Source organism: Dreissena polymorpha, chromosome 2, assembly GCF_020536995.1.
Source record: "Dreissena polymorpha isolate Duluth1 chromosome 2, UMN_Dpol_1.0, whole genome shotgun sequence".
Lineage (NCBI taxonomy): Eukaryota > Metazoa > Mollusca > Bivalvia > Myida > Dreissenidae > Dreissena > Dreissena polymorpha.
The window spans coordinates 113898762-113970850 of NC_068356.1; the positions used below are offsets into that span (position 1 = coordinate 113898762).

The 72089-nt window shown below is 33.2% G+C and overlaps 1 protein-coding gene across 3 annotated transcripts; it reads right to left on the bottom strand.

Moving 5' to 3' along the window:
* Positions 1-29329: 29329 nt before the first annotated feature.
* LOC127868558 (cell adhesion molecule 2-like) lies at positions 29330-35113 on the bottom strand. Of its 3 annotated transcripts, none has more exons than XM_052410425.1 (10): positions 35011-35113; positions 34279-34596; positions 33178-33555; positions 32759-32953; positions 32135-32467; positions 31402-31542; positions 31139-31169; positions 30671-30759; positions 30387-30417; positions 29332-30255 (listed from the first exon to the last, which is right to left on the bottom strand). In XM_052410425.1, exons 1-10 carry the CDS (start codon positions 35072-35074, stop codon positions 30234-30236), a joined length of 1602 nt encoding a protein of 533 aa, XP_052266385.1. In that variant the 5' UTR covers positions 35075-35113; the 3' UTR covers positions 29332-30233. The 3 variants fall into 3 exon arrangements, with proteins under 3 accessions (XP_052266386.1, XP_052266385.1, XP_052266384.1); XM_052410424.1 differs by having other exon boundaries at positions 29335-30255; positions 32663-32953; XM_052410426.1 differs by lacking the exon at positions 30671-30759 and having other exon boundaries at positions 29330-30255; positions 32663-32953.
* Positions 35114-72089: the final 36976 nt, after the last annotated feature.

Consider the following 72089-nt stretch of genomic DNA (forward strand, 5'->3'; position numbering starts at 1 on the left):
AAAATTCATGCTGCAATTTCTATTTAAGAGTTTCACGTCAATTAGAAAAACTTAAAACATTTACATCAATTTACGTATAAGATGATAAACAGCATGAAGTGCTTTTCGGTTGGTACATTGCCGATATATTTATAACTTGCTACCAGTTGATTATAACTATATATTTTATTTGATATTTTACATGACTGTCTTAGTCCTCTAAGCCGAAATGATCCGTAAACTAAAAAAATTTCTTTGTGTCGTATTACTTAAACTAAATTTTGATTCACATCGTGCATCGAATCATTTCTGTCGGTCATGTCGGTTGATATTCATTATTTTTCTGGGATTGTTTTAGTATGATGCTGCTGCCTTTGCAAATATAACAGAATAGTTTATTTTTGACTTAAGCATGTGAAGCTCATCGTTATTAACATACATATAAATAACAGCATGCGTTGAAGTTCACACAAAAACACACATAATTTTAAAGAATAAATAATCTAAATAAACACGAAATATATTTCGTGAACATATTTCGTGAGAATGGTACATGGATGGGTTTAATACACAGTGGTCACACAATGTTATGCATATAGGTTTACAAAAATATAGATACAGTTACATATTTCTGACCTTATTTTTTTTGTGAAAAATGTACTTCTATTTAACACTACATATATATGACATTTTCTCTTATTTTAAAGCATGTTAAACAATACATGGCTAGCTTTCTTAATACAGTTTTGTTTGTGCTATTAAGTAGTTTAATAAACATGAACATATTCGGTCGGATTCTATAATATTTCGGAATTAATGCATTCCTAACATCATTATAATAAGGACATTTAAGAACAAAGTGAAATTCATCCTCGATGTCATTTAGGTTACATAATATACATTTGCGTTGATCTCTGTCAATAAGTGTATATTCAGTTATTATCCTTTATAAAAGTGCGGCTCGTGTGAATTTGTGAATAGCAGAAGCATTTGTCTGCTTAATTAAGATCCGTGTTAGTGTTCGTGTGTCGTATGAATAGATATCGTTGCAGGAAATTACAATGATCCGTAAATTTAAGATCTGTACAGTATTGACGAAATCAGAATGAAGTATCTGGCTTATTTGGTATTTTTCCACACATGTTTTTCTTAACTTTTACTTAATTTAAATCCGTTTATAGGAACTCTATATATATATATATAGCGAGAAATTGAGTGCTTTTCGGTCTTCACAGGAAAAGCATTTCGGTCGGTATATTGCCGATATTTATCCAATTTTGTAGTATAGACATACAATCATATAACCATTAATTAACTAATTAAACCCGTTAACACACACTAGAAACGATATATTGCATATATATAGCGAGAAATTGAGTGTATTTTCGGTGCTTTTCGGTGCTATTCGATGCTTTTCGGTACTTTGCGGTGATTGTATGCACCCGTAAATAACTATGTATAGACATCGTGAACAATACATAGTGAGCAATCTACCCATATATACAATATATAATCATATCATAATATATATATATATGTACTGTGCACGGTACTTACCGAAAAGAAAGGCGCAACTTCAAAAACGTCCCTCTCGTACATAAACTGGAGCGTTTTATATCCAGAATACGAGAACACTGTGTACGATCCCTTACACAAATAATCAGACAAGTACTTTGTCTGGCTATGTCCCACTACTAAAGGCATTGTTAGTAAATAAAATCAAACACAACAATTCGAGCACAAGGTCAATTACACGCCGGGTATGCGAATACTTCGTTTACGGATGGCACTTCACTTACAGAGAACAACAAACGCCACGCGCGAGAGGTGAGTTCTTCAGCTTTTTTGTATTTATGTTCTGTTTATTTGGTTTTTAGACACAAAACATTGTTTGGGTGATTAATGGTATAGCACTTCGTATTGCGAAGAAAGAAATTCTCGAAAAACGGTGAATTATTTTTAAAAAACGATAAAAGTCCATCGATAATCAGCATGAATTGAATGATCAGTACATATTTAAACAAAATAAACATACTTGGAAATAAATCAAGAACGTGATTACAATTCGAAATAAAAGATCAATATATCCAGTAATGTTACAACATGTTACATTTTAGTTTACTAATGTATTTGAGAAAATTCAAATGTTTTAAGAGTCGCATGCACATTTTTCATATGCACTTCGTTTACCGATCATCTAAAAAACAATGGCACTTCGTTTCCCGACATCTAGACACTTTTTTCCAGATATAACACACTCGTTTTTTGTGAATCAAAAATGCAGAATTCGCTGTGGAATACTGTTAAAGTAAGCAGGCAATAAATAAAAATGTATGTACTTAGTACGCAAATAAATCAAAGCGCTGAAGGCACTGAAGATGTTCGCTATTGCATAATTTAACACGCAATTCATTTTTGAAAATCAATCGCAAGTTTGAAATGAACACACGCCATTCAACTTTATAAAGTGTGTGTCATAGCGCACGGGTCGAGTTTTGTGTGCACTTTTTATCATCCTTATTATTTCATAGAAATAACTAAGACAAAATAAAAACAACATGCTTTTTGGAAGTTCTGAAAGCATAGAAAGTATGATGAAAATGGTAATGATAACTTAATATAAAGAAAATTTGCAGTCCCCATATTAAAGGAATATTTTTTTCTTATATCAAATGACTATCTCACCAAGAATATAAATTCATAATGAAAGTTCCGTGTACAAAACTTTTGATTTTTGACACCATATACAAATTCAAAATATACAACAATCTTCGTATCTTGTATATGGAGGAATAAAAGTATATAAACATTGCTGTTTATGCTTTACTTATTACCCGAGCAGTTCACACGTTGTCAACAACGCTAACATAAACATAGGTATAGAGCACTCATGCGCTTTTAGGCGTAGCTGTTTCAGTTTTCATCTTAGTGACTTTTACATAACGCCAACAGACACGCATGAATATTTTCGAAAATTTAATAAGCTGATTCGAGTTACAACCTCTGAATTTTTGCTACATCACTGCGTATGTGCTCAATTCAAAGGATGTAGCACTGTTCAGTGTAAGGAATTCCGGACTACTCTCTGTATGCTCAAACGACACAAATTGTGGCCCTGTTACAATTACGCGTTACAATCCATCTCGCAGAATTTCACTTTCGCCTCCAAGATGAGAAAACAATCATTAGCGAAATAGTATAGTGTCACGATAAGAGAAAATCGTTTAATTATCATACCACAATGTTTGCCGTACTTGGTCAGCACGTCTGGAAATCATTCCTTAATGTGGGGATAGGCTGCCATTATTAACAAGTTTGCTATTTTCAATTCAATTTTGTATCAAAAAGCATTGTTTTTAAATGTGGCATTTTCAATTCGCAATGAGATTTGTAATGACCCTCGTCATGTGAAAATGGGTCTTATTCCATATGCGCCCATCATATAAATAGCCCACTCAGCTATCACTCCTTCTGGTAAGGAGAAACCTTACATATTGAGTGATTTTAAAGCAAACAGCATCGCCTATGGCCTGACTGCGCAAAAGCACATGTTGGGTTTAACAAACGCTTGCCGAAACGCATAAGACCCATTTTCGCATGACGGCGCTATTGACGTGTGATTTAAATGTGTCGAAAGAAAACTGCGTTTAAATCAAATATAAACATACGATATATTTCGATAGTGAAGAAAGATACTCATAACAAGGCATATGAGGACACATATGAAGTGCTCTCCCGTAGTATATTTTTTATTTTACTCACACTAATGTGTGGTTTGACAATGCTAACACACATTTCATGCGGTGAATATGCAGCTTACAAGTGAAAAACACAACACAATAGTTAAACTTTTGTTTAATTGTATTTAATTATTTAGAAAAGTAAATTGCTAACTTTATTTCAAAGTCAACGTATACGCCGACTACATTTTTAAAAGACATTTATTGTTATAAATATATTTAATATAATATATTAGGTTGTTTTCGGTTTTAGCGATTAAAAAGCATTTTCGAGGTTGCCTATAGTATGCCTGTAGTAATTCATGAACTCATATCCAACTTTCTATGTAATGAGAACTGTGAATATAAACAAGCTTAACCTTCTACTAACCTTCTGCTATTGCATTCGTATTATTATTATAAATTGTTTGTTATATTCGGGTTTAGCAATTATGAAACTTTTTTTTGTCTATCGTATCGCTGAAGTTATTGTTGACCTATAGATAATATGGGTCTTTGATATAAATAAGCGTCAACTTTTTCCCGAATCTCTCATTTTACGACCTGTACTACGTCATTGAGTTGTATGCGAGAGCGTAACCTATTGCGTTGTTATAACCCGTAAACTTTCCGTTGTTTATCGACAGACGCATCTATTAATAGCCTCATATATCATGAATACCAAAACAACCGTGAAAAAGAACCACGTGACCAAATAGGACGCAAAACGCAAATACCATGCGACTACGACTTTTATTATGTAAGAAAGCTCCGCAATTCCTTTGAAGTCGGAGCCTTGTGATTGCTATTACTTAAATAATTGACCTCTAACTGAAGTAAGCAAAGGAAACGCAGCACCTAATTGACCCATTCCTTCTATGTGCGAAGGCAGATTGAATTTTACTAATGTATGGTTTGCCTATTATAACACACATTATAATGCGGTAAATATGCGACTAACAAGTAAAAAACACTATAATTAAACTTTTGTTTTGAATTAAGTTATTTAGAAAACAAAATTCCAAACCTTATTTCAAAACAGCAAGACTACATCTTTTAGAGAATATTATTGTTATATTTAAATGTTTTTTTTAACAGTTTCAGCGATAATGAAACATTTTTTTATGTTGTCTATCGTATCCCTGTAATAATTGTTGAACTCGTGGTCAACGTATTATTAATTGAGACCTGTGAATATAAACAAGCGTAACCTTATACTACTGCGTTATTCTCACACGGACTCCCCTTTGTTTATCGCCGGCCTCAGATTTATGAATGAGCTGAGCGAAAATACTACGTCACGCACACGCAGCAGAAAGTGGACTATTTTAATCATTCATAAACAATCTCCTCCGCGACACGTACACTACGATCATTTATTATTGATTCTTTTCTATAAAACACCGTTCGAAAATATTGAATGTAACACGATATTCATATAATGTTGCCATTTGTGAATACACATAATTGGAGAACTCAAACCTCTTGCATAAATTATACAACTCTTTTTTGCGCGGATTCGCAACCGGGTATTGGGTTAATCATACCTAGTCGTATCGACCTGAATTTCACACTAAGCACTTTAGACGGGCGCTAAAGCGCCCATCTAAAAACGAATTACCGAAGCATGTTCTTATCCATTTGAAATATGATTATGATTTGGTATAAATGTGAAAGATAAGTGTTAAACAAATTGGATATGTCTAATGAGTAAAATCTATATGACCACATATTTTAAATTACGTTCTAAGCGGTTGATCTAAAGCATTTATCTTTATGTCCAAATGAAGGTACTAAGGCTATTTACTTATATATTAGATAGCATGTCATGAATAATCACTCTGCTTAAACTGCCTTTCATAGATTAATATCAGCAGCGATGCAGGTTCGAAATTCTATTGGAACTTTTTGGCTCAATGCCAATAAACGAAAATAGCAATAAAAGAACGGGCGTGGTTGATATAATCACACGACAGTGGTGTAAAAATTATGCATATCCGTCTTTGTTTATAATATAAACACAACACATGCTGCATATGAAGTTCTATCCAATATAGCAGCCTAAACTTCGTTTGTGGGGGTATACTAAGTACTGACTCCATAATATGACATTTAAACATTTTATGTACGCATTCCTTTTTTCCAGAATCAGTTGTTTTTACGATTTAATTTTAACCGTGATTCTTAAAACTCAACCAATACAGTGATTTAGGGTAAGGTGAATCGCACTTCGAGCAAACGTTAGCGTTGCGTAAAGGGAAGTGCTCCCTATAAGCAGGGCTCAAAATTAAGGGAGTTTTACCATTCTCTTTTTAATTGTGTTGCTACGCATAAGTATCGTCTTGATGATGCGATTCAAATAAGCACAACCGACAAAGGATTTTATGAAGAACAAATGTGTATTTGCCTCATAAAGACACCTTCACTACCGTTATCTAGAGCCCTGCTATAAGTAAAACTAAACATGATTGTGTTGATCCGCATTATCCGTACACATTTATTTGAAAATAAATATTATCTTATTTGAAAATTGCAATTATAATATACATAGTATAACTTAATAGTAATGTGATTTTTGAAAAATATATTTTCAAAATGTTTCGTATGAATAGCCATAATATAAATAAATGCATTTAAGATAGAAGATAAAACTCAGTTATTAGAGTGCCCGCTTTGTTGAAAGTCTCCGTAATCTGAAGTGCCCTTTATCGGTAAACAAAGTGGCTGCAACTTTATGTATGCCACCTATTACAACATGCACTATCTTTGTTTATATTTCATTGAATGCTATCAAAATTTCAGTATTTGAAGCACAGTGATTACTCTACATGCTGGAATAGCAAACAATTTCTTGCAATAATTCTAAGTAGTTTTATTTTGTTAAAATGTTTACTGTTCATTCAGTTTATGCTGTTTTCCGATCGAATTTTCTATTTTTTGGGCAAAACTGTACCATTCTTCCGTGAAATTCTGTATTCCCAATGCAAAAGGATACACCATTTATCAACTCGACCATGTGTCTTGTCTTAAAAACTAGTCTTTAGGATATAACTTTAAATAAAACAGAGGAACTTACCTCTAGCGCGTGGCGTTTGTTGTTCTCTGTTAGTGAAGTGCCATCCGTAAACGAAGTATTCGCATACCCGGCGTGAATTAACACACTTTATATCAACACCGATTCATAAAATGTTTATATGATTTATATCGTGATCAAAGCTAGACTTGTATTGCAGTTATGTTTTTTTTCTTAACAAAAAACTTCTTATTTAAGTATTCGGATCGGAACGGTTTGACAACAAGCTGTATATCTACCCAAGACCCAAATCTTCGATTGACAGTAAGTAAAAACAACATGCCAAGAGCAGATATACAAGGGTGGCACTAACCTGTGATCGCGACCATTGTATCCTTAATTGGCAGTTGTTGTTACTGTGTCCCCGGAAAATTTCAGGGTATTGCATGAACCATGTCACGAAATTGACATTTAACTGGTAATATCAATGTCAAAAGTAGCAGTAACAGACATAGTTACCGTGACTTAGTGGTCTAAGGTGCCCATCTGCCTACCCAGGGGTTGTGGATTGATATGGCATCTTTTCATATTGGTATTAACACGGCCGTAGGAATAGGTCCATTGTTTACATTACAATGGTATCAAATAATGTATGGTCGGTTGGGAAAGTGATGATTTTATCACCTTTTCCGGGTAGTCCTATAGGCATTTGCGCGTGTAAAAAACGTTAAAATAGACTTTGACCGCGATTTACAGGCTGAATCTGAACCTGCCTTAAAATATTTTTAAATGGTTAGAAACTGTGGAGGTTCTCCTGTACTACAATACCATTATAATTAATATCGAGTCAATAATACTGTTTTATAACCCCGTTTACCTTTTCCGGGTTTTCCTTAAGGCATTTCCGTGTGTAAAAAAACCCGTTAAAACAGGCTGACTTTGACCGGGATTTACAGGCGGACTCTGACCCTGCCATAATTTATTTTGACATGGTTAATAAGTGTGGAGTATCTTCTTTACAACGGTACCATTATAATTAATATCGGACGAATAATAATGCATTTATAACCATTTCGCTTTGATGCTTCGCCTTATTTCATATTATGCTTTCTCACAATATTTTTTACATATTTAGAAACAATGGAACAATACCGTAACAACGGTACCAAAAATGTATGGTCGGTTGGGAAAAGGATGCTTTTATAACCCCTTTTAGCTATTCCGTGTTTTCCTCAAGACATTGTTCTGTGTTAAAAAAAACACGGTATTTTTCGGTCAACTTTTACCGCACAGCGATTTACAGGTTAACACTGTCCCTGCCATAAAATATTTTAACATTATTAGAAACTGTAGAGGATCTTCTTTACAACGGTACCATTACAATTAATATCGGACGAATAATAATGCATTTATAACCATTTATATCGGTTCCTGGTTTTCTTTACGGCATTAGCGTGTGTAAAAAAAAACCGTTAAAACAGGCCGACTTTGTCCGCGATTTACAGGCTTACTACGATCCTGCCATAAAATATTTTCATATGGTTAGAAAATGTAGAGGATCTTCTTTACAACGGTACCATTATAATTAATATCGGACGAATAATAATGCATTTATAACCATTTATATCGGTTCCGGGTTTTCTTCTCGGCATTTGCGTGTGTAAAAAAAAAACGTTAAAACAGGCCGACTTTGTCCGCGATTTACAGGCCGACTACGACCCTGCCATAAAATATTTTGATATGGTTAGAATCTGTAGAGGATCTTCTTTACAACGGTACCATTATAATTAATATCGGACGAATAATAATGAAGTTATAACCATTTATATCGGTTCCGGGTTTTCTTTTCGGCATTTGCGTGTGTAAAAAAAACCGTTAAAACAGGCCGACTTTGTCCGCGATTTACAGGCCGACTACGACCCTGCCATAAAATATTTTGATATGGTTAGAATCTGTAGAGGATCTTCTTTACAACGGTACCATTATAATTAATATCGGACGAATAATAATGAAGTTATAACCATTTATATCGGTTCCAGGTTTTCTTCTCGGCATTTGCGTGTGTAAAAAAAACCGTTAAAACAGGCCGACTTTGTCCGCGATTTGCAGGCCGACTACGACCCTGCCATAAAATATTTTGATATGGTTAGAATCTGTAGAGGATCTTCTTTACAACGGTACCATTATAATTAATATCGGACGAATAATAATGAAGTTATAACCATTTATATCGGTTCCGGGTTTTCTTCTCGGCATTTGCGTGTGTAAAAAAAAACGTTAAAACAGGCCGACTTTGTCCGCGATTTACAGGCCGACTACGACCCTGCCATAAAATATTTTGATATGGTTAGAATCTGTAGAGGATCTTCTTTACAACGGTACCATTATAATTAATATCGGACGAATAATAATGAAGTTATAACCATTTATATCGGTTCCGGGTTTTCTTCTCGGCATTTGCGTGTGTAAAAAAAACCGTTAAAACAGGCCGACTTTGTCCGCGATTTGCAGGCCGACTACGACCCTGCCATAAAATATTTTGATATGGTTAGAATCTGTAGAGGATCTTCTTTACAACGGTACCATTATAATTAATATCGGACGAATAATAATGAAGTTATAACCATTTATATCGGTTCCGGGTTTTCTTTTCGGCATTTGCGTGTGTAAAAAAAACCGTTAAAACAGGCCGACTTTGTCCGCGATTTACAGGCCGACTACGACCCTGCCATAAAATATTTTGATATGGTTAGAATCTGTAGAGGATCTTCTTTACAACGGTACCATTATAATTAATATCGGACGAATAATAATGAAGTTATAACCATTTATATCGGTTCCGGGTTTTCTTCTCGGCATTTGCGTGTGTAAAAAAAACCGTTAAAACAGGCCGACTTTGTCCGCGATTTGCAGGCCGACTACGACCCTGCCATAAAATATTTTGATATGGTTAGAATCTGTAGAGGATCTTCTTTACAACGGTACCATTATAATTAATATCGGACGAATAATAATGAAGTTATAACCATTTATATCGGTTCCGGGTTTTCTTTTCGGCATTTGCGTGTGTAAAAAAAACCGTTAAAACAGGCCGACTTTGTCCGCGATTTACAGGCCGACTACGACCCTGCCATAAAATATTTTGATATGGTTAGAATCTGTAGAGGATCTTCTTTACAACGGTACCATTATAATTAATATCGGAAGAATAATAATGAAGTTATAACCATTTATATCGGTTCCGGGTTTTCTTCTCGGCATTTGCGTGTGTAAAAAAAACCGTTAAAACAGGCCGACTTTGTCCGCGATTTGCAGGCCGACTACGACCCTGCCATAAAATATTTTGATATGGTTAGAATCTGTAGAGGATCTTCTTTACAACGGTACCATTATAATTAATATCGGACGAATAATAATGAAGTTATAACCATTTATATCGGTTCCGGGTTTTCTTCTCGGCATTTGCGTGTGTAAAAAAAAACGTTAAAACAGGCCGACTTTGTCCGCGATTTACAGGCCGACTACGACCCTGCCATAAAATATTTTGATATGGTTAGAATCTGTAGAGGATCTTCTTTACAACGGTACCATTATAATTAATATCGGACGAATAATAATGAAGTTATAACCATTTATATCGGTTCCGGGTTTTCTTCTCGGCATTTGCGTGTGTAAAAAAAACCGTTAAAACAGGCCGACTTTGTCCGCGATTTGCAGGCCGACTACGACCCTGCCATAAAATATTTTGATATGGTTAGAATCTGTAGAGGATCTTCTTTACAACGGTACCATTATAATTAATATCGGACGAATAATAATGAAGTTATAACCATTTATATCGGTTCCGGGTTTTCTTTTCGGCATTTGCGTGTGTAAAAAAAAACGTTAAAACAGGCCGACTTTGTCCGCGATTTACAGGCCGACTACGACCCTGCCATAAAATATTTTGATATGGTTAGAATCTGTAGAGGATCTTCTTTACAACGGTACCATTATAATTAATATCGGACGAATAATAATGAAGTTATAACCATTTATATCGGTTCCGGGTTTTACCATAAAGATTTCCGGATAGTTCCGGGTTTTATACCTTCGCCTGCGCTCGGCTGTTTTCGGAGAATACCTGAGGTATTGTCATAGGCAGCTCATCGTGTCGTATCGTGTCTTTTCGCCGTCCAGCGTCCGCCATGCTAAAACCTTATCATTGACCCATTGTACCCACAATTTTCGTACCCACATTTTTTTTCGTAACCAAAATGTTCGTACCCACATTTGTTTAGTACCCAAAATTTGTGTTCCCACATTTTCTTACCCAAAATTTTCGAACCCACATTTTTTTAGTTCCCACTCATTCCATCCCGCGAAACCCTTAAGGTGTCGCAACTCTAGTAAAGATGGTCGGAAGACTAAATTGTATACTGACAATTCCACAAATCAAAACTATAAATAAGTCGTATTTTTTCTTATAGTAAGACTCAAATAAATGATATTTCAAAAATAAAACATATAATAATTTGATAATAATTATAAGTGATATGGATGTGATATTGTTATTTTTCATCAGCGATCGAAATTTAGTGTAGAGGGTGCATTGAATCAATTATAAAACAAAGCCTGAATCGATAATGAAACAAAGTCCGAAAAAGCCGGAACACATTACAATTTTTAAATGTTGTGGTAATTTTCTTTTGAATTGAATAAAATTTCGTTTCGATTACAATGAATAACAGATTAATAAATTTAAGCATTCAAATGGGAAAAAAACTGCATATTATGCATGTTTATTTTAATCTCGTTACAAGTGATAATGAGTGATAAAAATCTAGCATTTAATGATACCAGCATAAATCTATTTTTTAATTTATTTTACGCAAGTATTTTTTACCCCTATTGTGATCGTACACTGCAGTAACGTACGATCTTTACACGTTATAGCGGAGTTTAAATTTGCCGGTACCCGTCAAATATGTAAATTGTGTATCAGCAAATTTGTACAATATTAAAGATTTATAGTTATTAAACACATTATTATTATTATTAAACTGGCTAAAACCAAAACAATAAATAGTTCCGGTTAATCAATGTCGGACAAATGTCTTCTTTTTAAGATGTTAAAATATTTTATGAAAGCAACTGGTAAATATCTGGCTTTAAAATTTTGCTTTAATGACTGCTCAAGCTTCCATGAGATGACATGAAGGTATCGTAAATTGTGTTTATTTACCAGACACATGTTGTTTTGGCAGGGACCTGTACAAGTATAGATCCCTTGATTTATGACACCTTGTTTTCTGTGTAATTGTCTGGACAGTATCCAATCATAACGAGATACTAGGTTGGTAATGAACAAAGGAGCAATTAAACACCGGGCTAAAATATTCTGAAACAAAGATTGTCAATTGGTGTGAACAATTAATTTAAAAAAAACATTTATCAAGAGGATTTATTAAATGTGTAACAAGGTAAGTTTTACAGGCATATAAAGGTTCAAATCAGTTACTGTATGTTGCGTTCATAAATCGATATATTTGTTTTTGTTTTTATCCTTATTTGAGGTTGATCATTAAATTAAATTTATTCTGAAACTATTTCGATTTTTGCGGTAACCGCATACGGAGCTCGAAGATTATGTTCCATTCCCGAGGATTTTGTCAGTAAAAAACAAATAATATCAACAATATTATCGATGCAAGTATGAATTTCCTTTGCATTGTTAAGTTTTATTCAGAAATAATTAGTAAAATTATATTTGATATAGCGCATGATTATCAATAAAAACGATGATTACGTCAACCTTCTCTATCTGCGCTTATATGAATTCCACCTCTTTTTGCCAGCCAGTGGGCGGAGTCTAAACTTTGCAGGTGCGCGTGACGTCACTCGTCAACTGGTCTATACACGGACAACTTCTTGAACAACGCACATGTCAAGGGATACCGTTTCCTCCGCCCAATAAGTCTAAAACAACGTCGCATTGTCATGTTCTGGTACATGTGGCGATACATATATAATGTAAAGGCACTGTAAATGTTAGTTTCGTATACGAAATTGTCAAATTGGCTATCTGGATCATCAACATTTTTTTTCAATAGGAATTTTATTGCTAGCCTGTTTCCGTGTAGCTGCTTTTTGTTATGGCTCGCGAGTATTTGAAAATGTTGTTTTTCCTCCAGACAGTTTTATTTATATATTTTTTGAATTGCTGTTTTTTGCTTGAAGAAATCCCTTCAGGATATTGGCCTCGTTTAATAAACGTTCGTTCTCTGCAGATTTTATCCCGTGGTGGTAGATCTAAATTATTAAATCACATTTCAACATCTTTTTTAACCATATTTATAAAGGCTTGAAAATCATCATGTTTCAAATGAACAACAATAATAGATTTTCAGTTATTAGTTGATATCTAAGCGGAAACACTATTTTGATTTTCTGTGATAATTTTCATTGTTCCATGAAAGTTGTGTTTGATTCAGATCATTTTTTTTGTTAACATGCATAGATTACTTTACCAACATCATGACTGAAATATTTTTGGAAATAGTCATCATTTCCAGAAAAAATAAAATCTTCTTAATTCAGTTTATAAAAAAAACAATCACTTTAATTATGACTTGTGTATTTATATTGTTTTATAATTTATGACATAATTGAAAAGTTCATCCATGTTAATATTTTCAGTCTATTTTTTGTTTTAAATGTAGAAAATAACAATGGTATCATTTAAATAAATTTGTTGCCATGGAAGCAAATGTACTACACAACACAAACAAATGTATATTTTCATTTTATTTGTTTTTGAACAATTTAATGCATTCAAAACTTACACAAATTACATTTACTTATAGTAAGTAAGGCATTATAACTCAAAAAAAGTAATTAAATTGTAGAAAACATAAAAAATCACAGAATTGCTTTTCACAATTTGAGAAACAATAAAGAGGGCTTTGCAAATTGTACGGTCGTGATGTTTAACAAGTACTTACCCGTGATCTTATTTACTATTTAAATGGAATCAGGCATTCCATTCATCACAAAACTATGAATAAAGATCAAAGGAAATTGTGCACATATAGTAAAAATGACCATTTTCCAAATTTAAGTCCCAGATACAAAAAAAAGAATACTGTAAATCAGGGAGCAAAATGCCACTAATGATGCAGACTCAAACTGAAAATATAGAGTGGGGCTTAGGCAACGCTTAAACCCCTCTAGGTCTGCCTGCTTAACAACTGAGGCAGGTAGTCTTTTCCAAAGAACTACGGTGTAAGGGATGAAGGAGTATTTAAAGTAGTTGGCTGATTATGGACTTGTCTGAATGAGAGTGGGTGCATATGACGAGTCGTCATCAAAGGCCTCTCAAGATATGCTACATTTGACCTTTCCCTGATGATCCATGGAGTATCTGTTCACTTAAAACATAAACTGCTTTAAAAACAAATATCAATAATCAAATTAAACACTGTATTTAATTACACAAAATGACTGTTGCTCTCTTGATCATGCATGATTTTATGAAGAAAATAATCATGTTTTACTCAAATAATAAGATAAAATTTCATTTTTAAATATTTAGCAGTATTGTAGTATATTCGCCGACATATGAAATATAAAAATCTTAATTTTTACAAAATATAAAAAAAAAAGAAATATGTCTTACCAAAGCAGAAATAAACAATCCATTAAATTTTGTTTACATTTGACCTTGTTAGTCTCGTCGCGATTTTGTAAACAAGGGAAACTACTGCGCTCTCTATAATGTACTTCATAAAGATAAATTTAGAACAATTTACCGTTTTTTTTTCAAGAGAAAAGACATGTTTCTTTTCTCAAAAATGCACTTAAAATCATTCTTTTTTATATTGAAAAAAAATGTGAATACTGCACGTTCAATCTGCTATGACGGCCATATTTGCGAACGCTACGACAGCCCTTGACCTTTCGTAACTTTTACATAGGAACTTCCGAATTCGTAGCAGGTGGTTGCGTAAGTATTTTTTTATGAAACGCTCGGATTTTCTTACGAACTGCGTAAGTATACTTACGAAAGAAACCGTGCGTACGGACGTTTATGAAACAGGACCAATATCATGAAGGGATTTCTTCAAGCAAAAAACAGCAATCCATTTTTTTAAATAACACTGTCTGGAGGAAAAACAACATTTTCAAATACTCGCAAGTCATGACATGAAGTAGCTTCTCTGAAACAGGCTAGCAATAAAATTCTTATTGAAAATACAATTTTGACGATCCAGATAGCCAATTTAGAATACGAAACTAACATTTACAGTGCCTTTACATAGATATGTATCGCTACATGTACCAGAACATGCCCATGCGAGGTTCTTTTAGACTTATTGGGCGGAGAAAACGGTATTCCTTGACATGTGCATTGTTCAAGATATTGTTCTTGTATAAGGACCATGTCCGTGCTCAATAACAATCGTCAAAACCACTCGAAACTCAACTTTACCTTAAAAATAACGCCATGAGCAATCGAGTTATCCAATATTTTTTCAACCAAAATGCGTCTACATGAACAACTGGTACTTAAACATTCCTAATTAGTGTAAAAACTGTGATTTTAATTTTTGCCGTCTTCAATGACAATTGACGGTTCAGGAATTCGCGAAATATTCCATGAATATTCTCCACACTCAGACCAACCAGAAAAAAAAACGGTTGGTTCTCGCTGAAACCTCCTCCGGCTGGCACTATCATGGGCGTCATCCAATTAAAAACAAGTAAGTAATAAAGTAGATGTACCTGTTTGAAGTCTTAATTTCATCCTCTTAGCAAGGCTTTGGCGGCCATTTTTTTTTTATAGAATCTGACAATGTGATTCCTCGCATTGTATCCAAGTGTCGCTAAGACTCTTTCAGCACGCAACATCATTGATGGAATGCTGTTGAAAATGGATTGCCCTTTGTCCTGCGCAGTAAGTGCTCACTGTGATTAACCTTGTAGTTAAACCTTTGCTTACTGTATTCCCTAATGATCACCTGTATTGTTTGCTAATTGTGAAACGACTTATAAATGTATGTATCTATGTTTGTCTTTTTTCCTGTACTCGAGTAAAACAAGTAGCGCTGTAATGATTCGAGTCAAACTGGAATGACGTCTCCAGTGTACTTTTGTTTAGACCGGTATTTTATTAAGCCCGACTCATGTTGCAATAAACCTAGCTACCCTATGTATTTACCGCTGATAATATTGTTTACACAGGACGAGCACTCTACTAGCCTTGTTATTTATGGATTATTTATTTATATATATATATTTATTAATTTATGTATTTATTTATTAATTTGCTTCCCTGAATTTTCTCCATAAACTATATGAATACAGACACATGATATCGTGAATGACAAAATTTACCAAAATTACTCATGCTGCATATAATTGTCCAAAATATTTAAACGAACATTAAATAAGTTGATTCCGATGCGAAGTCGTAACATTTGTCATACAGATGGTAGCTTCGGAATCCACTTCATATTAATTAAATAACACTTTTTTTTTACTAACGCCACATTTATATTAATTGCATAGATCTTGTTCGAAGACAAACTAACATAAACGAAGTACAAATTATGCTTTAAGCAGTAAATCGCAGCTAACGAGCCGCCTTTAAAATGGTTATTTAGTTGTTAATGAAGCAGCATACAAAATATATTAAACATGTCAGCAACCTTCCGGTCTGGACACGTTAACTAAAAGCAAAATCAATTAAAAACAAGTGTGTAACCATTCAGTAATTAGTCAATTTAATATCAGATAAAATACCTTGTAAATGTCGATATGATCAGTTTACTAATTAGTTAATTTTTACATTGACCTTTGCTTGCTTAATACAAAATCAGATGAATTGTCATATTTTGCTCTCAATAGATGCTTTTTCGTTAAAATGTCTCATTAATATAGCACACACAGTTCTCTGTTACAGAGGTAATACTTTAAACTGCATTGACCTATCCCGGATTTGTTTCTAATGAAGACACATTACGGAATATTGTCGTACTTGTGTTCCAGTTAATTTGGAAAACGAAAAACGTGGCTCCAGTTGCCACTAGTAATATTAACGCACTGTATTTACTGTGTTTTTGCGTAATGCAAATATGTTCACACTTCACATCGAAATCTTCTACTTACCTTTAATATACTGAATATTTTCGTCTTAAACGCTATTCGCTTAAATATCGCAACATGATATTATGATACACCATTCACGGATATCAAGAACTTTTGCAAATCTATCGTTGCCGTTGGTATTATTTTCAATTCAAATATGAAGTTGGAATATTGTTGCATGTTATACTGATATGTAAATATTAAGTAGACAAAACGAGACGATTGTGTTGAAATAAGACACAATCTTTGACCATGAACATAGACCCATTATAAGTATATGTTATCAATGTCTCAACAATCAACAAAGGAATTCATCTAATATTTAATAATATTCTCCAAATGCCGTGTACGAACATTCAACATTAACTTTCTACACAATTAATTTACAACAAGATAGTGAGTGCTTCATGCGCAGCATTATTCCATTTAAAAACGAATGTGAATGCAAACATCAAAACATGAGCACAGTCAGATGCACAGCTGCGAATAAAACAGGAAATACCTTTATTTCCTACCATATCGAGGATCATATTGGAAAGCCTTTCATTAGGCATATGTTATGAATGAAAACATAACACAGACAAATATAATCTGCATTTTATGGCTCTAATATTACAGCCCCTGATGTACTTGCAATTGCAAGCCACACAGTTGGTATCGATAATCGCCGCCATTAACCAATATGCGAAGCGGCGTTATGAGAAGTTATATTCAAGCGAAACTCATTTTATACTGATGATCGTAACAATTGAAGTTCGTCAGTCATATTTAGGATTATTTCATTCAGTCGTGTCGCATGTTTTCGTTTTCTTCACTTTACTTAAAGGTATCAATTAAATGAGATATTATTAAGACGCACAAGGCCATCCTATTTATAGATATGCTAATATGAGTATATATAATCTTCCTTTGTAAATTCTACGATGTTATAATAATAATAATAATAATAATAATAATAATAATAATAATAATAATGATAATAATACAAATAAAAAAAAAAAATAATAATAATAATTAAACATGTTATTTGTTTCCTCCCATTTGCATGGACATAATCAAGTTCATATTTAAACTAAAACCTTATTTAAGGAATGCCTGTTCAATAGTATAGGGTATTCAACTACTTGTATTGATCATCATCCGACAAAGCTACTATCATCGATTTAATCGATTTAATTTTATTTATCAATATTTCTAAACAATGTTTTAATATTTGTCCTCTCTTAATCAAATTGAAATACACGAACGATGTTAAGATCAAGTACTATTACAAATTTTTCTCGAATTTATAAATTGCCCTTTAAGTTTTCTGGTTATTGGTTCTTGTAAGTCGTATAAATCCATTATGGTGATTAAACTATTAATTTTGGAAAGCGCCTGCATTCCGTTGGATTTGGTCGTTTTAGTCAAACATCACCTAACGTATATGTTATACTCATTTTCAATGTATTGGTTATCGCAAAGGACAAATACACAGTTCGCTCCAATTGTATTTTGTTGCTTTGAACAGATATTTCCCTTTTATAAATACAACTGATGTACTTACCGCGTTATTTAAAGTCAAAAATTCTTCGTCTGTACCCTTAAGTACAAGTTTATATAACTGTGTGAATTCATGTCGTTCGAGTTAAACTTGTATCAGGAAGAGTTTTCTGTTAGTCTCCAAGGTAAAAACGACCGAGGCGCCCCGAAATAAAAAGAAGTCATGAACTTGTTGTTATATTACTACGGCTGGTATTCGTAGCTTATAAACCTATAACAAAAATATATTAACACTATCTGTGACAAGACATTTTTTTCAAAAAGTGATTTGAAAATGAACATTATAATTTAAAGATGTTGGTGACAGCTTGTAAATGTTTAAATGATAACATCAAGATCGACCAAATGAAGTTTGACAGAGCTTAAAGATTTTTTAAGTCATTCTTGATGGCAATTATGTTCTATCAGTTTTCGATGTGTCGTTATACATCAAATATTGTCGTAAAGATGAAACTATGTTATTAAAACGGACTTAGCTTGTTAAATCTTAATTGACATCTTAACGCGGATAACTAGTTAGGAACCGCTCAATCTTGAAATCGAAATTTCAACCAACGTTCCGAAGTCCTGTAATTATCTTACAGTATAATGTATGATTGATTACTGTTTAATTCTTATTCGGGATCTTTCGGATGATTTTTAGGATATTTCATTATTTATTCAGTACTCAGAATGTTACTCTTATTTATTAATTAAATGTTATTTCTGTTGCTGCGTTCAGCGCTTATTATTAACTATATTCCTTGCCTGGTGGTTAATGATATTAATTCAAAATCAACGATCTTGTCTCAGGTAGTCCAACGGCTATTTTCTGCAAGACAAGATGACTTATAATCTATATATAATATGCATGCACAGTTTATAAAAGTATCTTATGTTAAATTTGTAATGAAACATTTCCACAGTAATTTCCATTAACGTAAATAACTAACAATAATAAACATATATTTTAGTACCGGGTATATAATATAAGTCTGCGGTATAGAAATTATAAATTGTACGTAATTGTTTACATACCAAATAATCCTTTAGAATTAACAATATAATAACATCAATTATTATAATAAAATCCAAATACACTTGCTATTAATTCTTAACAATATATTGCCGCAACTTGTTAAAATAATACAAACAACAAATAAATATCCAAAATGTAGATAACTACATATACCAATACCTGCAAGACAAGATGACTTAGAACAGCAAGACATAGCATTAAATAACAGAATTAGGATGCTTCGATCGTCATAAATCGACAATCTCCGGAATCTCCGTAAGATATTTCTTTTGCGTGTTATGTATAGGTTTGCCCTTTTATTGCAAGTTCTTTTGAACTTTTTCCTGGTTTTCGTCATACTCAAGCACTATGACTAATACTATTGGTATTTGAAACAATTGTTTCACTGACCTCAAACGTTTACAGTTATAGTTCGTTAACCCCGACCGAATTTCTGTCTTAAACCTTTTCGCAAGAAAGAGACTATTTTTTCCCCCAAAATCCTTACAGGTTATCTTAGGATTGTGTTTTATTGTGTGTACTTGTAAAACATCTGTTATTCTCATATGATTATGTTATTTACAAATTGTGTTTATTATAGAATACATTAACAATAACTCATGTAAATATATATATACTAATGAATCCATGAAGTTAGTATTATGTTTTCTTTAGGGATAACATATCAGACATAATACAATCAAAGCGTTGAAAGCACAGAATTTGTTTACCATTGTGTAAACAACGGGCATTGAAGTATCGCACTTTGGTGTAAACCAAAATTTGGTCTTCAAAACCAAAAAGCGACCACAGTGCGTTGAAGCACAGACACTCGGCTTAAGCTGCAACCCCCAGCTGCTACCCCCTTCCCAAACCCTCAAACTTGTCCATTTGGTGTACACAATAACAAAACAGGGGGGGGGGGGGGTAGCTGGGGGAAGGGGGAAGCAGCTAGGGGGTTACATCTTTTGCCGAGTGACTGTGCGTTGAAGTATGTAAGTATGAATATACGGTGAAAAAAAATGTTATTTGGGTGTGTCTAGTTTATCCTCATTTCGTAAAACGTAGTGCCATTATCATTATCTTAGTTGTCATCAACATAACAATATGCGTGTGTGGAAAAATGTATGCATGCTTAAAGATGAAATATTAACATAAATTTATAATTCATAATTTTGTCACTATGTTTTGATGAATATAATTTAAGTATGAAAATGTGATATTCAATTTTATATTATTGCAAAACGTCGGGCATGTTACAAAAAGCATTTGTCGCAGACAACCAACTATAATTGTTGTACATAAATCCTTACAGATTTGAAACTGAAAAAAACTGTACAATTACAAGTGCTAAGTGCCCGTTTATATATTTATATGAGCAGTAAAGAAACAGTTAAAGTCCTGGAGGTGTAAGTCGTAGTAAGTGCACCTGAATATGAACAGGAATGTGCGCTTGCAAATGTACATTGTTTTATAATACGAAATGGACGATTTCGAATATAACTTTGCTTAAGTTTAGACTAAAATGTCACATGAGACTTAAGACTCAACATTATCTTTTGATATATGTTAATACATGCACCGATACTGTACCGTACAACTATAAACAAGAAATATCTTTAAAAAAGATATACGGCGTTGATTGTGGTTGGAGTTTAAGGAAGGTAAAGATTTAAATGAATGAGATCAATGATAGCTAATATCTTTTTCTGTGCAGTTTTTAGCTGCATCAAACGCAGTACGGGATGTTACGCGGAGTTTTCGCGGCTTATTTTACATTATTACATATTGCTGGTCATAAACCTATAGCTACAAAACAGAAAACCAAAGTCAACCGGCAAAACGCGAAGTCTCCGTACATATTTTAATTATGTATACGCGCGTTCTTCGAACAAACCTGTTTGAGTGGTTTATCGGGCATTGCTACGTGTATTTGATTCGATTATTAACAGTATCGAGAATCATCGCGCTCATACTTAATACATTAGTCAATATGCTGCAATAATACATTAGTAAATATGATGGAATAATTCTTGTTAATTAATTAAAAATAATATTTATCATGGTATTGTTGAAAACACATTAAGAATATATTATTGACATGCCATAAAATAATATCGCTGGATATCTTCATTTCACATCTTTCTGGTGGTAAAGAAAATTCCAGTTCACCTAGTTCACGCTATAGCGTCTTTATTATATAACTATTATGTTACTGACCGCGAACTCCGAACAGCACATAAGTCTGACCTGTATATAAACTCTGACATTCAAACACACTAACCGCGAACTGACCCCTTATACCTCGCGGGTTGAAATGCAATGCATTAAAGTGAGGCATCGCTTCCACTGCTCTTTATACTTTTACATATAACATGTTGACAGGAATATGGAAGTCAGTACTAAATATGAGAACATGGCCTTTAAGTACACAACGTTCTCGCGCTGAAAATCCTCTGAAAATAAAAGGTGCACGCACAAACTGTATTGATGTCGAGATTGAGTGTAAAACTGTTCTATCTATTAAGCCTTTTTATTAGAGATAAAACTGTTTCATGCTGAACACGCAGAAAAACAGTGTTACAAAGACGCGGACATGTTTCCAATGTTCTAGTGGTATTATCAAATCAGCCAATGCAGTCAATGAAGTGTATTCATCTGTACTTGGCCGCGGGAAGTTTTATTTGAATTCTATTGGACGCTAACAAAGGTCAGGCTAAGGTGAAAAGCTGGCGTATACAGCTGACGCCGAAAACGTTGGCGCTTTTGTACATTAAAATAATGTATATATGTTTTAAGACTAAGTTTACATTCAACTCTTAAACATCAAACTACATTTGTAATACTCATAGACCAAACATTTATCATGTGTTGCATCTAGGATACGTACAAATAACAGTAAATTACATAAAATTATAACGGTTGTTAAGGATATGATGAGACGATATTAACTAACCTCTGGTGTGAATTGATTTAATTTAATCATCCGAAAGTACGGAAAATTAACATTGAAAAAGTAAAAGCTAGTGTTTTTAACATGTGAATATGATAATATCTCGAAAGCTTATCAATTAAACGTTCCTTTTAAAAATCTTAACATTCACAATACAATATCAGGTTAATAAAATGTGTATGTTTAATGGAATATAATTAACATTGCAAACATTATATTAGTGCTCATTATTTATTATTTGTTTTGGTTTATATGTGTCAAATATTCACATTAAAACCACTGAAATATTAAAAGTGGTAAATATCACATACAACTTTATAATTAATGTGATTTTTTTCGAAAGCCATTTTACACTCATATTAAATATATTGTTTACTTTACCAAAAAAATAAAGGAGGCAAAAAACACACTGGAGAATGCTTTCGATGATCAAAGTACTCAAAGTAACAAATTTTTAATTGTAATGCATTTTATTAACATATCCTTCAACTCAGTGTTAAACCTTCAATATCAGAGGTATTATTTAATGCATGTACCACACACACACTTTGTGTTTATACTTATCTCATGTTTAAAGCAAACAACATTTTTACACAAAACATATGTATGGAGCTTACGCGTAATTAACACACCAAGTGATAGATTTTTTACAGCTTATTATAGACAAGCACATTGATCACAAACCAGTAATTGTGTATTTACAAATCCTGCGGGGATAATAATTTCTATGCAACTTTTGCACAATACAAATAAGTAATATTTCAATCAATCAAAACAATTGTTAGAATCGTTAAAATATGCTTAAGTGTTTTAGGATCAAGATACATCATATGAAATGCGTCATAGAAGAAAATAAAAATTATAATGTATACATGACATCGAAAACCTTTTGCAACCCAACATCATTTTGTTCCATTATAATTGTTTCACTTTATTTTTATATTTATAGAATAGAATAGTATACGTTCACTTAAGAATGTGTCATCGTCATTAACATACATGTACAACAACAACATGCTGTCAACGGAAATACAAATTATACATCAGTTTGAAGACACATGTATTTAAATATACACGAAAAAACAAGTTCTTTTGATAATGTATGCAAATATGCATAGATTTTTCAATATTATTATATATTATAGCTTATGCAAAATATAACAATAGTTAATTTTGAGGATTTAAAACATTTTCTTATGATTACTGTTGTATAGCAGATTTTTATAAATCTAAGTATATACTATTTCTATAATATTTAATGTAATTCCCTTTTATTTTAAGCAATAAAAGCAACATTCCGGAGAAAATAGCAGTGTGCATCAACTGTCGCATTTTCGGTTGCCTGGTGACCATTCTGCGCTGTTTTCGCACACAAGTATGGTTTTACAATTTCATATAGGTTTACAAACAATAAATCTCAATGGAGTTTCAACCCCAAATGATAACTTATTACATATAACCCGTCTTACAACAATCCATCAGCATGCTCGCCGCGGAGGGGTGGGCTCTTTAACTATTGCATATACATGTCTACAATCGTTTAAACCAACAAACATTTACGTCTTAAAAAAGAAAAGTAATTGTGTAGTGTAATCTTGAATGTGTGTACACGAACATTAAAATTGACGTTGCTAATTGGTATTTATTTGCCTGACGTCTTAATCATTTCGTATTCTTGATTTCCTCGATTGTCGGGCGCAAGTGATTCATACATTACAGGCGGCATCAATTCCATGAAACGACATGAATTGGACGCATATGAATTTACAAGTTATCAGGGCTATGATTACTGTTGAAGATAATTTACATTGATATAGTACGCAAAATCGATTTAAGTCAAAACGAATGTGCTCGATAAGTCTTTAGCTGAATTTCTGTATTTGCTTTCCTCTGACCTGAAAAAAATACAAAGTATGATTATTTTCTAATTTCCCCTTAAAAACCGATTATAAAAAAACAATTATACCATGATTGACTTAGTTATACGCATACGAGGTATATTCCATGTCACAAATGTATACACGTCCTTAATATTAACGATTGTTTAGATTGATTAAAGGGACCTTTTCACAGATTTTGGCATGTATTAAAGTTTGTCATTTAAAGCTAAAAAATTGATTAATGTAAACATTGGAACTTAATAGCCCCAGTACAAAATAAGAAAAAATTAAAGAAAAAAAGTAATCCTCAACTGGGCTCGAACCATTGACCCTTTGAGTAAAAGTATAGTTATATTATAATCTACTTTACATGCAGACCATTATAATTTTGGAATGTCAGGTTCACGTTAATGTTTCATCGATATTGTTCACTGTTCCATATATTTTGTCATCGCCGAGTAAGGCTTTGTAACTAAGGACATCTTAAATAAGATATTTTTACGTCATCCATGTAATTCCCTGGTGTCCGGTTTTCTTTGTATTATTGATTAACGGTGACAGGCTTGCCATGAAATGTATCATATTCATCATCGAGTCATTTTCTTTAAGGAGTACTAGGTTTGTTGCTCGATATAATAGTTCTTTTTGCATGGTTTGAAATGAAGGCATAGAAGCGGACACTGTTTGATAGTGTAACTTTAATGAAATGTGAAGTGCTTTTGCCGAAAAAAGTATGTCAATATGTGTCAATAAGAGAGAATATCTTCTTTTTTTCTCAAATTGAAATGTTAAATATAATATCTAACTGCATAATTGTTTTCTCAATCAAAAATATTCACTTCGTTCAAACAGTACGAGCCTTCTCTTACATACTTTATACTCACGAAAATACAAGTATTTGTTAAAAAGTAATTGTTTTGACTTTTACTTTCTCTCTTTTTTTGTTGTTGTAATTTTGATGCATGTGTATTCAGTTTGGCATTATTGCTTTATTGTTTTTGACGATAAGCTGTACATGCTTAAGTCGCAAATAAACTATATGTTCTGTTTTGTCAATATGTCGTCATTCACGTGTACTGAATAATCAAAGGATTACTATATAAGTAATATTGTTAAAAATTTAGCCATGTATATTTAAACAGCATTGGAAATTAAAAATACTTATAAAACATATAACGATTAGGGTGCATATGTATGCACCGACTCCTGCTGGATATTGCCTTATCTAAAATTCCAAAGATTTTTTTAAACAATGTACTTATTTATTTGTTATGTTTATAATTTGAATGACCTGCGACTTTGTTTTATTTATATCGTATTGACAGTTCATGTACACTCATTTACTTTTTGTCTACTGTATTATCAAATAAATAGAGAATATATAATTGGTGCCGAGATGGCGACAGTTTATCCAGTTCGGCCCGAAACACTATTTGCAACAGAAGCAGGATAAACTTAACTATGCAAACTTTATTCTGATCTCATCAAACCGATCGACGGCGTTATAATTATGAGAGCACTACAAGAGTGCAATCATACTTTTAAAACTATCCAATTGCATTGCATCATAAATTCATAAGCGTCAACATACGCTAGTCGTACTACAACGGAGTCTGTAATAGTGCACATTAGAGTCTTACATCTAGGCCAGTTGATTGCCATCCTCTCTTTTAACTTTTGAAAGCAATTTTGTATGAGATCAGTGTTTCGTAAATAAATCTTCCTGTCAGCTAATGAATGTAGACAGACTCAGAGTATTCCTAACACTTCTTATTGCTAATTGTAAGGATTTCAAAGTCCTACCTTTAATTTCCGATGTTAGCACCGGCTCCAAACTGGTCACAGTCTAAATTACTTTCAGCTACTAAATTTAGCGACATTAACGAATATAATGATATATCATAATGTAAAATCATTTATATTCGTCGGCATTAAAGTAATATTAAACGGATTTGCAGGAGTGAATGACCGTTAGTGGTTGTTTGAAGCGACGAAGCCAATTTTAAATTAATCTTATTCAATTACAATCATGTTCATATTGACCTCAAGTTTATCTTTATCGGCACCTATTTAAGAAGATGCAAATATTATTGGTTATAATGAATGAAAGCAAAGTGGGTTTGGTTTTAATGTGCATGAAAACCTTGCAAGTTACAAGTGTTTCTAAAAATAATGCGAACAGGTAATATTACTTTTACACATTTGAATTCATACAATAACAAATATATGCTAGTAGAGCTATTTAAACACAACAACCAAATACAAATAAATATATTTATATTTTTCTGTACCATAATACCACTGGATTAATTAGTTTCATAAGGTAGTTATCACACGTCGTCATCTTTAAATTGCCTTTATTGTCTTTAATCTGCCGCGTGTTCGCTATTCAACATCCAACATCCCTGAAAAAAAAACACAAGGAATGATGGGTGTAAACTATACGCAGTTATCCTTACTATTCTACCTTAAAGAGGTTCATTATATCGATACAGCTTGAATGCATTTACGTATACATGAAATGACAAGTGTTAGCTAAGTACAAAGCGTAATGTACGCCCTTTTAATATGTAGTATCTGGATTTATATGGAAAAATACTGGGCATGCATGGTGTTTAACATAAGAGCTAATCCTTACTATTCTACCTAAACAAAGTTAACGGTATCGATACAGGTAACTGCATTAGCATTTGTCATGAAAATGGCAAATGTCAGCAAAGTACAAAGTGTAATGTTCTTCTCTTTGTGAAGTATCTGGATTGATATGGATTACCTTATATATTAATATCTCCCATCACTGCTTTAATAAGGTCTTTACATTTAGCATAACTATTGCCCACGAAATCAAACAAAACATAATGTCACAAGAATAATGATATTAAAGTGTAATTCTTACTTTAAACAAAATACAAAAGTGCAAAATATCCTAGTATTGCGAAACTGGATTTAAATTCACTCGGACCAATACTGATATATTGCTAGTTTTCATAGTAATGCCGTTAATAACAACGTTTTTCAAAAAGGCGTCTATATGTCACTATAAAACTACAGCACTGCCATGCAACACAACATATTATGTATTCAAATACATATAAAGTGAAACATCAGCTGCACCAGCGGGAGAGAAACCTTATTCTATATTGCGGTCCTTTATTAACGACAAGGAACCAATTGTCAAACAGTGAGACACAAAACAAATGCAATAGACAAGACCCACACGTACATACAAATGCAAAATCATGAATAAAACTGGGGTCGCCGCCTTGGAACTGTCAATACAAAAACACGTATGAAAATACTTCTTTTAACGAACAAAGGGGCGAAACAAGGATAACTGATATCATCATTATCATCATCATCATCATCATCATCATCATCATCATCATCATCATCATCATCATCATCATCATCATCATCATCATCATCATCATAATCATCATCATCATAATCATCATCATCATCATCATCATCATCATCATCATCTTCATCATCATCATCATCATCATCATCATCATCATCATCATCATCATCATCATCATCATCATCATCATCATCATCATCTTCATAATTATTATTATCATTATTATCATAATTATTATTATTATTATTGTTATTATTATTATTATTATTGGTAGTATTATTATACGTATTATTATAATTATTATGAGTATTATTAATATTATTGCTATTGTTATTATTATTATTATTATTATTATTATTATTATTATTGTTCTTGTTCTTCTTTTTCTTCTTCTTCCTCTTCTTCTTCTTCTTTTTCTTCTTTTTCTTCTTCTTCATATTCTTCTTCTTCTTCTTCTTATTTTTTTTTAATTATTATTATCATTATTATTATTATTTTTTTTTTTTCATTTTTTTATTATTATTATTATTATTATTATTATATAATTAAATAATATTTTAGTATAATATTATCACTTTTAATAATATTGTTTTTTATTTAGTGTTAGTCGTAAAAGTAGCAGCATTAATACTAGAAATAGTTGTAGTTGCAGTAGTAGCAGTGATGGTGGTGATGACAGACAGACAGACAGACAGATAGCCAGACCGACAGACAGACAGACAGACAGACAGACAGACAGACAGACAGACAGACAGACAGAGGCAGATAGACAGACAGACACACAGACAGACAGACAGACACACAGACAGACAGAGAGACAGACAGACGGACAGATGTTTATGTTTCCCTTTCGCAATGCATACCTGTTACAAGCTGAAATCTGAAGTAACAAAAGATATGTGTTTGTTAACAGACCGCAGGTATATCTCTAAATTTAAAGAATACCTCCGCCCCTCCTCCTCTAAAATAAACACTTAAACAAAACAAAACAAAATAACAAATAAACACAACAACAATCAATCAACTCGATTGAATGGTATTGCCATGTATCATCGATTGTTTCAAATGATGATGTTCCTTCAATATTCATTGCAAGTTGGTATTTTTCGCATTAATTGTTGGACTTACACTGTAACATACAACATACACGTCTACAGGTACAAGTCGAACGTAATTCCTTTTGTTGCATCGGATTTTCATTTCGTGAATAGCATTTTAAAATTAAAATGACTTCACAGGCTGTTCTTTTTTTCAGTCATTAAATGTAGAAAACTAAAATTCCCATAATGAAATAGAAAAAGCAAGTGTACTTGCATATCATTCCTTAGCACATCATCTAGTTCGTCGGAGTCGTTTTCGGATACAAAGCAACGCGCCTCATCAGAAACGCGCCTCATCAAGCATTATCAAAACACGTTAAAAGACTACTTAAACAACCTGTAAACTTTGATACAAATAATATACATTATTGAAGGAAGTTTTACTTTGTTTGGCGTTACAAAATAAACGTATAAGTATGCATGTACAATTGCTAGGTGTTGTCTCGTTTAAGATTGCAATGCATGTCATCGACAAGACTATTTGACAAACTGCAAACTGTATAATGTGCGTTGTTATTTAACCACACGTTGCTTACGGCACACATATAGTAATGTGTTTAATTAAAAACACAAATATTTGTTAGAAAAAAACAATTGAATAAGTCTACAAAATGAAAACAAAAAAAATATGAATTTAACCTGAATATATTTTAATGTAAAGTAGAAGGATACTAACAACGAAGGACACATACAACATGCGCTCTATTTTATTCTGTCACGAGTCTGTTTAACGTTAGCTCAAAAAAAGTATTGTGACAGACATGTGCCGGAAATATGACAAATGTAAGAAATGCACGCGATGCTACCTACTGCATGCACACAGAACTGACCAGGCTGTTGTGTGAATTACAAGCAAAACTTATCTCGTTTCACCGACTTTTTATGTCGTTGCCACAAGCAATGTATCTAATTGTCGCGCGTAACAAGGTTGATAAAGACACAGCACTAACAAACACAAACAAACAAACATATCGGAATGAAACTGGGTCACATCCTTGGATAGGTAAATGTAAAGCACAGTTTTTTTAATATCGGTTTTATGCCCAAACTTAACACTTGACCATCGATTATTCTCAAAACATTTAACATATTCCTCACATGATCGCAATGCAAATATTTTATTTAATAAAATATAACATATTTCAATTAAAATATGATTTAGCTACTAAATGGTTTAATGCAAATCAGAGCAATATAAATAAGAACTACTAGTATGAAAAATTGCACTTTATATACTGATTTTAATATTTTTATTAAAAAAATGATACATCCTTTTTAAATCTAAACATACAATTGTTCTATAACATCATTGTATACATGTATAATGGGCCTACATTATCCGAAAAGTTCTTGTATAGTTTCCAAAAAATCGTGTGTCCACAATTCACGTTAATAAGGACGGACCAAACATGTGGTTGCAGAAGGCACGTGACCGATTATTCGGTCATATGTGCATTATATTGTTGTTACACAAATAGCATTTCAAAATTAATTTAAGCGTCAATGGTCTTTTCAAAAATAAAATCGTGTTCCAAATATTATAACGCCTAGCCTTTAACTTTTACACTGTGGATGCATCCGACCTAAAAAAAACATTTAGAAACGTCAAGACGTGCATGAGATAACATTGTCAATAGTTTAATAGTCATTACAAGAAGGTAAACTAGCCATATTTCAACCAACGAAATGATAATATATAAAAACAAAAACATACCGATACACATCTTTTTCAATATTGGTTTCGCCTACAACGCAATCGAAATATAAGACAACACACTTTCAACCATTTTGTGAAATTTTAACTAGATGTGCATTTACAGTGTTGATAGAAACTAATTTGTTAATAACAATGGCAGTGACATAAATACAAGTAACATATGTACGTAATGCTCTGACAATAATCCTTTTCGGATTGTATTTAATAATATGACAAACGCTCTTGTTAATATGCTTTTTTTTACTAACTTAATTGTATTTGCCTTCCCCCATTAAACTTACCTCTGCTGAACATAACAGTGGCCGAGTTCTGGTCCAAGTTAGTCTCGATGAACGTGTAGCTAGTGTGACCTCCGGCAGTAGGATTGGTGCTATGTAAACGCGTAAATAGAATTTTAAGATAGGCTTTATATACTTTAAATCCATAAGCAAGAACTTCGTCAATGTGACAAAATGGCCCATTTGGTCGGGTCTTATATTGTAAGGGTAACTGTCTTGTGTGTATGTTTGTTTCAATGTATACACATGTTGAGTTCATATACATGTATATAACGAAAATAAGGTTAATTCCAAAGTTCAGAATTTATACAATAAGCATATTCAAATTAATCTTCGGTATAGAAAACTATGACAAACAACTCTGAGGTAAACGTTGAAACAAAAATGATTAAAAGGTACACCTTTTTACATAAAAATCAATGTGTACTAAACAAATCTATTTAAGCATATGATTTCTTCGTTACATTTTACCTTTGTAAATCTTCATATGTGGTCTGCGTATCTTAAACGTAAATCAAACAGCTGTATTACAACTCGATGAATGTTGTGCGATTGATTATTGGCGGTACATTAAAGATTACTTTACTGTTTAATCGTCAGAGTCCAATTAAATTGAAAATGAACGAATAACAAAGTAAGAATGGAACTATTTCAGTTATAAATACCTGCGATGTAGGTAAATATGTATGAAGAGTATTTTAATGGAATACCGGTAGTTAAACATGTGGAAATACCTTCTTTCCCACAACATGTCGTATTCGAAGGCCGACGCATAAAGTACCATGTAGCTACAATTCCAGCTACAAGTCCAAACACAGTACCCCCTAAACAAAAACCAACTATCTTGCCTGTCTGGGAAGATTCAATACATGTATCTGAAAATATAACATTTAGGTCCATTTCACAAACCTTTCGTACGATTTGTATAAGCAATTCAAATTCTTACGTTTGTTGCAAAATACCGTTTGATTATCAAGCATCATACTAACGTAAGACCAGTTTAAGTTATCCCTTTGATTGACATCGAAATATTGAATAAGTCCGACGGATTAAACGCTTTGATTACCATTCACATTGATTTGGAGAAATATATGGTGTTATGTTAGCTAAAACAAATATGTGTACATCAATCATGTTTTGTCAATATATGCAATACAATTTGAACATCGTATTTCGTATTAATTACAAATAGAACAATATGTTTGTTTTAGATGTTGGCTAATTCATGTTATGGTGTCTAGTTATTATGTTTTGAAATGATGGTTTCACCGTACAATTTGGAGACACCATTATATTTACACGTTTTTTCTTAAAAGCATATGTCTTATAATTATGTACAAACAAACCCACATAAAACAGATATAAATATACAAGTCATCCTGGTTGAGAAAATTATGTTTAAGTAAACAATACATCATTGGAGTATAAAGTTATTTACCAATTAATATTAAAAGGCAATTAACTTACGAATAATATCCAGTTTCATTCGATGCTCAGATGATAACGTTGTCCCAACATTACTAGCTGTACAATAAATCCTAAAGTTGTTATCTCGCTGAGCAGCTTTGTAATACAATATGCTCTTTACTGAATTGTCTGACCGAGTGGTAACATTTGTGTCACTGACGGAAAACTGGATGTCGTCTGCGGTGGTTTCAGGGGTCCCGTTGTCCTTGAACCAATTTATGATTGCAGAAGGTTTGCCTGGGGACGTGACGCATTCTATTGTCGTGATCTCCCCATCCTTAATAACAAGGTTTTGAGAATTTGGACAGACAATGTCGACATGCGTTATTGCAACTGAAACATTATAAGAACTGAAAAGTCGGTTCATACAATTAAAAGTAAAACTTTATTCGCACACTGTATGCTATGCCTGATGTTTACACTGGCAGTATTAAAATTATGTTGAGTTGATAGTTAATTAAATTACCAGCTGACATTTACCTTTAATGTTATTGACAAATGTGCCATCGGATATAACATTGTACTTACCAAGAACGTGTACAAATATTTGTTTAGATTTTTCCACTGATCTGGATAGACTTGTCGACGAATTCATAGTGTTTCGAGCAGTACATGTGAAAGTACCTTCGTGTGCTGACTGTAATTGGGGAATGGTAATTGTTTGACCTGCTGTTGTTCTACCTAAGTAGGTCCAAACGTAGGTTGGAGTTGGGTTTCCATCGCTTTGGCATTTGAGAACAAGCTGCTCTTTTGACAATGTTTCTATTTCTTCAAGCACGGTTGAGTCGTCCTTTATAATTCGAGGAATAGTGGGTTCGACTAAAACGATCCAAGTTATATGTACATATAATTCTGATTAATCTTTTTAACATACCAGTATTTAGACGTGTGTGAATATTCAAAGCAATTCAACCATTTGTATAAAATCATAGTTGTTATACGCGTTTATTAAAATTACTTTAAACGCGTACTATTTTTTTCTTTATTCTCACAAATTGAAATTTTAAGCGAAAAAAATCATTTAAAAAAAAGAGAGTTCTCACACAGAATATTCAACATAGGTTCGGCTTTCGAAGTCACACTGTGTCCACCATTGTTTCCCGTGCAGAACAGTCGCATGTTTTGGTATAAGTGGGAAGGCGTGAAGGTCAACGTACTGGTGGTAATATTCTGGGTTATTGCTGAAGATGAATTTGTTACGTTAAGGTCATCCGAATTAAGATTCATCGTCGTAGTTACAACTGAAGATGAACGAGTTATGTCAATGTTTCCCGATGTCTCATTTCTGCCGTTATTTATAAACCAGTGGATATCTGGCGCTGGTTTACCGAAGTCACTGGTGCATGTGAACTCGGTTGTCATGTTTGAAATCAATGATACTGGATCAGCATCAGGTGTTAGTTTCAGCTCAGTAATTGGCACTGAAAAATGTAGCAACAATAAGTAATGCACACCATTCGAAATTTAAACACTGAAATTAAGGTGGTATTCATAAATTATGGTTATCGACGGCATGTTCCTTTTTTATGTAGTCACTGTATAAGTCAATGTCAACATGAACACGCAATAGAACAAAATGACCGCTTTGGTTTCCTTTTGCCTTAAACAGTTTTACGTATATTTCGTGCTTCTATCTCTGCAACACATAAAATTTGTAAAATTTAAAACTACACTTAGTTAAAAACTTTGGCTTTCGATATTAATATTTACTGTTTTAAGTCGAATGACATTATCTGTTCACGATAGTTTTAACTACCGTGTATGTTAAACAAATACAAAAACAAAACAACCGGCTTTTGACATGAAGTTCCGGAAATTAAAGGCAGTTTAATGTATAGTTTTGTTTTCTGAACATTGTTTCTTGTCCCACTTTATATTTCCCCTCATCATAAAAGGTTTATGTAGAAGTAAAGACACGTATTACACGATGCTAGTCACTGTGGTCCAACTGTGTTACATATTCGATCATCCCTTTCTCAGATGCAATGGCTAATCAGCATGCTGTTAAATAGAAAAGGTCTAATGACCATTCATTTGTTTATCCTTTTTCATATTTATCAAGTATAATTAAGGATAAGTATCGGACATCTTAGCACGATGCGTTTGCGTCGTTGCAAGCAATCACTGTCAACTATTTGACATACCATGAACATTTATCACGATGCTGTTGCTAGATCCCTCAAAATTTATATCAATGCTACACAGCCATCTGTCCCCATCCTGGATACGGTCTACTCGAAGGAGTGTCAGTGTGTATGTCGTGGAGTTGACACACCTCACGCTGACTTCCCCCGATAACCGCGATGAGAATGGCTGACACGTGCCAATAATATAAATCTCGGAATATCTGCTGCTCCAGAAAATTGGGTAGAACGCTCTCGGTTGGTAACACGTGAGTGTCAGTGAACTGTTTTCAGCAACCACGTCCTTATCTGACGTTAGCGTTGCGTTCTCGCTCATTGCTAAATATCGAGACGTATATATTATATAAAGTGTTTATATACGCACACCAAGAATATATTCAAAAATAGTATACAGGCACAACAAAGCTGATTGCTCGGTATATAATAATACACTTTATTGATTAAGTATAAGGTTAAAATCTAACATATGGTATTGGGCTAAATGTGTTTTATTACCACATTTGGATTACCATGTTTTGCCTGCATCCAAATAAAATTGTTTTGCATTGAGAAGTTACCACATCATTTTCAACATTTAACTTAGACATTGCTCATTAAAATATTATTGTATTTCAGCACATTTATCAGTGGATATAGTCGCTATATGTTAGCTCCATAATTGTATTGAATCAATTATCATTACAACATTTAATAAACAATTAAATTATGGCTGTGTAACTGAATAATAAATACCTGTTTGACAATTGCTCCATAATAATACAGTGTAAAATATAGCTTTTAAGCCCAACATCGCCATGGTTGACAAGGAAATGATGAAAACATTATGTGAAGGTAAATAAATACTTTCACAGTCTCTATTAAAGTGGCATAACAGTTCAAAGTGTTTTTTGTAATTATTATCACTTTGTTATAATATTAATTGTTGTAAACTTATTATTATAATAATATTGGGAAAAATGGCCACATATTATTACATAAAAAGTTATGATTACGATATTCGTGAAAATATTGTTTTCTATATCCCCTCATTAAAGCCACACACCTTATTTGGCATAGTTAATTTAAGTATAAATAAGAATCATATTTTATCTATGCCAATTAGAATATATCTGTTGGTAACAAGTTAGAAATCCGTCTTTGTTGCGCTTTAAAACTTAAAAGAAAATCGCGTTTGTCGAAAAGGAAGTATACGTCTAGAAATCCTACTTTCGGTCTCAAAAGCGGTACCGTTTGAAAAATAATAACTAAATAAATAATAATTACTTGCTTACTAGGCTATAGAATTAATTTTATCTATGCCAATCAGAATATATCCGGTGGTAACAAGGTATAAATCCGTCTTTTTTAGCTTTAAAACTTAAAAATAATCTTGTTTTTGTTTTGCCAAATGGACGCATACGTCTAGAAATCCTACTTTCGGTTTTAATATCGGTACCGTTTGAAAAATAATAAATAACTTACTGAATAGGCTATAGATTTAATGACAATTGTGCACACCTTTAAATTGCATCTTTATATATTGATTAACATGTATTTATTTCAAGGTGTGTGGCTTTAAAAAAATTAGTCGCCGAAAGAAAGAAACGTTTATATTTTTGGCCTCAGGGAAAACATGTGTTTTTGTGCGAAATTGGTAGAATGGGTGTAACATATTATAGCATGCAAAACAGCTATATGATGTTACAACCAAATTAAAAACCTATTGGCCTGGTGGTTTCAAAGGACAAGAATTTTAAAATCGGTTTCAAAATAAGTGTATTAAATAATGTAATCCTTGGGGCGTAACCAGTTGTGTCACCCATGATTTTTATAAATTTTGAACACGGCCTGTATATGATTTTACATAACAAAATTAAAGCTCTGGGTCTTGTGTATCAGAGGAGACGATTATTTAATGCTTTTTACTACATACATCTTTATAAAACATGTGGCCCCGTGGGCGCGGGCAGTTTTGACCCGTGGGGCATCATTTAATATCCTTGTAGAAGATCAATTCACAATAGTACAAATCAAATATTAAAGCTCCTAACCATTGCGGTTTGAAGGAAGAAAATTGTTTTTCCTTTTAGATTGTTTTAGCGTATGTGACATTCATATGCAGCGCACCGCAACGAGTTTGGAAAGATTAAAAGAAAATAACGCAGTTCGTGAAATTTTGCTCAGTTTTTTAGGTGTTAAGGATCGTGTGAATGAAAATCTTACGCTCGTCGGACGACGCAGAAAAGAACACAGGCGGCCCCTCAAGCTCACACTGTGCACATGCAAAGCGGACTTAAAAAAATGTTAATGAAATATCTTAGTACACAGGCTTGATATTTACAAAGCAGCTTATGAAACCAATACCAATGAAATTCATTGAGCTTATTAATTCATTATATTTTGAAACCATTAATAAATATTGCAAAACTACTGACACTCTCAACTCAGACTTTTGAAAACAGTTTGACACATTCTTACTGCAATGTTTTGCCTACATATTGTCATTTTGTATGGAAATAATCGGCGTTATAAAAAATGAACAATGATGTAAACATTAACCGTATAGCCTAATCCGGAATAAAATAATTTGCCTAAAGTCAATTGTTCTTGTGCTTGTTTTGAGTGATTTACTTGATGGAATAGATCATCAAAATGTTTCGGCTCTTATAGCTCTTTGTCTTTGATACGCATGTTATACGGCGGACCAATCAACCTCTTCGAAGTTTTGAACAAGCAGTATGGCGTCTTCAGTTCAGCGTTAGATTGAGTCTGATCATATCTGTGACCATGAAGATGTTGTGTGATGTTGATATATTGTCAATACAAAGAACTATCAAATGTATTCTCTGTAATGCATTCTTTGCGGCAACGCTTTTTGTTACGGTTCCCCAACCATTGACTGTTTTGAATTTGTGGATGACCATTCGGCTATTACCCGCTTGCAACCAATATCAATCACGGAAGATACTGCAATTCAGGAACTCTGGAGCGGTTCTCATGCCGTTTATGATTAGATGTGCGGTAATGAAAAATACATAAACGAATTTTATATCAAAATAAATAATGTTGGACATACGTCAAAAACAAACGTGCGCTAAAGGAGATATGGCCTCGTGTGGTTATAAGATATTTATAATATTGGTTACGTCAGCCTAATTTAACCTCAGTAGACGACTCCGACCACATTTACACAAAAGATGAGAGATTTACTAAAGAAAATCGTCCGTTGACGGGAGCATAATTAAGGTTTACACGGTCGCCAATATCATTGTGATATAACTATGCAATCGTGAGAACGAATGTATGCACATTCCTGATTGAAACCGTGGTCAAACCCGGATTGCGTCGAGATTTTCGTCTAAACCATGCGTAGGACGTACGTCGACCTTTCAACAATTCCTTGATTGCAGGCGCGTACAAAAAATAAAAATGAAATGGGCAATGGGTACTGATAATTGCGCCGTTTAAGTTCTTAGTTACTTTTGTTACTGGTATACTTGGAATGCCCACAATATTTATTTATGAAAGAGCATTAATTTAGAGATTACTGAAAATAATTTTTACATATGAAGTTACACAAACTATTTTAAGCACAAGCATTTATGTTCCGATGGGTTGATGCATTGTGGTTTGTTAATTAAATATTTATGATGTTCAGACCCTTTAAAATCTCCGTAAAATAATATTTGTTGCCAGAATGCGGTCTCACATGCTTTAATTGTAACTATGAAAATCCATCCAAACCAAACGATTGCATCATTGACAGTACATTTATGTTGTGGGGAAAAGTCTCGTTGAACAAGTGTTTATAGTAGAAAATCCGTTTAAGTTAATCAGCAAGTTTCAAGTGAGCAATATTGGCTTTGTGGTGGAGCGCAGTACATTTTTATAAATTAAATTGTTAGGTAATGTACAGTTTAGAGACTTAACTAAATGGCAGGCAAATGTTGTACAATGTTACTAAATTTTATACAATATTTAAAACTATCAAATTTGATCGAGACGAGACTCAATATTAAAGGGACGAGTTCACAGTTTGTTAAAGTGACAATATTAGAAAAAGTGTCATTTGTTCGGAAATAAAATAATAAATTATATCGATACAAGCGAATGCATAGTCCTGACTTTTAAAAATGATAACAATAATTTATAATTAGTTTATAATAAGACTATTCCAAATAGTATGGTTCTGTTAGTAAACACATTTGTTTACATTTGCAAAAACACGTTAATTTGCAAACAAGTCCCGTTAAATGTTCAATAACATTTTCAATTTTTGTTTTTGATCCCTTGTTTCATTGTATGTGTCCAATAAATGTGTACATACATGTACAGAGCTCCAGATAAGGGTCGTATTTTCGTAATTACGAATTATTTTCAAGTCCGTTACATATTTATTTGAAAATCTTGTCGTACCATTAAGAATTACAAAATCAAGTTACGAATATTATTTTTACATCGGTTCGTATCGATTTTCATTGAGTTATTTTGCGTATTAAAGATCTTTTCGGTGCTTATATAAAATGGTTATCGGGTTTGTTTAACAAAGCGCATTTTTTTCAATAAAAGCATCGTGTACAGTCTATCTGTCATAAAACAATGGCGGCACCCAGAGAGCGTCCTAAAAAACTGCAAATCGTGCAAAAACATGCTTTTAACATATTGTACGCAAAGTGAGCCGAAGTTGAATGTTAAGAAAGACATTATAGAGAATATCTTATACGATGTTGTATGTTCAGTTGCCGAAACAGTCGGAAAAGCTAAAATAAACGCAACACGACGGGTCCAAACTTAAACAAAAAAAATTGAACGAGTGGAAGGGACAATTCCCGTGGCCAATCGTTGAAAAGATTGAAGGGGACACCCGTTTTAATTGTGAAATATGTAAAAATTCATCGAAGGCATTCAATCTAAGCACAGTTTGGGCATATGAAGGTATTTGAAAAATTAAATTGTATAATACTGAATAGACACTGTTGAACTCGTTTAAATTAAGTTGCTAGTATGTTTATTTTGTTTTTTTTTGCATGAAAATAACCATTATTATTTATTTTTAGGTCATTTAAAAAAGTTAAGAATTATTTTCCAAAACTAAGTAGTAACGTTAAGATTAAAATTTCAGAGTTAAGAATTATTTTTGAAAATCTGGTAGTAACGTTAAGAATTTCACAAAACCTTATCTGAGGCTCTGCATGTAGCATCTTTTATTTATCAAAATATATTGCCAACTTTATCTACAAAACTACCGCACTAAGTTGATCTCACTCGCTTAAGTATATTAATGATATCGTAATTTAATAAAGTTTCCCCAAAATAAACAAAGAACAAAATACTTGATATCACTGCGATCAAATGTAGTGGATTAAGGATAAAGACAAGAAATGACAAGCAATTCACATATTTAGTGTAACATTCCTTAATATTGAAATATTTCGCGAGTTATCTTTACACTACAAAAGGAATAATTCAAGAAATGGTAAGTATGGTTCGATTTTATTTTTTGAGGTTTCATTTGAGAGAAGTTGTAGCATTTGTTGGTAAATTGTTGAAAAGTACCCCTCGAACGTTTTTCATGCAATAAGGCTCAAATTTCATTACCATTTAAAGAAGAATGAAAGCTACAGAAAAAATATTAGGGAGCAAAAATCTAAAAAATGTATGAAAGGCAATTGACATTTACAGTAAAGGGCTATACATTTAACACAATGCAAAACGTTTGCATCATACATCTTATTTTGTTTAAATGAGGAAAAAATAAGGCAGTCACTCATTTGAAGATCAAGGTCACATTTGTTAGAACGCTAATGGTGGAATATAGTTGTACTTTGTAACTCCTTTTTTATTTCATAGTGCTATTGATATCAGTACAACAATAGTCGATCAGTTATAAGTTGATCTTGAATGGTAAAAGTTAATAAATAAGTGTTGAGTTTTATCTGAAGTGGGTTTAGTTGAACACACTGCAAGACTCACACATTAATTCTACATACTGCGTCAATATCTGCATTTTTAAATATTGTGTTTATATAAATCGATCTCTTTCCTGCAAACTCGGAATTGGCATGTTAAATGGGGTTGTGTTATAAAAACTTTAATCCCAAAATGAAAGGGACATGTTTACTGATATTGATGTTTGTTAAACATGTCTTTATTATTATATTTTTTACAAATACACATTATTTGTATAAGATTTTAATAATAACAGTAACATTAAAAACGAAGTTCAGTACTTAATAGAACCTACACTGGATTTTAATCCGATACGTTTTGAAGGCAAATCTGAAGAGCGACCAGTGGACATATCGCGATTTTGAATCGGAATGTTTATACATTTGAAATTCTTGGATAGTAAAACTTGAATTTTTTTCTTAGTTGTGTGTGTGTTATTTCGATTGTTTGAATATAGTGTATAATTTCGTTTTGAAGATATGACAATTTATTTGAAAATTATCATGTTGTCAAACTAGTCCATTGACGGAACGTATACTGTTATACGTCGATTGTTGTTTACACATTAATGTGAACAGGGAACTATCTAGGATTAGCTAAGAATATGTTTTGTTTAAATAAACTACTCGTTTCCTGTTATAAAAACAGTGTTAAATCATTTTCGGACATGCGTGTTATAATCTTTTTCAGAGTGATTATGTCGCCCCAGACTTTTACAACTGACTTTCTATCGTGCTGTCCACTGCACTTAATGACATTGTCGTGAACATGAAAACTGTCAAAACACGAAGGGGTCTCACAATGACGCTTGAAAAGGTCTTAGACATGGACGAAAAATGATCATTTTCCCAAAAATCTACGGCGTATATCTTCGGTAGTCTATCAGAGGGAACGTCCACACCCGAGCTCTCTCGTCAAACTGGAGTATTGTGTTATATTTTTCAAGAAAGATGCGCATTACGTTCCTCCTTTTCTGCTTTATGATTTGGATAAAAAAAGCCTACTTAGAAAACGTGGAATACACAACTTATTTGCAAAAAAATTATGTGGATGTATTTGAAGCTGATCCAAAACGGAACGAACAATTATCGGCTCTGCAAAATTTGGTTGACTGTATCTCAGAGGAAACAATTTAACTCCAGCATTTTGAAACTGCAATGAACATGTTTGCTCACTGAGCGGAGATGGAAGGAGACATTGAGCTTGCGTTAGAAGTGTTTACTAAATCCCGTAACACAATTCCTACTAATAACACTGCCTGTTTTCTAATCGATAGGCTTCACAGAACACACCAAGCCAATGGTGAATAAAACAAAATATGTAACGGTTACAAATAATTCTTAGATACGTACCTAGATCTAGCTGAAATAGAAGTTAACGAAAGTTTTGTATTTGGTTATGGCCACTTTTGAAATGCTAATACCACATGTTTATTAAGATATGATAATTAAATATAAGGCTTATAATATATTTGTTAGACAATCGAATTTGATATTTTTCATCATAAGCTTGTTTATAAGCAATTTACACACTTAAATATCTGGTGGTTACTTTTAGTGGAATAACAAATACTTTGTTATTTGCTATAAAATGATAAAAACAAGCAAATCTATCTTAGTCAGTCATTAAATGCATAATAATGTTCAATACAATTTAAGCGTGTCAAATGAAATACAAATTATTACGTGTTTACGTATAACTGCCAAATCTTTACTGAGCAACCTAGTTATGTCCCCACTGGCCCAGATTTAAACATCGGTTTCATATAATCAAAACATAAATTTTGTCCTTGTTTCATTAATAATTGGTCGTAAATGTGGCTTCTACAGTGGTAATACGGTCGTTATAAGAGTTCAAACCTTGCCTATATATATTTATTGTCAAGATAAACATTTTGACCAAATAGTGTCAAGATTAAGTCATACAAGCGTCTTCTTAATTGGTAAAATACTTCACTAAGATGTACGATTGTGACTCAGTATTTGACTGTGTGACCCAGACTCAAATTCTGCAACAAACAGTGCTTAAATAAGATTCTGACAAATCTTATTGTGTACTCAACATTAAAAAAAAAGTGAGGCTTCACTAGTGTAAACAAGGTTTTTCAAAGTTTTTACTGTTTGACCAAGCTTCTACCAACATGTGACCCAGATTAGATCATTGCTAGCAATTTTTCAAAGATAGATAACATGCTAATCAAGTTTTATCAAGACTGAGTTATAAATGTGGCTTCTAGAGTGATATAAAGGTATTTTATATTTGATCATGTGACCTTATTCTTGGAAACCTAGCCTAGAAATCGTCATTATAAATAATCTGAACATGTTTATTTAATATAATCATAAATGTTGTAACGCTTTTTATCTCAGATTTGAAATTGTGACATGGTTTTTGGACGCTCTAAACTCAGAAACGAACTTAGCCATGATATTATTAACAGAAATATTCTAAGCAGTTTTCATCACCATTTGGTCATAAATGTGGATTCTATAGTAGTTATTATGTTTTTCTTACATAGGAGAAGGAAGCCTAGTGTTATGATGTATGTGACCCAATTTCAAACTAGAACACAATATTGTTAACGTAAGCATTTGTCCAAGTTTCATTAAGATTGTTTCGTAAACATCGCTTCTAGAATGTGTACAAGGTTGTTCTATGATTCGACTTAGTGATCTTATGTTAAGTCACTAGTGACCTAGATTTTATGTTGGCCTGGAAATATTTATTTTGAATATTTTGACAAATTACATCAAGATTGAATCATTAATGCATAAACGCTACCTACAATAAAGAAAAACACACAATTTGCACGTTCGCTATACTATTTCACATAATATTGCACTATCGTATGATTGCGGAATGTCGGAATGTCATGTCGCCAAACAAGTTCTGCTCCCTGAATAAGTAATACAATTAAAGAAATGCACTTTATATATGGACTAAAACTGTAGCATACACGTTTAAAGTTACAGGTCGAAGATTAAGTCCTTTATTTCTTTTGTTGCATCGGATTTTCATTTCGTGAATATCATTTTAAACTTTGAATGACCTAACAGGCTGTTCTTTTCCTCTCAATCATTAAATGTAAAAAACTAAACTCTCATAATAAAGTATAAGATCGTCTTACTGCATAACTTTGCACATCAGCTAATTCGTCTGCATGAGTCTGTTTTCGGAGAAAAAGCACGCACAGAAATAAACGCGCCTAATCTAGTACATGTAGTACCAAAGCACGTTTAAATACTGTTGGCGGGAAACCGAACTAAAACAATTAGTAAATACTGATCAAAAGAATGTACCTGTTGGAAGGAAGTACGCCGATTTACTCCGTTTTGCGTTACGAAATAAACGCATACGTTTGCTTTTATCGTACAATATTAAGTTGAAACAGACCTTGTTCACGATGACAAGACTAGTTTTTTTCAAGCCTGCAAACTGTAAAATGTACGTTCTTATTTATACAACGTTGCTTACGACACACATACAATAATGAGTATAATACAAACACATGTATTTGCTAGAAAATAATGGCTACAACATGTTAATACGACAATAGGTATGCATTCAGCCTGAACATGTTTTAATGCTAATAACGAAGGTCACAGGTAATATGTCATTTTAATATTAGCTCTAAACGTATTGTAACAGACATGTGTAGTAAGACAGATATAATTAATAAACAATTCGCATTAAATATTCAGCAACAATTCACACGATTTGTGTAACCAGGAAACTTACGCCTGATTAATTACTGTTAGACAGGGATAAGCAGGTAAAAATGTATTTTCGGACCTTTTGTTTAAAAAAAATATGGACAAATTAAAAGATTTGCGAATTGGATGTGGAATTTAAATGGAAATATTTTTCACAGCGGTTTGAATGGTATAGTCATGTTTTGGAATGGATGTAATAAGATCTGTTATGTTTTGTTTAATCCCGACACAATGCAACAAGTCGTGGTGACGACATAACGAATTGTGGGAACGTCATAGAGACAACTTAGTAAATCTTAGCCAAGACAATAAAAAACAAAAAAACTTAGCAACGAATTTTTCACTCGTGTGGTTACTGGATAATTAGTAGTAATAAACCAGTCGCACTGAAAGCTGGTCGAAAATGGGTTAAAATGTGAGCATTGTACCAATGTATAAATTGCGATATTTTGGTATCCTCTTTTTCAGCTACTTGGAATCACCATTATAAATTATATTCTGAAATATAATAAATACACAAAAAGAATTTCGAGTTTGAAGTTTGAAGACCATTCTAATCATCACTTTGCCTTCCCATATAATGTTATTGTACTTATTTCAGCTTCTGAAGACGGGAACTGTGACATATTTGAAGAAATTCATGTGGTTCTAACTACTGCATATACACAGAACTAACAATATGGTGGGTGATTCACAAATAAAACTTATCTCGTTTTCCCGACTTGTTATGCCGTTACCACGAGCAAGGTATCAAATTGTCACGAGTTGCAAGGTTGGTATAGACACAGCACAAACACACTCAGAAACAATTGTATCATCATAAAACTGGGGAACCTCAGTGGAAAGGTAAATTTTAAGTATTGGTGTTTGTAACCGGCTTTAGGCCCTTACATCACACTTGACCAAGGGTTATTCATATTATCGGATTCGAAGGTCGACGCACAACGTACCAAGTGGCCACAATTCCAGCTACAAGTCCAAACACAGCTCCCCCTGCACAACCAACTATCATGCCTGTCTGCGAAGAATCAATATATGTACCTGAAAATATATAATTTTAAGTCCGTTTCACAAACATTTCGTAAGATTTTTATAAGAAATGCAAATTCTCACGTTTGTTTCAAAAGCTTGAAAATAATTAAGAATCTTCTGAACGTAAGACCAGTTTACGTTATCACTATGATTGATATAAAATAAAGGTTTGGTCCGCATTCAGACATCAAACATATTAAATAAGTCCGACGAATTACCATACGCATGTTTAAGAGATAAACATGTTGTAATATTAGCTAAAACATAGATGTGTGCTTCAATCATATTTTGTCAATATATGAAATACAATAGACACATCGAATTTCTTATAAAATACAAAGAGTAAAATATGTTGGTTTACGATTTTGGTTTATTTTTGTGCAGTTATACTGGTATGGTATTTGGTTGAAATGAGGATATATATATATGACCCATATATTGAATACTGAAAAAAACATACATGGTATCCTGATTGAGAAAATGTGACAGTAAACAATACATAACTGGAGTATGAAATTATTTACCAATTAATAGTAATGTGCTATTTACTAACGAATAATATCCAGTTTTCTCCGATGCTCGGATGATACATTTTTTTCCAACATTACAAGCTGTGCAATATATGCTCATTGTGTTATCCCGCTGAGCTGCTTTGAAATACAAAATGCTCTTTACTGACGTGTCTGCCAGAACAGTAACATTCGTGTCACTGACGGAAAACTCTGTGTCATTTGCGGTTGTTTCTGGGGTTCCGCTGTCCTTGAACCATTGAATGATTGCAGAAGGTTTGCTTGGGGAGGGAACGCATTCTAACGTCCTGGAATCCCCGTCCTTAATAACAAGGTTCTGGGCATTGGGACAGACCATGTCGACATACGTTATTGGAACTGGAACATTGTAAGAACTAAAAAAATCGGTTCATGCAAATAAAAAGTAAAACTTTATTCGAACACTTTATGTCATGTCTTATGTTTTCACTTGCAGTATTGAAACTATTTTCAGTTGACAGTTAAACAAATTACCAGCGGACATTTACCTTTTACGATATTGAAAAATGTTCCTTCGGATATAACATTGTACTTACCAAGAACGTGTGCAAATATCTGTTTAGATTTTTCCGCTGATCTGGGTAGACTTGTCGACGAATTCATAGTGTTTCGAGCAGTACATTTGAAAGTACCTTCGTGTGCTGACTGTAATTGGGGAATGGTAATTGTTGGACCTGCTGTTGTTCTACCTAAGTAAGTTCAAACGTAGGTTGGAGTTGGGTTTCCATCACTTTGGCATTTTAGAACAAGCCGCTGTCCGGACAATGTTTCTATTTCCTCAAGTACGGTTCAGTCGTCGTATATAATTCGAAGAGTAGTGGGTTCGACTAAAACTATCCAATTTATGTCTACATATTATTCTGATTAATCTTGTTAACATATCAGTATTTGGACGTGTGTGTATATTCAAAGCAATTCAACCATTTGTATAAAGTCATAGTTGGTATATGTGTATATTAAAATTACTTTAAACGCGTAATATTTTTTTATTCTCACAAATTGAAACTTATAGCGCAAAGAATTATTTTGAAAAGAAGAATAGAGTTCTCACAAAGAATGTTCAACATAGGTGTGGCGTTAGAAGTCACTTTGTGTCCACCATTGTTTCCCATGCATAACAGTCGCATGTTTTGGTCGGAGTTGGAAGGCGTGAAGGTTAACGTACTGATGATAATATTCTGGGCTTTTGCTGATGATGAATTTGTTATGTTTAGCTCATCCAAATAAAGATTCTTAGTCGTAGTTGCAACTGAAGTTGAACGAGTTATGTCAATGTTTCCAGATGTCTCATTTCTGCCATTATCTATAAACCAGTGGGTATCTGGCGATGGTTTAACGAAGTCACTGGTGCATGTGAACTCTGTTGTCATGTTTGAAATCAATGATACTGGATCAGCAGCAGGTGTTAGTTTCAGCTCAGTAATTGGCACTGAAAAATGTTCCAACAAAGTGTTATGAACACCATTTCCTTTATTTGCAATTCAAATACTGAATGTAAGATGGTATTAATCTATTATTGTAATCGACTGCGTGTTCCTTTTTATGTAGTCACTGTATTAGTCAATTTAAACACGCTATAGAACAAAATGACTGCTTTGGTTTCCTTTTGCCTTAATCAGGTATACGTATATTTCGTGCTTCTATCTCTGCAGCATAAACACAGTTTGTAAAATTTAAAAATACACTAAGTTAAAAATGGTGGCTTCCGATATCAATATTTACGAAAAATGGACTAATTTAATAAGCGGAAATAAAAACACAAATCCGCAAGCTTCACAGTACGGATTTAAATGTACCTTTTAAGTCGAATGACGTTTCAGGATTGTTTTAACTACCGTGTATTTGAAACAATTATAAAAACAATACAACCGGAAATTAAAGGAAGTTTCATGTATAAAACATTAGTTTGGCTTTGTAAACATCTACAAGTAAAGAAACGTTTATCGAGATGCTAGTCACTGTGGTCCAACTTTGCTACATATTCGATCAGCCCTTTCTCAGATCAAATAGCTACTCAGCATGCTGTTAAATATAATCAATTCGAAACTATGCATTTGTTTTTTTCTTTGTCACATATACAAGTATAATTAAGGATAATTATTGGACATCTTAGCAACACGCGTTTGTGTCGTTGCAAGCAGCCACTGCTCACTTTTTGACAAATCATGAACATTTATCACGATGCTGTTGCTAGATCCCTCAAAATTTATATCAATGCTACATAGCCATCTGTCCCCATCATGGGTACGATCTACTCGAAGGAATGTCAGTGTGTATGTCGTGGAGTTGACACAGCTTACGCTGACTTCCCCCGATAACAGCGATGAAAATGGCTTGCCCGAGCCAAAAATATAAATTTCGAAATATCTGCTGCTCCAGAAAATTGGGTAGAACGCTCTCGGTTGGTAACACGTGAATGTCAGTTAACTGTTTTTAGCAACCACCTCCTTATCTGACGTTAGAGTGGCGTTCTCGCTCATTGCTGAATATCAAGAAGTATATGTTATATAATGACTTTATATACGCACACAAAGAGTATGAAAACAGTCCAGATAAGAAAACTACTGCACACCCATAACATAGCAGATTGCTCGGTAGATAAGAATTCACATTATTGATTAAGTATAAGGTTGATATATAACATATGGTATATGTCGTAATGTGTTTTTTTACCAAATTTTGATTACATGTTTTTCCCGCATCCAGATAAAATTGTTTAATATTGAAGTTACAACATCATTTTAAACATTAAAGATTAACAATGCCAATTTAATTATATGTATTAAATACATCATTGTATTTTTCATATACATTATCAGTGGATATAATTTCTCTGAATGAAGGTTTGGTCCGCATTCAGACATCAAACATATAAAATAAGTCTGACGAATAACCATACACATGTTTAAGAAATTATAATATTAGCTAAAACATAGATGTGTGCATCAATCATATTTTGTCAATATATCGTCACCTCCCCGCGAATATGGCCAACCTCAATATTTACAAGTTTTCAGGAGAAGGAAAAAACTTCATATATTTTTTTAATTGAAGAATGAAGCTAAAACTTTGCACGATGCCTTTTTAAATATCCCTACATGTATCATAATGTTTAAAGTGACGTGTGACTTTTTCTGTAGAAAATATGAGAAAATTGTCTAACTCAAGCTTTTACAGCTTGAGTTAGACTATTTTCTCATATTCTTTCATCTTGTTTACATTTAGTTTGGAAATTTACATTTAGTTTCGCAATTTTCGCACACATTCACATGGGTATAACTTTGTGAGACGATTGGATAGGACCTTGGAATATTTCGCGGGAGAAGCGGGCCATTTCACAATTGCGAAAATGTCAAAACCCGTTTTCGTGCCAAAACTGAGATTTGCCATTTTCGCGGGGCGGCGACAATATGCAATACAATAGACACATCGAAAATTTCGTATCAAATACAAAGAGTCAAATATGTTGGTTTACAATTTTGGTTTATTCATATGCAGTTATACTGGCATGGTATTTGGTTGAAATGAGGATGTAACCGCACAATTTAGGGAAACATTTGTGTTAACGTGTATTGGCTTAAAATCATTTAAGTCGTATATGCACATAAATACCCATATATTGAATACTGAAATAAACATACATGGCATCCTGATTGAGAAAATTTGACAGTAAACAATGCATCACCGGAGTATGAAAATATTTACCAATGAATAGTCATGTGCTATTTTTTCACGAATAATATCCAGTTTTATCCGATTGTCAGATGATAATTTTTTTCCAACATTACTAGCTGTGCAATATATGCTCATGGTGTTATCCCGCTGAGCTGCTTTGTAATACAAAATGCTCTTTACTGACGTGTCTGCCAGAACAGTTACATACGTATAACTGACGGAAATCTCAGTGTCATATGCGGTTGTTTCTGGGGTTCCGCTGTCCTTGAACCAGTGTATGATTGCAGAAGGTTTGCCTGGACAGGTAACGCATTTTAACGTCCTGAAGTCCCCGTCCTTAATAACAAGGTTCTGAGCATTGGGACGGACCATGTCGACATTCGTTATTGGACCTAAAACATTATTAGAACTAACAAAGTTTAAGGTGACAGTTAAACAAATTACCAGCGGAAATTTAACTTTAACGTTATTTGAAACTGTGCCTTCGGATATAACAATGTACTTACTAAGAACGTGTAAAAATATCTGTTTAGATTTTCCCGCTGATCTTGAAAGACCTGTCGACAAATTCATAGTGTTTCGAGCAGAACATGTGAAAGTACCTTCGTGTGCTGACTGTAATTGAGGAATGGTAATTGTTTGACCTGCTGTTGTTCTACCTAAGTAGGTCCAAACGTAGGTTCGAGTTGGGTTTCCATTGCTTTGGTATTTGAGAACAAGCTTCTCTCCGGACAATGTTTCTATTTCTTCAAGCACGGTTGAGTCGTCGTATATTATTCGAAGAGTAGTGGGTTCGACTAAACCGATCCAATTTATGTGTACATATAATTCTGATTAATCTTTTTAACATATCAGTATTTGGACGTGCGTGAATATTCAAGCAATTCAACCATTTGTTTAAAATCATAGTTGTTATATGCGTATATTAAAATTATTTTAACGCGTAATATTTTGTTTTATTCTCACAAATTCAAACTTGAAGCGAAAAGAATTATTTTGAAAAAAAAAAAATAGAGTTCACACAAAGAATATTCAAATAGGTTTGGCTTTCGAATTCACTGTTGGTCCGCAATTTTCCCGTTCAGTACAGTCTCATGTTTTGGTATAAGTGGTAAGGCGTGATGGTCAACGTACTGATGGTAATATTCTGGGCTTTTGCTGAAGATGAATTTGTTACGTTAAGGTCATCCGAATTAAGATTCATCGTCGTAGTTACAACTGAAGATGAACGAGTTATGTCAATGTTTTCCGATGTCTCATTTCTGCCGTTATCTATAACCCAGTGGATATCTGGCGCTGGTTGACCAAAGTCACTGGTGCATGTAAACTCGGTTGTCATGTTTGAAATCAATGATACTGGATCAGCATCAGGTATTAGTTTCAGCTCAGTAATTGGCAATGAAAAATGTAGCAACATTATGTTATGCACACAATTTCCTTTATTTGAAATTCAAATACTGCAAAAAAGGTGGTATTAATAAATTATAGTAATCGACTGCATGTTCCTTTTTATGTAGTCACTGTATAAGTCAATGTCAACATGAACACGCTATATAACAAAATGACTGCATTGGTTTCCTTTTGCTTTAATCAGGTTTACGCATTCGCAGTTCGTGCTTCTATCTCTGCAGCTCAAAAAGTTTGTAAAATTTAAAACTACACTAAGTTAAAAAATGGTGGCTTTCAATATTAATATTTACGAAAAATGAACAAATAAAATAGCGGAAATAAAAACACAAATCCGCAAAATTCACAAAACGGATGTAAATGTACTGTTTAAGTCGAATGACGTTATCTTCTCCGGATTGTTTTAACTACCTTGTATTTTAAACAAATAAAATAACACTACAGCCTGATTAAGACATGTAGTTCCGGAAATTAAATGAAGTTTCATGTATAGTTTTGTTTTGTGAACATTGTTTCTAGTCCCACTGTATTTTACCCTTCATAATAAAAGGCATTATCTTGATGTAAAGACACGCACTACATGATGCTAGTCACTGTGGTACAACTTTGTTACATATTCGATCATCCTTTTCTCAGATATAATGGCTACTCAGCATGCTGTTAAATATAACAAAGTCTAATGACCATTCATTTGTTTATTATTTTTCCATATTTTTTCAAGTATAATTAAGGATTAGTATTGGACATCTTAGCAACACGCGTTTGCGTCGTTGCAAGCAGCCACTGTCTACTATTTAACATACCATGAACATTTATCACGATGCTGTTGCTAGATTCCGCAAAATTTCTATCAATGCTACGCAGCCATCTGTCCCCATCCTGGGTACAGTCTACTCGTAGGAGTGTCAGTGTGTATGTCATGGAATTGACACACCTCACGCTGACTTCCCCCGATAACCGCGATTAAAATGGCTGGCACGTGCCAATAATATAAATCTCTGAATATCTGCTTCTCCAGAAAAATTGGGTAGAACGCTCTCGGTTGGTAACACGTTAGTGTCAGTGAACTGTTTTAAGCAACCACCTCCTTATCTGACGTTACAGTGGCGTTCTCGCTCATTGCTGAATATCAAGAAGTATTTGTTATATAATGAGGTTATATACGCACACCAAGACACTCAAAACAGTGTATAATTACAAAAATGGTATACAGGCAAAACATAGCTGATTGCTCGGTAGATAATAATACACAAAATTGATAAAGTATAAGGTTGATACCTAACATATGGTATTTGTCTTAATGTGTATTTATTATCACATTTGGATAACCATGTTTTGCTTGCATCCAAATAAAATTGTTTTGCATTGAGAAGTTACCACATCATGTTAAACATCTAATGTATACATTGCCCATTAATATACGTTATTATTGTATTCCAGAACATTTATCAGGGGATATAGTCGCTATATGTTAGCTTCATGACCATAATTGTATCGAATCAATTATCATTACCACATCAAATTAACAATCAAATTATGGCTGTGTAACTGAATAATAAATACTTGTTTGACAATTGCTCAATATTAATAACACAGTGTAAACTATAGCTCTTAAGCCCAACATCGCCATGGTTGACAAGAAAATGTTGCAAAACAGTATTTGAAGGTAAATCAATACTTCCAAAGTCTCTATTTAAGTGGCATAACAGTTCAAAGTATGTTTTGGAATTATTATCACTTTGTAATAATATAAATTGTTGAGAACTTATTATGATAATAATATTGGGGAAAATGGCCACATATTGTAACATAAAAAACTACGATATTCGTGAAAATATTGCTTTCTATATCCCCTCGTTCATTTTTTTCAGTCCCCGAGAGAAAGAAACATAAATATTGTTGGCCTCGGAGCAAAACATGTGTTTTTGTGCGAAATTAGAATGGGTGTAATATATTATAGCACACAAAACAGCTATATGGTGTAACAACCAAATTAAAAACCTCTTGGCCTGGTGGTTTCAAAGGACAAGAATTTAAAAATCGCTTTCTTAATAAGTGTATATGAATAATGACATATGACCTCGTGGGCTCGGACAGTTTTGACCCGTGAGGCATCATTTGAATATCCTTGTAGACTAACAATTCACAATGGTACACATCAAATATTAAACTCCTAACCTTTGCGGTTGGAAAGAAGAAAAATTTTTTTCCTTTTAGATTTTTTAAGCGTATGTGACAATCATATGCAGCGCACCGCAACGAGTTTGGAAAGAAAATCACGAAGTTCGTGAAATTGTGCTCAGTTTTTAAGGTGTTCAGGTCGTTTGAATGAAAAGCTTGCGCTTGTCGGACGACGCAGAAAAGAATACAGGCGGTCCCTTAAGTTCACACTGTGCACATGCAAAGCTGAGTTAAAAATAACAAAACAAATGTCAGTGACATATCTAAGTATACATGCTGGATAATTACAAAGCAGCTTATGAAAACAATACCAATGAAATAATTGAGCTTATTAATTCATTATATTTTGAAACTATTAATAAATATTGCAAAACCACTGACACTCTCGAATCAGAATTTTGAAAACAGTTTGACACATTCTTACTGTAATGTTTTGCGTTTATATTGTCATTTGTTATGGAAATAATTGGCATTATAAAAAGTTAAAAATGATGTTAACATTTACCGTAAAACATAATCCGGTATAATAATTTGCCTACAGACAATTGCACTCGTGCTGGTTTTTGAGTGATTTACTTGACGGAATAGATCATCAAAAGATTTCGGCTCTTATAGCTATTGGTCTTTGATACGCGTTTAATACGGCGGACCAATCAACCTCTTCGAAGTTTTTAACAAAGAGTATGGGGTCTGCAGTTCAGCGTAAGAATGCGTATGATCATATCTGCGACAACGAAGCGGTTGTGTGATGTTGACAAATTCTCAATACATTGAACTATCAAATGTATTCTGTATAATGTAATCTTTACCGGAACGCTTTTTGAAACTGTTTCCCAACCATATACTGTTTTGAATTTGCGGATGACCATTCGGCAAATACCCGCTTGCAACCAACATCAACATCAATCGTAGAAGAAACTGAAATTCATGAACTCAGGGTGGTGCGGTAGTCGAGTGGTAACACTCTTGTCTACCATTCCAGAGGTCCCCGGTTAAATTCCTGGCCGGGGCTATTGACATTTCAGAAATGCTTCAAATGTTTCCCACCCAACTGGAGTTGTACTGGTATGAAAACAAAGTAATTCTCGCGAGTATCGGTGCTTAACAATGAGCACGTAAAAGAATCATGGGATATATGCACAAAGAACTAGCGTATCGCAGCCGGATTCCTTGTCTCTCAATACTGTCTCTTCTGGTTGCTGTCTCTTCAGCAACACCAAAGGACCCTATTGGAAATAAGTGCTTGCAATTTCATGGGTTATCCTTGACTGCAAGGTCAAAATAAATACATACAGGGACTGTTCTTAACTGTTTATGATTAGATGTGCGGTTATGAAAAACACATAAACGAATTTTGAAAAAAAAAAAATAATGTTGGACATACGTCAGAAGCAAACGTGCGCATGGCAGGATATTGTCTCGCGTGGTAATAAAATATCCAGACTTTTTGTTTACGTCACTCTAATATAACCCCTGTAAACCACTCCAATCACATTTAAAAAACTGATAAGGGGTTTTGTAATGAAATTAACTTGATATAACTATGCAATCATAAGTACGAATGTATGCAAATTCCAGACTGAAACCATGGTCAAACCCGGATTGCGTCGAGATTATCGTCTAAACCGTGAGTAGGACAGGACGTTCGTCGACCGTTCGTCAATTCCTCGATTGCAGGGTCGTCAAAACCGATGCCAAAGATATAAGTTCAAGTTCATTGATTGATGCGACGATCGTGCGTGAAACACCAAACGCAAGGGTTTCATGCGCACATTGGGCATTGAAGATAAGTCAAAGGCCCGTTGTTCTTCCTGAAAATAGCTCGCCGCTAAACACAAAAAAACGTTTAGTGGCTTTGCGGACAACGTACCACTAACTTGCGTTGGTCTCATGTCTTACAAAATACGCCCATCACGTCTTTTTATTATGTAAAATTACAGGAACAAATTTGAAAATTAATAATCATTGATTCATGCAAAAGCAATGCCGCCAAACCGCCAAGTGAAGTACCCATTTTTAGATCTAGAATAGCGCGAGGATGATATTTTAGCAAAGGTGATAAGGAATAGTGTCGTTGATCAAGTTTTTATAAGTCGAAATTTGCGTTAAAGTTATTTAGCTCGTTTCAAGTTAGCAATATAAGTAGTGGGGCGCAGAACATTTTTATAAATTACATTGTTAGTCATGTATAGTTTAAAAATTACATTGTTAGTCATGTATAGTTTAGAAACTTAACTAAATCGAGACGAAACTCAACAGTAAAGGGACGAGTTCACAGTTTGATAAAATGACAATACATGTATTCGAAAATTTGTCATTGATACGTCAAAAGTGTATGACTTTTTTTTAAACAAGCAAATAAATAGTCAGGTCTTATAAAAATGTTAAAAATATCTGATCGCTCGAAAGTCAGAGTGATCAAGTGATAGCGACTAGATTTTTTTGTTAACCAAGATCCCTTGTTCGAATCCCAATGAGAGCAAATTTTGCATCAAACTTTGTTTTCTTGCTTTTATAATAAGTCCAGACTAATACAAACAGCATGGTTCTGTAAGAAAAAAAACATTTATTTATATTTGCAAAAACACGATAATTTGCAAACAAGTTCTGTTAAATGTTCAACAACATGTTCAATTTTTGTTTTCGCTCCCTTGGTCTTCACTTTATTTATCAAATACATGTGTTCATACCAGTAGCAGCTTTTATCAAAATATAATGCCAAATTTATCTACAAAACAACCGCGCTAAATTGATCTTACTAGCTCAAGCATGTGTATGATATTGTTAATCTGATAAAGTTTCCCCAAAATAAACAAAGAGCAAAATACTTGATATCACTGCGATGGAATGTAGTAGGTTAAGAATAAGGACCAGATATGAGAAGCAATATACATTTTTTAGTGTGACATTTTTTTAATTGAAATATCTTGCGGATTATCCAAACACTAAAAAAAGGAATAATACACAAAATGGTAACTGTGGTTCGATATTATGATTTAGGTTTCATTTGTAATACAATCACATAGTGCCGTTGAAGCATTTGTTGGTAAATTGTTGAAAAGTACCCTTCTAACGTTTTTCATGTAATAAGGCTCATATTGTATTCACATTTAAAGCCACACAACTTATTTGGTAAAGATAATTTAAGCATAAATAAGAAACATATTTAATCTATACCAATTAGAATATATCTGGTGTTTACAAGGTAGAAATCCGTCTTTTTTGCGCTTTAAAACTTAAAAATAATCGCGTTTGTCGAAATGGACTTTTAGAAATCCTACTTTCGGTTTTAAAAAGCGGTGCTGTTTAAAAATAATAAATTACTAGCTAACTAGGCTATAGATTTAATTGTATATATGCCATTTAATATATATCTGGTGGGTACAAGGTAGAAACCCGTCTTTAAGCTTTAAAACTTATAAGTAATCGCGTTTGTCGAAATGGACGTATACGTATAGAAATCTTTTTTAATCTTTAAAACTTAAAAATAATCGCGTTTGTCGAAATGGACGTATACGTATAGAAATCCTACTTTTGGTTTTAAAAGTGGTACCGTTGGAAATATAATAAATTACTTGCTAACAAGGCTTTAGATTTAATTTAATATACGCCAAATAGAATAAATATGGTGGTTACAAGGTAAAAAAACGTCTTTTTTGCGCTGAAAACTTTAAAATAATCGCGTTTGTCGAAATGGACGTATACGTATAGAAATCCTACTTGCGGTTTTGAAAGCGACCTACCGTTTGAAAAATAATAGATTACTTGCTAACTAGGCTATAGATTAAATGAACATTTTGCACACTTTCAAACTGCAGCTTTATGTATCGATTAACATGTATTTCATTTCAAGGAGTGTGGCTTTAAAGAAGAATGAAACTCCCAAAACAGTATAAGGAGCGAAAATCGGAAAAATGTATGAAAGGCAATTGACATTGACAGTAAAGGGCTATACGTTTCACACAACACAAAACATTAAGATCATACATCTTATTTTGATTAAATGAGGACAAAAGAAGGAAGTCACTCAACTGAAGATCAAAGTCATATTTGTCAGAAGGCCAATGACGGAATATATCTGTACTTTGTATCTCCTTGTTCTATTTTTCATAGTGCTATTGATATCAGTACAAAAATAGTAGAGTAATGATGAAGTTGATCATGAAGGGTAAAAGGTTGTTAACAAGTGTTGAGTCTTGAATGAAGTGGGTTTAGTTGAACACACTGCACGACTCACTCATTTATCTGCATACTGCCTCAGTATCTTCATTTTTAAATATTTGGTTTATAAAAATCGATATCTGTCCTGCAAACTCAGAATTGGCATTTTAGAACGGCCACCGGAAAAACTTTGCGAAACCGAAATTTCGCAAACTTAAGTACCCTTTTTCTTGAAGGTTTGCTTATTTGTGATAAAGTATAAGATAAAAGTCTAACTTGTGATTAATAATTGGTTATTTTTGCTTGTTAAATGCGTTTTCTTCACTATGAACTTTATTTGCAAAGTTGGGGTTCCCATGGGATTTTTGTAATATCCCATGGGATTTTTCATTATCCCATGGGAATTTTGGTTTCTCCCATGGGATTTTTCTCCAGCTTTTTTTATGGGAGAAAAAATCCCATGGGATTTTCAAAAACATAAAACACGTTCGTTTGTGCTTAGTTATCGATTTTAAGCATTGTTAAAGCATTTGTGCTTATTTTCGTTCAATTTACTTTGATGGAAAAAAAATCCCTTTTTTTTATGGGAAAAAAAAATCCCATGGGATTTTTTTCTGATTTTTAGAGATTTATTCATGTAACCTTCAGAAACACTACCTTTTAACAAATGATGAGCATTTCTCGCGATTTCAACGCGTTATATCGTGTTTTAAAATAATTTTTTTGTCCCATGGGATTTTTTTACCCATGGGATTTTTTTTCCAATGGGATTTTTTTTAAGGTTTAAGTTTTTAAAAGCTATATAATAATAATAATAATAATAATAATAATAATAATAATAATAATAATAATAATAATAATAATCATAATCATAATAATAATAATCGTACTCAATATGATGAATTTGTACTTTTAAGCGACTAACATTTTTATTCGAGCCGATCGTCGAGTCCGAATGGTGAGTATAAGAGCAATTTACCAGTACAAATAATCTCAATTGTGAAGAGAACGCTACCGTACTATAAAATAATCTTGATAATAAGTCATATCATTTCTCGACAGAAAATGGAAACAGTATCCATATTGATGTCAGCAATGTCCCCTGCTATGATAAATATTGACAAAATGAAAAACCTTGACAATAATTCCGTATCGAATACGCATTAGATTATAGCAATCAAATTCATATAAGCATTGATAAGATAATTTGCGAAAATGGGTCTTATGTCAAATACGGCAAGCGTAGCTCCATTCCATAATGTCCGGTATTAAGTCACGTCAAGTTTCGTGGTCGAATTATAGCATAATAATCATTTTCACATTACGCGAATCATATGAGTTTCCCTACATATATTGTGTTAAAATTTATGTTACACTAATGTGCGATGATGAAAAGGGGATTTCGGTAATTCTACATTCGCCCGCCTAGTACCGAAATCCCCATATTTACGCCTTAAAGGGTCAATAGGTCATCGGTATGAATGGTTTTTGACTTCACATGAATGTTAAGGTGCAAAAAAATGATATTAATTTTAATTATTAAGCACTCTTGACAGCATTAAGTTGCCTCTCAGTGGGGATTTCGGTAATTCTACACTAGAACTTAAACGCGCGCCGGTACCGAAATCCTGCTGTACAAACCTTCAAGTGTCAACAAAATTATCATAGTGTTTTTTTTCATTAGCAACCAGTGACATGTATTATCTCCCATTCGGTTACTTCTTTTGGAAAATAATTAGCGGGGATTTCGGTACTGCTACATTCGTACGCCCAGAGCCGAAATCACCCATGTTTACGCCAATCCCCCATATTACGCCTTAAAGGGTCTATATGTCATTATGTTTGGGTTTTGGCTTTGCATTAATGTTGATTTGTTCACAATCATATTAGTGTTAATCATTTAAACACTCTTATCAGAATATTTTTTCCATTATTAAATAGTTTATTAATGTGAAAAATGTGTAAACGAATGTAAAAAAGGTAAAATGTACATTTAAAACATTGGTTACACAAAAGTATATGTAAATATAACATGACATAGTAATAATAAGTCTTCAGAAAGTATTTTCCAAACAAATCTGATGAAACAAATGATATCGTACTACCTTATTTACAATATGCTATACACTTTTGCAATTTAGTTATCAATGTTTAATCAAAGCATAAATCAGGATAATATGTTGCCTCTTAGCGGGGATTTCGGTAATTCTTAACAAGCACATAAACCCGCGCCGGTACCGAAATCCCCGCTGTACAAACCTTCAAGTGTAAAAAAATACTGATTTAGGTTTAAATAAAGGGAACAATAGTATTTTTGGCCACCAAAAGGCACTTCCGCGTCAACAAAACGATTGAAATTATGTCAGAAACCCAGCTTTTCATTGTATATATTGCAATACACCATCGGCCGCCGAGAGCGGAATACTGCGCTTGGCCGCTAAACAATGTGGATTGCATCAAATTAAATGTCAATTTTCGATTTTATTACAAAAATAAACACTGCCTTTTTATAAATATGTCAAGCACGTACACTTAACAAAAAAATCGATATATCTTTATATAATGTAGAAAAGTAAAGCGCTTTATATATAACAATGTTTTATAATGTCTCTCTGGTTGAGAAAAAAAACTAAACAAAACCATGTAGAACATATATGTCTTCATAATTCAAAAAAAAAATTTAATGATGCACGTGATGTTTTATAATTGATATAAGTTCACGTGTCATTGAACGAGTTAAGGGAGAGATGCGAATTTAATTACACATAATAAAAAAATGATACTATACTGTCAGCTTGATTTATAAATTGTGTTCCATCGCGCCAATATATTCATTGTTCCATGAAATTGTGTATAAAAGCAAAACGATTGAAATTATGTCAGAAATCCTGTTTTTCACATGAAATGATCTTTAACACTTTATTTATTCCAATCAGGTAATTAATAATAATAGGGGAAGTCTATTCTGTGTATTAGAAACTTGTTGTGGTGATCCCTATCTTATCCGCTCAATACACATCCACCTGGCTACTGTACAGAAAAAATTAGATTTACTTCCAAAATAACTGATTTCATTAATTGCTAACTTGTTGTCTACATTTTAAATTAACAACGATAATGGATCAACATCACCGTTGCACAATTATTAAGTTCACAGTAATCTGTACTTTAAATAGATAGCCTTTAAATTAAAGACGGTGCTAATAAAGAACAAAGCGTGAATGTGGATATTAAGAAATTAGATCCTTTTTTGCATGACACTGGCAGTATATCATTTTATCTTATATAAATAAGCCACATCTAAGACATGGATAAAATTAAAATAAGACACATTTGCATCCTTCATTTATTGAAAAAAAAATAAGCACGCAGTCACATATAAATAAGATACATTGAAGACACATTTGCATCTTTCACTAAATTTTCTTAAAAAAACATGTGAAACTGAAGAAAAACATTTATTACTGACACATTATTCTAAAAGTCGACAGACAACTTAAGTTCAAAGAGGGATTTACAATTAAATAAGATCCATTTTCGCATGATGCTGGTTGTAGAGCAAGCAATACATTTCTTACTGACACATTATTCTAAAAGTCGACAGGCAACATAAATTCAAAGAGGGAACCACAATTAAATAAGATCAATTTTCGCATGATACTGGTTGTATAGCAAGTAGTCACATATTAATTACAGCTTGCATTAGTTGCAATAATTTTTTTTAAGTGCGCGTGCTTCTGAACGTTGCGTTAAGCGAGAGTGTTGTCATTTTGTTAGTTTTATATTTTGGTATTATGTATGATTATTGCTTGTTTTGAATTTGAAATAAACGCTTTCTGGCAAATAAGCATCGTCTTAATTTTAATACAAATAATGAACATTTGACATACAAAATGTCCAATAACATACCGGCAATAACATTATATATATGTTAATTTCTGTGCATGTTTATACCGAAATTATAGCCGACATCGGCAGTTAGGGAAATTTAGTGACACACTTTAACACATCAAACATGCATGATAGTTCTTTTTTCATATGATATTCCCCTGGTTGCTTACCGGTGTATTGGTGCAGTTGATAACCCCGCCGGGACTACAGTAGGGTGCTAATACACACGTGTATCGTGTTCAATACAATCGTCTTAATTTTAATACAAATAATGAACATTTGACATACAAAATGTCCAATAACATATCGGCATTAACATTATATATATGTTAATTTCTTTGCATGTTTATACCGAAATTATAGCCGACATCGGCAGTTAGGGAAATTTTGTGACACACTTTAACAAATCAAACATGCATGATAGTTCTTTTTTCATATGATATTCCCCTGGTTGCTTACCGGTGTATTGGTGCAGTTGATAACCCCGCCGGGACTACAGTAGGGTGCTAATACACACGTGTATCGTGTTCAATACCCGATCCATGCTACAACGTGTAAGAACGGGAATTTCGGTAATTCTACCTTTTTAAGCTTGCGCACCTCTTATGGGCACATATCCAAATATAATTTAATTAATTATTTTCCTAATCAGCATCATTTCACTAAACTACATGCAAATTTGTAGGTAGCTTTCCATGCTTAAAAAAAAATAAACCGATTTTTTCAAAACCACCCTCACGCTCGGCTTTTGTCCAGTTTATTTTCACCCCTGGGGTATATAAAAGTTCCATAATTCATTCAAATTTCCAAATATGGGCATGCAGTTGGTGTGTACAGATGCAGTAAAGGTGTTTAAAGTTTAAACAAGATGAAATAAGTATTCTTTTACAGACATTTATTTTTTACAAATTTTAATCTATGGAATAGCGCCATGAAATGTAAGTGATTTCAGCCAAGTAAAAATTGGGTCGGTTAAAAACAAAGTGTCATAAAATTCAAAATAGTATCATTTAAGTTATATTTTAAATTAAGTTTTTATAGAAACACTGTATACAGCAAATATACCAAAAAATAGACAGATTTACCGTTTACTTTTTGAAATAAAAATAAAAATGCAACATGCATCATTCGTATTTTCAGCAGTAAATTAATCAATTTAGCCATAACGTTGTTTTAATTTTAAAATTGAAGGATGTGCATACAATTTTCAACATATTTAACAATAAACATAGCTTATGTGCTATATTAAATCAAATTACGTTAGAAAAGAAATAAAACGCGTCGCAAAAAGTATGCGATGTCGGCAGGAATCGAACCTGCGCGGGAAAATCCCAAAAGATTTCAATTTCATCGCCTTACCCACTCGGCCACGACAACTTTACATTTGTGTAACCTTAAATTAGATATATATAAGTAAACAGGTAAAAAGGCTCGCTCGATCTTTGAAGAAATCGCGAAATCGTATTTTTCAGATGATAATTGGATCAAAGTCAATATTTATAGTGAAAATAATGTAATCTAAATGAATAAGTTAAACATATATCAAAATTCGAAGTTTGAAAAAAATAAAATGCATCTCTCGGAAATAAGCGATCATTGAAGATCGGCAATGGCTTATGTATGAAGTGAAAGGACAGTTAAAAGTTTCCATTTTGCACGTTAATGATTCTGATAATATGGTGACAAAGGCAGCAGTCCTATGTAGTATTGTGTTTGACCGGAGAGTAGCGTGATCTGTGTCGGTGTTGGGCGCTCTGAGGGCGCAATCCGGCTACATAGGTACATAGAAACCTCTTGTGGCTATAGTCCATGGATCGGGTTCGGCAGACAGGGAACATGTAAATTTTTATATGTATGTTTTATATCTTAATTACCTAAACGTATATTTATCCTGGTTACTTATTTACTGAGGTATGAGTTAGTCGCAATGATTGTAGATACGTTGTACTATATTTAGTAAGTATTTGGAGGACGAGTGGCACGGGCACGCGCTTTATTATCACTTATGCAAGGAACGCGTTTTGTTTATATACGTATATTTGATATTCCGATAGGCTTAAGGGAGGTAACTTATTCAAGTAAAACGCGATATTTTTTGCAATGCCTTTTTATAACTCTTGTTTAATTAATTACATACGAATATACAGCTAAATTGAAGATGATTTTTACCAGAAAAAAATTTCGGAGAAAGATATATTGAGATTTTGATATTCCATAGAATGCGAGTCTCCATATATATTTTCTATTGCAGGGGAGGTAATTTAAAAATTTTAAAGTCTCCGAATTGGTCTTTGTTGTATCTATTTACGTTTATTTTCAAGCTTATGGCGATTAAAAAATTAATTATTATTAGTATATGCTCACATGGATATTGGTACGGATATATCGTACTATCGCACTGCCGCCATTGTATTGTCGCACTGTCGCATTGTCGTCATCGTACTAGCGCGTTTTCGCAATCGTACGAACGCATTGTCGCCATCGTATTGTCGCACTGTCGTCATCGTACTTTCGCGTTCTCGCATTCTCGCCCTCTGGATTTTAATGAGTAACCACGGTTACCTAACGGTATTTTGTACAGTAAAGTGCGTAAAATCTGGTTTGGAATAACAATTTTTATGCCGAAAACAGATGTTGAAAACCCGACTTTGTTTTATAAGTAGTAGTCTAAATATACAATGAGTTTTCCGAGCATTAAATAAACATATTAAAATAAAATTCATGTTCGTATCAGTTGAAGTTCTTGTTAATAGTAGAAGCAAAGAACACAATAAAACGCTGATTGGGCTTACTAATTTGAGGCAAGAAAAAACACATCGCGCTATTATATATAACATATAACGCGCATCCGCAAAGTTCGAGCGCCCGTCTCGGTGCCGTCGTTTCCGGTGAAAGTTTCGCACAGGAGCTACCGAGTTTGGATATGAGACCACGAATCATGGCTTGACTTTATATATCAGTCAGCGTAGTACCTGACCAGACTGCGCGGTTGGACAAGCTAGGATGGACCAACTTAGGCCGCATATGACATAAGACCCATTTTCGCATGACGCGGGTCATCTGACCTTTATAATGTGTATATAGCTTTGAATGGACTTTGCACATAGTTTTTGGCATGGACTTATTGTTATGTTAATGTGTTGCACGCTTTCAAAAGCAGAGGGCATATATAAGATCAATTATACTACGGAGTTCATTTTCTGTTGCAAAATGAAATGCAATAAAGATTGTTACTCAGCGGTGTGTACAGTATGACAGCGTTGTCTGTCTGCGATGCATTTATACTGGTTCTAAGCTGGCATACTCACCAATTGGACTCAACCATCTGCTCGAACAAGAAATGATAAGTTCTACTAGCATAAACCTTTAATTGTAACTCATTTTAAAAATATTCATGTTATTTATATTATTCAATTTATTATTCAAAATTATAATTATTATTTCCTTTATTGTTGTTTTTCGCATTAAGAAACTTATTCGGCTTACGAAACTGAAAAATCCCATGGGAGAAAAAATCCCATGGGAGAAAAAATCCCATGGGAGAAAAAATCCCATGGGATTTAAAAATCCCATGGGATTTTAAAATCCCATGGGATTTTTTTTTTTTTTAAACACGACTAAACGCATTAAAATATCGTAGTTGTTCATCATTTCATAAAATATGATGTTTCTGAAAGTTTCATGAATAAATCTCTCAAAATAAGAAAAAAATCCCATGGGATTTTTTTCTCCCATTTTAAAATGGGATTTTTTTATTACTAAATATTTTTATATAGAATTGGCATAAAACCAATATACAGTCCTTAAATAACGTTAAAATACTTTCAAACGCAAATAAAACACGTTTTTTAAAATGTTCAAAATCCCATGGGATTTTTCTCCCATTTGCAAATTATGGGAGAAAAAAAATCCCATGGGAGAAAAAATCCCATGGGAAAATCGAAAATCCCATGGGAAAATGCAAAAATCCCATGGGAACCCCAACTTTGCTTATAAATTTCATAGTGAAGAAAACGCGTTTTTTGAGTGAAAATAACCAATTATTAATCAACGATAAGACTTTTATCGCATACTATGTCTCAAAGTAGCAAATCTTTAAGAAAAAGGGTACTTAAGTTTGCGAAATTTCGGTTTCGCAAAGTTTTTCCGGTGGCCGTTCTAGATGGGGTTGCATTACAAAAACGTTAATCCCGGAATGAAAGGGACATGTTTACTGATATTGATGTTTGTTAAACATGTCCTTTTTTTAACAAATACACACTATTTGCATAAGATTTTAATAATAACAGAAAACATAAAAAACGAGTCCAATACAAAAAAGAGCCTAAACTGGATTTTAATCCGATCCGTTTTGAGGCGAAATCTAAAGAGCGACCAGGGGACATATCGCGATTTTTAATCGGAATGTATATACATTTGAGACTTAAGTTAGTAAGACTTAATATGCATAGAACTACAAACGTTGTGTTATTTAACCGAGTTTGATTATTATTCAATATCGACCCAATATAGTATATTTTTTTCTCAGTTGTGAGTGTTATTTCGATTGTTTGAATATAGTGCCGAATTACGTTTTGAAGACACGACAATCTATTTGACAATTAGCATTTTGTCAAACTTTGAACTAGTCCCTTGACGGAACGTATACTTTTTTAGTATGAGTTGATTGTAATTTCATATCAAAACACGGACACATATATGTGGAAAGGGTCACCATCTAGGATAAGCTAAGAAGCGTTATTTGTCTAAATTAACTGCTCGTTTTCTGTTATAGAAACAGTGCTAAATCATTTGCGGACATGCGTGTTATAATCTTTTCCAGAGTGATTATGTCGCTCCAGACTTTTACAACCGATTATCCATCATGCTGTCCACTGCACTTGAGGACATTGGCGTGAACATGCAAACTGTCGAAATGCGAAGGGGTCTCACAATGGCGTTTGAAAAGGTCTTAGACATGGACGAAAAATTATCCTTTCCCCACAAAACAACGGCGTTCATCTTCGGTAGTCAGTCAGAGGGAACGACTACACCCGATCTTGAATCAGACTTTGATACGATGTTTTGTCTGGACTACTGGAATGTAATACTTTATTGGACCACTGGAAACATGATGTTCAAAATGCACTGATGTTTACACAATCTACGACAGCGCCACGACATTATCTTCTACAAATTCTATATTCCGATACCCCAGAGCCTATTACATCTAACGATTATGAAAATGTTTTATATGGGGAATTTTTCATGCAATCTGGTAATCTGGTATTGCGGTCTGACACAGCCCTTCTAAACTACAAAAAAGCTTTGACTGCTGCTTGAGGTATGGTCGCGTACACGAGTGGCCCCGCGGTCACAGTGAAAAACGAAGACTTGGTGGTGTCTCTTCCAGTTCATGTAGTTCTGCCTGAAATTCAATGTTTTATAGACAGAGCAAGGTCAGGTTATTGGCCTACGCCACAACTTTTAGATGACGCTCGTCAAAAAAATATATAAATACAGCTTGCACCGAAAGACAGGGTTCAACAAGACCATCATCACATTCGCTAATATCTGCATATCTAAGATTGTAAGAAGGTTCAACAAGCCAATCGTCATATTCGCATATCTAAATACCTTATCGTTTTCTAGAATCATCCCATTCTTAACTTTTGAATGTTCATGCTTATTCCGAAAATGTCACAGACTTTAAAATATAAACTTGCAGTTGGCTTCGAATGCAAATGTAACTGATAGGAGTTCTGATACCTCCTAAGGTTTAAATATGTATTGCACTAATTATACAAAATATTATCAACCTAAATAGTAAAATTAAAATAAAAGTAATACACAAGTTGCATCATACATGTAAATGTAATACTTGTAACACAATGAAAATCTAAGGCTGGGTTCAGACAATTCATAAAATTTCACACTGTAAGTAGTGAGATGACACAAAAAGTTTGCTAAAATATTTGTTATTTTTTTAATGTAATTCATTTAAAGAAGTCACGATATTGAACAAATACTAAGTCTAAAAAGAGAAATGTTCCTGGTATATTGTTCAGGAAACATATATGTATTATTGTCACAACATTAGAGAGAGAGAGAGAGAGAGAGGGAGAGAGTGAGAGAGAGAGAAAGAGAGAGAGAGAGAGAGAGAGAGAGAGAGAGAGAGAGAGAGAGAATTTTAGGAGCATGATCAATCTTCAGTTAGGTCTGTGCTTAATCACATTATAATCATTTCCTGAAATTTCTGCACTGATTACTGGATCTGATGACATCACAAAAGTGGCAACAATCAAGTGACCTTTGATAACCAATCAAATCGTCGCCTTCAAAAGCATTTAGTATACTTTTTGGTCAATGGGTAAAACTAAGCTCATTGGGTCATTGTCGACCTGAAATGGCTTGAAGTCAACCTATGGCGACTTCAAGCCGATTCATGTCACCCTGGGGTGACATATGAAGCCGATTCTCGTCACCCGGGGTGACTAGCGTCAGCTTGAAGTCCCCCCAGGGTGACATGAATCGGCTTGAAGTCACCCTTGGGTGACAAGAATCGGCTTCTGGTCACCCCCTTGTGACTTGTGGGCCATTTAAGGTCGACAATGACCCAATGAGCTAAAGCTAGGTTCTCACTGTCGTGTGATCCCCCTTGAACGCAACGATTGGCCACACGTAACTTGTGTGTTTTTTGTGTGCATAAAATCGACTGTGATCACCACGATTTGGAAAAAAAAAATAGATAACATTTACCTGACTTTACATCTTTTCATAACAAGATATTTGATTGATTAAAAAATAAACACCTGACATTTAACTGAGTGGTCAATTGAGTGGTCAACTGAACGTGGACTTTTATGCAAAGTTATCAGATCCTCACAGTGAGAAAAAATGGAGGGAACAAAAGGATTTGATTTTATTACATTGGGTTTACTCTAAAAATGATTTCATAAAGCTAAGTATTGAACAAAATCTGGAAACCATTTAACAGTTCAAGTAGTTCAATATTTCTTTGATTTTTTTTAATGATTTTATTAAAGACTGCCATGAATGAATAACAAATATTGATTGCCCTCGCTAACACCCTGTTATAAAATATACTACCTTTTAATAATTTGTTCAATGACTGTTAACTTAGGTCATCAAATGTATGGACCATGGCAAAGCCCACAGTTCAACAGTTTAACATCAATAGTATCAATGACACACATTGAATGTCCAGTAAGAGTACATATAAAAGATATTTTAACTGATGAAGAGTCGAAGCATGACACAGTATAATCTGATTTTTTTTCCGCATAAATAATTGCTATGAGACTTGTTCAGCCCTAAATTATTTATAATATGCCATTGTCATGTTGTTTATAAATAAGACATCAATATAGCTCCAACTTTACTCTCAAGGACACAATACAAATCAATCTAAACAGTGATCAACTTTAAATGAATAAACACTCAAGCAGAATTTATTTTGCACATTTCACTAATGTAATTCATGCACGGTAAATTATTTATAATCATCATGCATGCAGTAGCGAGTCAAATCAGCCCCTATAACGTCAAGCCTTCAATTTGCAAATACACACGTTCATTTCTTACAAAGAAATGAAGTTATGCCTTACAACCACATCTGGTGAATCTAAGTCATTAAGTATTAATAACCTAGAACTAAAAACCAGTCATCATGGCAAATGACGATCATTTTAAATCCAAAATAGAACATTTAATTTCTATAGGATTTGAAAATAAGTATTTAAAGTCTAGAATTTAAAATGATTTAAGATTGCAAAAAAGAAGTTATTTCTTTTATTTGATCAGTAATTTTATTAATTCCATTTTATACATTTAAGGCTAGGTTGTCAAGCACACTTCTCATCTGTTATTAGAATACTGGAATATCTGAATGATTAAAAAATGTTTCACAGATCAAAAAATAGGGGACATTTATTTTTAAATTATCATTTATATTTCTTTTTCCAAGCATATGAAAAGTGGTCAATGAAACTGTGTATTACAAGCACTGAATCGGTAAAACTTGCAAAGACTTGGCAGTCAAAATCATATATTTCTTCTAGAACTAACTTAAACGAGTGATGTGTTTGTCAGAAACACAATGCCCCCTATTGCACCGCTTTGAAATAAATTTCAATATATTATTTGGCAGGTTTAGAAATTATCTCCCTTTTAAAGCTTATTACTTCCACTGGATTGTATTTTTTGATCTTTGACCTTGAAGGATGACCTTGACCTTTCACCGTTCAAAATGTGCAGATCCATGAGATACACATGCATGAAAAATATCAAGTTGTTATCTTCAATATTGCACAAAATATGACCAAGGTTAAGTTTTTGGACAGACACAGTCATACAATGACAGACAGGCCAAAAACAATATACCCCAGTCTTCTTCGAAGAAGGGGGCATAAAAAAGAATTAAATAAAATATAACGTACAAACATGTTACTTTAAAGGGAGACTGTACGATTTTGTCAAATATTTATGAATTTATAAAAAATGTGTAAAAAACTTATTATTCATATATTTCAATATAAATTAAAAGTTAAGAAGAACATGTGTTGAAAAATGTGAAATAAGCCAGATATTTATTTATGAAATCGAAAAAGGCTTCCAGCCAAATTCGCAAGCATATATATCATGCATGTACAATGTGAATCTAAATTTAGTTTTAGTTCAGATTCGTTCATACAACACAAAGACACAATTTTGTTTCCTAAAAAATACGAGTAAAAGTGCCGGCATCGGCTTTAACCTGCGCTAACTTGTCTTTGCTGCATTTAATGAAATAATTCTTCAATGTTTAATTTTTCTTGCCTATTTTGTGTTATTGTAACATATTTTTATCAATATATTAAAGAAATAATATTTTTCTATGATGGTTTGTTGTCGAATAACCCACAGTTAGGAGTATAGATGCGTTGGAATTAAATCACGAGTGAAAAGCACGAGTTTTTTTTGATAACACGCATGTATACTCCTTACTGTGGGTTATTCGACAACAAACCATCATAGAAAAATATTATTTTGATTTTAACACGATTCTGATTGATTTGGTTCAAGCTTTTGGACGTGAACTATATTTTTCAATACTCCGCCGTTCTTAGTACAAAGTTCACTATTTAGTGACGTCATTGAATTGTACAAATATATGACGTTGTTTTCATTCATAAATATTTTAAAAATGACGTCACTTTCATAGCAAACAACAATCATAGGAACTAAATTACGTCACGTTTATTGATGCTACTGAAAAGCTGGCATGCTATAAATGTTTTTTAAGTACGTTCCCTAACAAATAACATTCTTTGTAGGCGTGGTTATGCCACTTATCACCATTAATACAATTTGTTGTTTCAGTACATTTATATACATGCTACATTTATTACATTTCTTAAAGTGCGGGTTTTAGCACGTGCATTTTACTACAAAATGTTATTTGCTTATTCGGAACTATTTTCGAAACATTAAGCTCCGCCCATAAGTTATTGTAGAATAACCCACACTTAATTTCCTTCTTTGTCTATAGAAAACAAGTCGCGTGCCGTGTTAGAATACAATTTAACACATATGAAAATAGTACAGTCTCCCTTTAAAGTACTTTACATGTTTCGGCCATAGCCTTCATCAGTCGTATATATTTACTAACGAAATCACCAGCATTCAATAAAATGATTTTCACGTGCTAAGACAATACCAAGCTTTTAATCGAAACATGAAATGGATATAAAATAATTGGCTTTGCAAGTCACAAGATTATCAGAGACATGCTGTAACCAACTGTTTCTCGCGTAAAAAGGCATGAAAGTACAACCGTGTACGTTTTTGTGGGTGTCGAAAATATTAATCCTTTTCCTCATAGAGAACTTTTTAAACGGCTGCTTTCTTTAATTTATTTGATCTTATAGCATACATCAGGTTGCAAAAGAGAATATGTATAGTGACAACAACGAAACTATCAATCATTTAGATCTCTTGAAATTTTGAATCATTAATGGAATGACAATTTTACATTTTTGCTTCTAAAATGTTCAATAAACACAGTTGTTTTTATTGGTATGTCGATTTTACAGTACTTGTTGCGTATGATAGTAAAGTGAAAACTACGAAAAAAGTTGCGTTAGGTTCGACCTTTTTAATAAACGTTAATACGAACTTGTATAATATACAACATAAGAAGTGACCTCGATAGTATACATGACGTCGCGTGCATTTTAGCGGATAAACGTAAACGTTATAAATTCCCGACATATTCCGGACCTCGAAATGATATAAATTCTAACAACAGTAAAATATATCATGAACTAATGTGTAAATAATATTTTTGACAAGAAATATTGTTACGCACCTCTGCTTTGAGGTATACCGTATTAATGACTTGATTACTTATAGCTTTCAAATAGCTGTTAATATAGTGTTACGCTTGTTCCATCCGTTTTGAAATATGACACAAGTCCATAGAAAACGTTCAAACAATAATTTATTCATGCGAAGACAATAATCGCAATAAACTTCGTGCGAAGACAATAATCGCAATAAACCACCCGTTAGACAGCAACACAATGTAAGTGATTCCTAACCGCCAGCTTCCCGGTAATAACACTAGGGTAGTATTTACAAAGTTAATGGCGAGTGACGCACAATAAGTCAGTTCTGCGTTCTTTCAGTGTTTATGTGTAAATAATACAATAAAAGTGTAAAAATGCTTCCAAAATCAGTGTTACTTAATGTAAACAAACTTCAATTTACTGGATTATTACTATAAAACATGTGATAACGACTAAAAGGTATTTACTTCGAAAAATGAATGACTCTTAACAAAAATTACGTCTATCCTAGATCTTGACTAAAACTCAACTCCTGTTTTAGACTTTTTGTTTAATACTGATGACCAAAATTGGTCAGTGACCAAGATTCTGGGCAGTGACCAAGATTCTGGTCATTAATGACCCGAATTCTGGGCACCAGTGACCAAATATGGTCAGTCACGTGACTGACCAAAAATAATGACCCAGAAATTCGAACGTTTCATGACGTCGTTTACCAAATGTCATAACAATGAGACATAATGGCGCCTTATTTAGAAAAACAATGAAAAATACAAAGTATTCAAATGGATGGCTAACTTCTAGACGAAAGTTCTGGTGATGTTTAGATTATATAGACTCAGTTGTGTACACTTGTCAATTGGTTTATAAAGTCACATAATGTTACCAGAATGAACAACTTAAAAGGCAGTCATTTGAAAAGGTAAGTGCAACTGTTACACCTGGGG

Bases quoted from the DNA above. Each gene is read 5' to 3' on its own strand.
- LOC127868558 (XM_052410424.1), bottom strand. From the start codon at position 35,074: ATGGCGATGTTGGGCTTAAAAGCTATATTTTACACTGTATTATTATGG. The intron at 31,543-32,134 runs GTAAGTTAATTG...TTATATTTTCAG, and splicing joins AATGAAACTGGATATTATTC to ATACATGTATTGAATCTTCC. The intron at 31,170-31,401 runs GTATTTCCACAT...TTTACGTTTAAG, and splicing joins GACATGTTGTGGGAAAGAAG to ATACGCAGACCACATATGAA.